We start from the raw sequence: 62,143 nt of genomic DNA, 5'->3' as shown, positions 1-62,143 counted from the left end.
TCTACAAGCTCAGTCACTGATAGCCCAGAGAGGGCGGGTGTGGAGGAGAAAAGCTGACTAAATGTTTCACCGGTGTTTTCAGTGATATACCGTTTTCTGATTATCTTTGTTTGGACACTTTTGGGTACAGAGATAGTGCCGTTAAAGAAAACACAGGAATGATCAGAGAGAGCAACGTCAGTCACCACAACCTTGGAAATGTTCAGACCCTTGGAGACAATCAAGTCCAGAATGTGCCCCTTATTGTGAGTGGGCTCTGTCACATGCTAAGTCAGTCCATAGTTCTCAAAAACACAACACAGTTCTTTGCTCCCCCTGTCCTGGGGGTTGTCAACATGAATGTTAAAATCACCCGCAATGATTACACAATCAAAGTTAATACAGATTCTAGCACTTCATTTGATATGATCCTGATGATTAATGGCATATCATCCTCAAAGGTTGCCCTTGTGATGTAAACATTGATATTTCAGATTCAGATTTCCTGGATGAACCTGGTATTTATGGATGTTATACCTTAACATAGATAAAACTTACTCAATGTGATATATACATAGTTCCGTTCACTCATTGGGTCCAATGATTTATGATACTTCTAATGTCCCAGTTGCTTAATTTCATGTAATATTAATTCCCTTTAAACTTACAAATTTTTCAATAAAGGACATTTTTCCATGCAGAGAAATGCCTACAACAGGCACACACACTTTCATTTCAATGAAAAAGAAGCTCCAGAGAGCATTATTTCCAATCTAACCATAGTACTTTAAGTGTAATAATAATTCTATTTTCTATTTTCTCCTTGGTGAATGAAAGTTGAACCTTTCACATCTTAAACAAATCACCGACAAAAGTAAAATCATACACATTGTAGCCTTGGGAATTAAGGTTCATTGATGTTTGAGATCCACTGTCTTAATACATTCCACTTGCAATCCCGATAAACAGCCTTATACCAGTAAACATGATAATGTTCTTAGTTTAGACTTCTTTTTCCAGAAGGTAACGTCAGAGGGGTCCAGAAGGTGAGGTCCAACACTGCCCCCACCAGGAGTTCCCAGCAGGTTTCTGGGATCACACTTCAAGGTCTGTCACTGGCCCTCGACCCCTGCTAAGGCCTCTGTGACGGGGCGGAGCCAAGATTGAGTGGGCCAGAGGAGACAACACACCATAGCTGTGTGCAACTGCACAGTGAGTCCTTTCGCCCGCTGCCATGCTGTAGCTGACCGCAGGATTGTTGTGTTTACTTAAGAGCCGGTGCATAAGAGAAAGGCGGACCACCGGCAGTCACCACCCGCTGGGCCCTGGGCAGGATCTGGGGCTCATCTTTGTTGAAAATGGCTCTGGAACCTGCCACCTCCCACCGGGCTGGCCTATATTTAGCAACAAACTGAAAAACCTCTTCATTCTTAAAAAGCTGTTTAGGTTTCCATTGACAAGGGAGTTCAGAGGAGGACGGGTGGTGATGCTGCACTCCTGTGATCTGTGAGGTGCTTCTCTTTTCCCTGGTCTCACCTGCACAAGATATTTGTGTTAACAGCTTACGAGGATGGAAGTAGTATATATCCAAAGGACAGTGTCCTTGGTAGAATCTGGCCAAACAAGAAGGCAGGTCCTGGGGAATCCAAGAAGAGACATTGTAGTCATTTCAGCTAACCAGCAGTGTAGAGCGGTGACAAAATCAACATACACTGCCAGTGTATCTCATTTCTTAGACTAGATATAAATTGTAATTGACACTTTCTTCTGATCTTTTGACTCTAATTAACAATAGACTATTTAGTCTGTAAGTTTGTAAAGCCTGATGTCTTGAATAAGACTTAAAGTGCAGATGTAGGCAGAAAATCGGGAAAGAAAAATTGTCCACACACTAAATTTGTGAGCTCCCTTTGATAGAACTACTGTAAATCTAGTTGTCTACTTTTTAGTCTAGATCTACATTTCTCATAACTATTATTTTAAGTGTCTGAATGTAAATGCATGACTATTTCTGTTTCATTATCTAAAGAAATCAGGTTGCCTGTTTCCATCCTAATGAAAGTAACTTTTTGACGATTTGCTGACTCTGTCTTTTTATGTTTGCGTGCTGTTCTTCTCTTCCCACTTCTCTATGTCTCATTGAACTCAGAAGGAGGGCAAATCCAAGGCAGGACATGCGTATTACATGTTTTCATTTGCCCTCATATACTGTATGCCTGAATAGTGAAACAATCCCTCTTTTCATGCCCATGGTTTCATTCAGTGGGTGGCGAGAGCACCACTATGATTGAGGATGAGGGAGCTGGGTGATTTTTTCCAAGGTGAGCACCTCATGGGAGATGACTGCTTGCTGCCATTAGTTTAAGTGCAAGAGTGTCAGTTAACCCGACACTGGCACCAGGAATACTTAATGCCAGATGGAGGGAGCTGTCCTTGAAGTCGTAACAAGCAGGCATAGAGAAACAAGCCTTTATTCAGTGTGAGAGAACATTGAAAAAAATTGATAACTTAGCAAGGTTACCACAAAGTGAATGTTAAATCCCACACGGGGAAGGCAGGGATAAAGGAGATTGGAGGGGGCATGGAGGGGCAAAAGCCCAAAGTGGATAAAAACACAGTTTAGATGTTGCTGACTGTAATTTTTGATTGCGTTCAAAATATGCAGAAATATAAAACAAAGCAGCGGTTGTCATGCTAAAGGGTCCAGCTGCTTAAGAGGTGTCAAATTATTGTACCTCAGCTGGATACATCGGTGTTGGAAGCCAGGGGGTGAGAAAAGAGCCAAACCCAGCAGACTTTGGCACATTTGTCCTTCACCGCTGGCACGGATTAACCACTCTGTGAGGCTTCAGAGCATCGATAGGCCCCCAGGCGTTTTACTGCCCAAAACTATGAGTTGCTACAAGAGCCGAACCATCCAGACCACCTCCTGGAAGGACAGTAAACAAGACGACAAGTGCTTTTCCACATAGTGCACCTACTCGTCCACTGACCAAATAGTTCTGATGTAGATCCAGCAAAGAAGCTGTCCATTCAGGCGGCATGGCACTTTGAGGCCTAAAAGTTTCAGTTTTCAAGATTAAATAAATAAGATCATATCAGCTTGAAGTACCAGGTTTTTGGGAATGTGTCCTGGCTGCAGTAGAAACAGAGCAGAGAGCTATTACTTAAAATAACTTGACACCAGAAGGACCTCAAATCCACCAGTAAGGAAATTATAAACAGTCATGTCAGTCCATGGAAGCACCTCACACAAAGGTCTCCAAAGAGCTCTTTTGTTGTCAGCTTTTATATAAGCCATTCCCTTTTCTTTTTTGGTACTTAATTGAAAATTGAGCTCGAGTCCTGCCAACGATTGCAATAAAATGCTGAATGCACTAAGCTGTTGGCATGTACCCTGATCTGGCACTTGCACCCAGGAGTGCCACTGAGTCTCTGTTGACTGTCTACTTCTCATTCATTAGGTATGGTTAATGATAACACTTCTGAATGGTGACTCCTTGCTTGAGTGAGGGCTGTGAGCTCAGAGCCCGGCCATCCAAGAAAGAGAGGAAACAGTTAAGGGGCAAGGTGGTGTCACAACCGACACATCACAGGAGAGAAGTCTTTGGCGCTTCCCATAGTGGTCTGGTACCAGCGTTCAGCCATGCGTACAGAAAAACTAAGCAGAGGCAGGTCTGTTGAAAACTTCAGCCAAGTTGAGCACGGAAATATTTCTTTCCTGTTAACTCAGGAGTCTGGCAGTCCCCTATATAAGGTGCCTTCTCTTTTAGTTGTGGGCCACCGGCCTTTTGGTTCAGCCATGTCAGGCTCGTTAAAAAAAAAGGCCAACCTGGTGATGAACCATGAGTAAAGTCAAATATGTGGTTTCTAGAATGTTTAAGTATCTTTACAGTGTGTTGACACTATGTTGCACTGTGCAACATTGTCACTTTGCTGGTCGGGTTGGCAGAAACAAATTCCCTTAACGGTTCAATGTTCCTGAATCCCTAGTCATGGGGCAACCAGGTCTGCACTCAGGAACAGTGGATACAGTTCTTTTGGGGCAAGCCTGGTGACTGTGTAGCTCACTAGCACATGCTCCCTTTAAACTGCGTTAACTGGTAATTTAGCCACTTGGGTGCAGCAGAAACAAGCTAAAAAACACAACTTTAACATCACCTTATAAAGTTTATTTGGGGAACTTGTCAGCAAACAGTTGCACATTACACATCCAGCAGATGTGGACATGGACAACATTAGCATTGATTTGGAGTTGTGTATCTGGCCACCAGATGAATCAAAGTCTAGTATTCATTCTCTTTTTTAATTTCTGAGGGAAATGTCTAGCTAAATGTTTCACTTTGCTCACCAAGTTGTTGCTACCTTTGTCTGTGTGCTGTTTGGTGCTGAAGAGATAGTTTACAGAGCTGTTTCACTGACAACAGCTGCCTATGGGGCTGAAAATGACCAGTGATACTTTTGTGTGGATTTGTCACTAGAACTGACCCATTTCACATAACACATAATCTTTTGGTGTATTGTTAATATTGAAATTGTTGATCATAGCAGCTTTAGCCATGCACACAGGATCCATGATCTTGGGAAGTGGATAAAAGTTCCACATCACAGTGAAGTTCTATTGCGTTGTTATGCATTTGCAGTAGCAGAAGAGGCACTTTCAATGATTCTAACAGATCAAATTTGTCTTGATCCTTGCATGTTAGTGCATTACGTTTTGAGGAGATGGATGACCTACATTAAGTTTTCTTCCAGATAATCCAACATTGCATCCCATGGCTGCCTCACTGTGGAGACTTAATGGAAATTCTTCATTCACTACATGAAGGTTTACACACAGTAATGTTTGCGCATTTAATAAGTTCAGTGAGGACATGAGGAAGTGTGCCTCTGTACTCAATGGCCAAATAAAACGGGAAATGCCCAAATCATAATAGTAATGCAAATATATGGAGTACTTGTGATACAAATAGGCAGGTGGCCAAATGGCCATCAACAAGGGCCAAAGAGTGAGTCTCATTTTTCCTTCTGACAGAAATGTCTACAACTAAGCATGTGTCCTTTAAGTAGAGTTTGGATTGTTGACAGATGAAAATATAATGTGTGATCACTTCTTGATGGCTGTTTCTAAGCCAGGACACACAAATCTCAGCTTCTGTGAAATGCACTGCTTCCGTTGCCTGCATCCTACCCTCCTTTTTGCACAGGATACTGCCCAGGACTTGTTTTTAATTAGTTTGGCACTGCATAATAACATCCTCTGAGGATTATAGATTGTTGTGATAGATTAGTGAAGGAAAACTCACCCTTTTTTCATGGTACAACGAAATGCTCCTGTAATGTAAAAAAACTTAAGTGTGAAAATACACCTTTGCAAAACACATTTTTTGTACAGCCGACTGTTTATTTTGTAAATATGGAGCAATCAACAGATGTGTGCACATGAGCTGATGAGGGCTGTGATCATACTGTACATTGTGCTAAGATTTCATAACTAGGTATGACTACGGTAAGTTTGTGTTTTGTTCTGTCAGTGGAATTGGATCAGACATCCTCTGGGTGGTAAAGGTTGACTTTTCCTAAGCTACTTCTGTGGTTGGCTCAATTGGGATTTAGAAAGGTTTAAAATCCAAGATAAACTCGACCAAGGAGTCTGTGTTTAACATTTTTCTAAGTGATCAGAAATCTACTTTTAGAACATGGATGTTTTAGTTTGACATGTGCAGTCTTTTCCAAACACTAAGTAATTCAACAGAACTTTCTTTAAGTAAAAGCAATTAGGCCTTAATTTTCGCATACAGTACATTACTTTTTGTTTTTGCCAGTTGTTTAATTTGTTCTCTAGATTTATTTCACAATAATCTGTCAAGAAATGTCGTCGATTAAACTGACTGTTCCACATCAAGTGGAACTGTTCCATTTTAAATGAATTCATTCTGAAAATATGAATGTTGACGATTAAAGGGTGAGCTTTGATCATTTTTCAGAGGCCATGACTGTTATGCTTAAAGAGGCACTCTCTATGATTCTTGGCCCATGCCTTATTTTCTGTATAAATTACATACATAGAAAGCTTAAGAGGTGTTTCTCAAGGGCTCGACATTTTTTATGCTTACACCTCATTGGCAAATGCACTATGGAAAAGCTGAACTATACTTGAAGTGCTGTCTTTTAGTGTGGTTCGGAGCCGAGTTGGAGATCAATTGCTTGGTTTTTACAGCAGCATCCCAAAAAGCCCCAGAGAGGCCGGTCTGAAGGACAGGTGGGGAGCCACGGTGCCACCTCAAACCACTGTCGCCACGACAGGAGGCCTCACCACAGGGTTAGAGACCAGCATGCCCAGAGACCCAAGAAAGGCAGGAGTTGGTCAAACACTGCCACATCTGTGTGCTAGTGTGTAGGAGTGCAACTTGTGATTTTTCCTTATTGATTCCTCTGTCAATTGTTTGCTTGGCTCCAGACATCTGAATTAGCCTAGTACCCACATTTCATATGTTCAGCAATTCAATAAGGTGAAAAAAAATTCAAATCATATTATCAGGCTACAACAAAATGCCCACGTTGACGTTTTCTTAAATGTCTTCTTATGTCCAAAAGTTTCTAAAATCCAAAGATATTACATTTTCAATAAAATAAAACTTCAGTTCAATTCAATTCAATTTTATTTACATAGTTAACAGAACAGTTATCTCATTGCGCCTTTCATAAAAGAGCAGGTCTAGACCGTACTCTGTAATGTTATTTACAGAAACCAAACAGTTCCCACACAGAGCAAGCACTAGGAAACAGAGGCAAGGAAAAACTTCCATTTGAGAGGCGGAAACCTCGAGCAGAACCATGGCTCAGGGTTATCTGCTTCGATCGGTTGAGGGTGAGATGAAGAGAAAGAGAGAGAGAGAGAGAGAAACAGACAGACAGACAGACAGACAGACACATGGAGAATTGCAGCAGAGGGTGCCCAGAAGGAACATGGAGGCAGCAGGTGACTCCAACCACAGATCCGGACTGCACAGCTCCAGAGCTAAAAACACCTGCAGGAAGCGATAGGAGAAGAGAGGAGAGGGCAGAGAGAGCACAAGCCTCCGGGAAAAGGAAAAAGAAGTTGAGTTAGTAGCATGCATTAATGGGATGTGGTTGCATAGACTCTAGGAACCACAACTAACCCTGCATTCTGGGAGTGTAGTGCTCTGGTGGGGTAGTAAGGTACTATGAGCTCTTTAAGATAAGATGGTGCCCGACCATGAAGAGCTTTGTAGGTGAGAAGAAAGATTTTCAATTCTATTCTGGATCAGCTGAAACGAAAACAGACAGAAGCAGCAAGTCCTCACATTGGAGAAGGTAAAGTTTGTATGTGTGTTGATGGAGACTGGAAGAAACCGACTATTGTGTCACCTCCTTGTGTCCTTGATTTTATCAATTCAATCTTGACAAGTAAGACTGTCTGACCACTTCTGTGCAGACACATCTACCTGCTACCAGGTCAAGATTTATTGAAAATAAATGGTTTTTGTGCTGAAGTTGTTGTTGCTTCTCAACTCTGAAACGGCCTCAGGAAAAGTTTTAGAGAAGCCAAGTCACTGCAATATTAAACAAAATGAAACATAAAATAAACCCATGTATTGTTTGTTTTTTTAATAATGTGGCTCCTGCTGCCCTCTTCTGTTACAGAGGCAGACTTCATCTAAATGGCTAAACATTCACATTCTGCCACATTTTGTATGCTAATATGAAAACCATTGGTGACACTATAGTTATTGCTATTAACTGCTAACCGTTATTAACCATTAATTTATGCTACAAACATGCTACACAGACTGAAACTGCAGCTGTGTGTATATACGTGAACAACAGCCATTGCTATTACATCGCCAATAACATTGTTCTCTTATCAATCAGTGCGACTTAACTTATTAATATAAACTGGCATTTGTCTACTTATTTGAAACAATAATGTCGAAAACAACAGTAATTTCAAATAATAGTAGAAATATCGTGTTCAGGGTTAATGCAATGCCGTACTCAGAAACACACGGCCTGCTGTTTCTTTGTGGCGGTGGCCTTCGAGCGTTCCATTCATAGCAAACCAATCAGAGCGGAGCTTACTGGGGTCTTCCATCCAATAGCGGGGCTGGTTGTTGTTTGGCACTGTTTCGAACGCGGACAGACAGAAGCAAGAGGACCGGTTTGAAGCTAAGCTAATTTAACCATATTACAGCTAGTAAATTCATATTGTTTGCATTGTTTCTGTTAAAAGCACGCGCCCGTATTTGTTTGCGAAAAATCAAATCTATCTGTCAATATTCTAGCCACCAGGCTAAAAAGTAAAACTGTGCATTTATTTGGTAAACCACTCCTGTGCTGCTAGCTGAATTGGCGGCGATTAGGCGCCAGTCGTGTTTGACAACAGCGCTATTCGGTCACGTTCCCGGTGTTGTTGTTTTTAGCTGCAGAGTGAACGATAGCTAAAAAAAAAAAAAAGTTAAGCATGGCAGAATTTCTCGAAGATCCGTCGGTTCTCACGAAAGATAAGCTGAAGAATGAGCTCACAGTCAACAATGTGCCACTTCCCAGCGGAGAGCATAAAAAGGAAGTGTATGTGCAGCTGTATCTGAAAAACTTAACCATTCTGAATAATAAGAAGAGTCCGCCTGCAGACACCTTCTCCAGCGACGAAGAGTTACCTGCTCCCGTGGTGTCCAACAAAAGTCGATCTGGAAGAGTAAGTTTTGGTTGTTCGTGGATAACTATGGTGTATGGCTGTGGTCGTCTGTATGTTGTATGATTTGTAACTTAATTTTTTTTGCAGAAAGCTACCAAAAAGACAGACAAGCCCCGCACAGAGGAAGTGGAGGTGACAGATCTCACTGATGAAGATCTTAAACAGCAGCTGGCCAAACATGGTGTGGACTCAGGACCCATTGTTGGTGAGTCCTTGGAGCCCTTTTTTCGGAATTCTGGCCAGCTTACGGACCAATAGATATTTGCAAATATTGGTCACTGAATCAGTGCTGTTTGTGTTCATGTAAACATGTTAAAATATAAAATGATGACTTAATTGAACTCAAATGTATTTATCCCTCATGAGGTAATTGCAATGTATTATGTAATTTTCCCCTTTTTGCCCCTTCTTCCCTCTATTCAGCCACTACCCGTAAATTGTATGAGAAGAAGCTGCAGAAGCTTTTGGATCAGCCTCCAGCTGAACCTGAAGCTCCTACAGACGTCACGGTTCTCCCCAAGGCAGACAGTAACCAGAATGGCAACACAAATTCTGACCAGTACAGTGACAAGGAAGATGGTGAGCTCTGACTACAAATCTCTTACCAAGACAAAATATGAATATGTCCGTTTTTTTCTAGTCAGTGCTTAAAACAGTTTTTTTTTTTTTTATTATTAAGAAAAGTTGCCCAGCAATTTCCCTGTTTAATGTTGGAAAAAGGCTCATTACTGTACTGATATTGCAGTGTTTGACAGTTTTTCTCATACTCCATGTGTTTTTCAGAGGAGATTGCTGCCCCTGAGCCAGTGCCTGTCGTGGAGAAGCCTGTGAGGAGCAGAGGGAAAACCCCAGTTACCGTCAGAACCAGCAGCAGACGGCAAACCAAGGTAAGATTGGAAATGGAAAAATGTCAATTTCCAATCTTGTTGATAGGAATATATTTTAAGTTTGCATTAACACTGTTTTTATTACTCTGGCAGGTGGTGGACGAAATTATTACTGGACAAACCCCTAAGAAGGCCAGCGATAGTGTTGTTGAAGATATTCTTGCCAATGAAATAAGCACACCAACAGGCATGAGGTAAGACAATCAAGTAGTTCAGAATGTTAACCAAAAGGTTTTTTGTGTGTCTAGCCTGAACGTTTGTTTTTGTTTTATCCCCAATCAGTGCGACTTGCAGGCGTCCGATCCGAGGGGCAGCTGGTCGACCTTTAAAACCAAGTGAATACTGGCTGGATGAGTCCCGTGTGCAGCACAGCACCCACACTGACACCCGCTCCTACTCTGAGTCTTTCTCCAGAGTGGGCAGCTCCGTCTCTTCAAGCAAAGCGCCAGCCCGACGAGGCTCCTTGTCTATGTTGCTCAAGCTCCTGCTCCTTGTCGTGGTGTGTGGTTCTCTCTTCTATGTCTACCAGAGCCTGGATGCCGATAAAATCAACACCCTCAAAGGCCTCCTCGACAACGCCATTGTCCCCCTTCAGGGCGCTGTGAACAACGCAGCCACCTACCTGGGCATCGGCAGCAGTGCCGGTGCTACAGAGGGCACCGACAAGTAAAGACCCCCCAGCCGTCTCTAGCAGTGCCCACACCACCTCCCTACCGCAGCACACCAACAACTCAAGCAGTAATCTTGGCTCACATCATCTTGCCCCACATGGTTGGACAGACGTTACAGATTTAATTGGAACGATAAACTTTCTTCCTCCCACCACAAGAGGAACCCGTAGCTTCTGGATAACACTGTTTTATGGCAGTCAGAAGAGACTCATTTTAATGTTGATTTTAATCTGTGAATTGTTTGTGTCTTTGTGTGTATTTAACGTGGTATGTAGAAACGAGTGCAGAATGGAGAGGCCAGTTTATCCATGCATGGTTGTAGTTTTTGAAAGTCATACTGTAGTTTATAACTCTCTGTGCCAGGTTTTTTTCTGATGGTGAAGTGCCTGGACACTCTTAGCACGTAGTGCCCTCCCATTTTCGAGCACAAAGCAGTGCTATTACCAATAGCAGAATGTTAAATGTGTTTCTGTCTGAATTTCCAAATTTGCTCTGTAGCTATAGAGTTAGGTAGAGTGATTCATTATTTCTATGGTGCTCAGGTCAATACAACTTTTTAATGTGGTCTGTGCTGGGAGGAGACACATGGTGTAATCACGTTGCATCACTGCATGAGGAAAATCCGCCCACGGTCAGGTTGAGATATAAAAATCGTTTTTCAGTGGCTTATCACTGCTCGAATCATTGTAAATGGGGCTCTATGATTATGACTAAAATTATAATTCTGGTTACTGTCTTGTTATCATGATTTCTACTGTTGGTGGATTGAAGAGGAACATTTAATAATCTTGAAACAACACCCTTATCAATTTACAAACGAAATTGTTAATGAAACAGTTTTTGTAGTATTAACTATCTACCACTTATTTGGCAGTTCCTCCTTAAGTAAACAAAAAATCTCAGTGTTGGATCATAGATTATTGGTTCTCCAGCCCTGCCAGTGTGCCCATTTGAGTTTACATGCTTTGGGTTGTAGTGCTCTGTTGTGCTTCTTTTGTTTTGTTTATTAGATTTCTAATCCTTCAGTCCTATGTGCAGGATTGGCTGTTGCAGTGCACCCACATAGCTCACCTCATTGACTGCAAAGAAGACATGAAGAAAGTTCGTCCTTTTGGGACAGTAAATCAATTTATTACCATAACAACTCTTGTCTTGACTACTTCTGCCTGAGAAAATACCACAATTAAGAGACTGCATGAAACTCTCAAAAGGGTTGTTAACCTGCTGGGAGGGAGGATGCATTCTCTGGAGGTGATGTTGGGGCTGGGAAGATTTCTGGGGCATCTTATTTTCTATTTTGATATTTTTCTAAAATGATGTGTTCCACTTTTTTATAGCACATTTAAGGTAACATTTGAAAGCAATATGTAATACGTGAAAGTGATACTGTACCTTAATTTGAACCTTGCTGACTTTACACAAGTGATTCATCATCAGGCAGCTCTAATGCACAGAAATGCCAGGGGTTATGTGGGTAAGGATTTTTAATCTGTTTATGATAATGTAGGCAGTGTATCATAAAATAAACGTGGCTCTTACCAGATATTTATCTTTGTCTTCTGTAGTGGTGGCTGGGCAATACCAGTATTTTTGCACGTTTTAACCAATTTATGTTGCCACCAACCATTTCCCCAAGTAATCATAATAGTCTTGCAATGTAGAGAGAGATTGAGTGCACACACGGAAAGCAAAGAAGAGCTGATTTGTGTGGATGTGCCAGATCCCCTACGTCTTTAAGTTAAATACTAACAGAACACACACAAATTGCTGTGGCCTTACCTGGTGTCCTACAGCATGAATGTTTTTAACACCGTGAAATTACAATGTTTCCTGTATTCTTTTGGATTCAGAACAGCCTCTGAAATCCTAATTCAGCTAAATTGAGACCCTAATCAAATATAGTCCTATTTAGAGATGTTCTGACACCATTTTTTACCTCCCGACACCAATTCCGTTGTATGTTGGCAGTTCCTGAGTGTAGCCTGTAAAGTAGACATACTACTTCAAAATAAGCATAACTGGCAGGAAAACTTTCTTAAAACTTTTAGTCAGCAGGTTAGTAAGGGACTTTTTAATATTCTGAGATGGACATGTCTGGCTGATCATCTAAAGAAATACTAGTAGCCAATGTGCATTCTTTCCAAGGCTAACCTATCTTAAGGGTTGCTTCCCTTCACCGCTTACCAGATGTCTGTCTTGTCTGTTTATCCTTTGTTTTTCCCTGAAGTGGTTGTCCTTTCAACAGTGATTCTCCTACTGGCTCAAAGGTGTGTGTGTGTGTGTGTGTGCTTTACTAGAAATGCATCTCAGCAGTCAGTGTGACTCAAGACTGAGCGTCTTGAGGACACCGTGAGTAAATGAGTGAAATCTGTTGTCTGTGGTAACACTGCCAAAAAGACACACCATCTTTTCTGAGGCCCCCAGCAGCTCCCTGGCTCTAACGTACTGGAGTCATTTTCATGTGAGCTCGGCCAAAGCGCTGCAGAGGCTTTCCATGTTGACCATAATCAGTGCAGAGAGGCTAGGAAGCAGGTGCTTAATTGCAACTCCGGATGAAGTGTAACATTGAGTATGAAAAGTAAAGTTCATTATAATGGCATTGTGGTATGTGCAACCATTTTAACTAGCTTTCTTTTTTTATCATTCAACAGGAAATGTGCATTGTTGTTGGTGAATAAGTACCAGTTAACTGAGGTGACCCTTAGAATGCCAAACTGAGACTTTGTTGGGGATGGAGAGGCTTAGTCTATTAAATCCAGTAGGCTGCAGCCCGGCGGCACAACAGGAAGGGGAGCAGGCACACAGAACAACAAACCAAGGGTAGCTCTTATTGAAGTGTTGGAGAAAGGACAAAGACCTGCACTCAGAGTACTTGGACCCTCCTGACAACAGGTGAACAGCCATGCTTTTTTTAAGTGGAAATTTAAAATATCTGCAGGAGGAACATACTGTAGATTGGATTTGGTTGGATTTGGTTTGTGGTGTCTTAACTGGAGAAAGTTATTTTGTCCAAGCGTTTATAAAGTGACAGTTACATTTTTTCAGTGTTTTCTTCCTGCTCTCTGTGCAGATTTTAGGTTTTTGTGCTTTTCAGCCTTTGTAGAATTGCAAATTATATCTATTTATCTACCATAGAGTAGATCTACATACATATTTTTCATCATTACATGTGACTGCTTCCAGGTTGACTGTTTATCACCAAGTACTCTCAGACAACCACCATCTGAACCATTAAAAGTCGCTTTCTAAAAGAAATTAAGAACACAAATGTACTAAAGATAAATAGATTTTAGTATAGTCATTTAAGAAAAGTATCTTTCATGTAGGTGGTTTCATTTAGGTGTAGTTTTTATCTGGGACCTTGTGGCTCAAATTACCCTAAAAAAGGGATGTTTTCTCATATTAAAACATAATCACACAACGTATTGTGCTTACAGTGGTCATACTGAAACTGCAGTTTTCAAGGGCTTTATTTGTTGTCTGTCATCTGTATAGAGCACTGTCTGTGTTTAAGTTCAAGGATGACTTAACTTTCTCCGTCACATACAAACATTCTACATGCTGCTACACAACAGCTGTCGTGTCCAAAATGAATGGACAGTGCACTTTCAATGAGACTTTTATCCTCCTTCAGAGATGGAGGATAAAAGTGAGATCGATGTCTTGGTTCACAATAACATGTTTTATTTAATTTAAATCAGTAATCTCTTGCAATACAACAGTTGTTTTACAACATCTATAGTATGCAGCATAAAGTAAAAATAATTCCCGCATGTGCACTGTACTAAAAATGCAGTGGCAACTAGATCATACATTATTCAGATGTATCCATGTTGTTATTTAACAGTGGCATTATTATCTCTGTAAAGCCATAGAATGTACTATACCACACTTATCCAAGAGAGGGAATTCAGGTAACATCATTTGTAAAATACTTCTTAAACTCTATTTGATAGAAGTCCTTTGGTGTTGTTCTTTAGAGGCATCCTATTAGTTGCGAGGTTCTATAGTTCAGGAGCAGCAGATGGAGGCAGTGTTAAAGGATTACAGTAACTCCTTTAACAGTCTGCAGGCAGTCAAGTTCGGCATCCGATTATAGTGCTCCGTCCTCCATTTGGAGAGGAGGGTGGAGGAAGAGGAGAGGAGCCGGCCCTGAGTCACATGGGATTTGTGCTACTGCTGCAGCTGACCGGATACCAGCCTCAGCTGTCTGGAATGCACAAATAGTGACTGTGAGAGGTGTTGTGGATGCAGGGGACACACAGCTCTATGGGAACACACCTTAGGTATCCGCTCCCTTTGCCATGCTGATTACATGTTGGTATTTATACCTCACAGCTCGGAGCATCGCCAAACAATGCAAGTATTGCTGCTGTTTTTTGTGTCTTTCTGCTTGTCACTTCAAGGTGAACTCTGCCAAAAGATAATGTGTGGGACCAGGTTCAGTCAGTGTGTTGTCTTTGGGTTAGGGTTTTTATTTTCTTTGTAGTGGATCTGGATAACATGCTTCCATTAGTGCTGCTGAGAAACATTCCAGGCTTCATTTGTAATCCCTCTCACAATATAAAATGTGCAATCCTAAATGCAGTATTTATTAAGTTTGAGCATGCAGCCTGCTTTCTGAATGCAGGGCTGTTTCCCCTCAGTTGTCTGTGTTCATCTGCAGTCAACATGTTTTCTGACCAGGAACACTCTTTTTCTCCTCCTCCTTTAAATGTTACGCTTTAGCACTGAACATGACCTCAATGCTGCATAAGCTGATCACCCCGCTGTTCAGTGGTCCTCCTGAGCCCCCCAGGAATAAAGTGACAGTGGTGGGCGTGGGCCAGGTTGGCATGGCCTGTGCTGTCAGCATCCTGCTCAGGGTAAGAGCCACACAGGTTTTCCTCTGCTCAGATTACACTTACGCCTGCTGGTGACACAGGACGAGGTAATACCCAGGATCCTCCCCCAGATTATTACTGATCGCTTGGTGTCCGATCTGACTGTTATCCCTTTACTGTCCTTGTTAAGGTGTGGGGACAGAAAAATGCATTTGTCACCAAAAGGTTGGACTTTCTACCTAAACGCATGAAATTGGGCAGCTGCTTTCTGTCCATACAGCACTAGTAATAGCAACAATTTCACCTTGTTGATTAACCCCACTGTGAGAAATGTTTTGTGATCAGGATTTGATTTGATTTGTTGCCAATGATATTTACATCTTGTTTTATCAGAATTTTCAATTGTAAGCCATCTAATTGAGGCAATCCTGCAATAAAAAGATATTATTTCAGTCATAATTTTTGGTCCCTAAAACAACCAGCTTGAACTTCTATATTGAGGTTGGGCACCCCAACTACAGAAACATGTTAATTAGTGAATGAGTGTACTTTGAGGGGAAGAAGTGTTCCTCTCAACTTCCCTAATATGTGCAGGAGCTGGCTGATGAACTGGCCCTGGTGGATGTGATGGAGGACAAGCTGAAAGGAGAGATGATGGACCTGCAGCATGGCAGCCTCTTCCTCAAAACCCCCAAAATAGTAGCAGACAAAGGCATGTTTATACCTCAGGCACTGCAGGGTGCGGCTAACTGGCAAACATTGTGACCAAGCCATTTTTTTCCTATTGGCATTAAAGATAGCCAAGATTCTTACTAGCTGTGTTGCAATCTCTGCTTATCTAAAGATAAGACGTGTTATAGAGGAACCTGAAAGTGAGGATACTTAACCTTAATGACAAATCTACTTCTGCTTCAGACTACTCTGTGACAGCAAAGTCCCGCATTGTAGTGGTGACAGCTGGAGTCCGTCAGCAGGAGGGAGAGAGCAGGCTGAACCTTGTCCAGAGAAACGTCAACATCTTCAAACACATCGTCCCTCAGATTGTCAAATACAGCCCAGACTGCACCATTATTGTGGTTTCCAACCCAGGTACTGTCCAACACACAATTCTTCATTATGTCTCTCACACAGACATACAGCAGGCCCCCTCTAATAATGCTTACAACACTTTTCATTCAACAGTTGATGTGCTGACTTATGTAACCTGGAAACTGAGCGGCCTTCCCCAGCACCGTGTCATTGGCAGCGGCACCAACTTGGACTCTGCACGCTTCCGCTTCCTGATGGCTGAAAAACTGGGAATCCACTCCAGCAGCTTCAATGGCTGGATCCTGGGAGAACATGGAGACACCAGTGGTGAGGATTTGTGGGGTTATGTTATTGACAACTGATTGTGCAGACTATAACTGATGTGTGAAGTGTGTAGAGGAAGGTTGAAAGTTTCCATGTGTGTTTTAGTGCCTGTGTGGAGTGGAACAAACGTGGCTGGAGTCAACCTGCAGACGTTAAACCCGGACATCGGCACTGACTGTGACGATGAGAATTGGATGGAAACACACAAGATGGTGGTGGACAGGTGGGCCAGAGGTCACTTGCTCACATTTCCTTAAGCCTTGTAGAGTAGGGTCATAACTCAATTTTGTTTTTTAACACTTCTCCAAGTAATATTTTTAGTTCACAGTTCTCGCATCTAAATGTATAATAATATTAGAATAAACTCAAATATTTATCAAAACCAGGTAACATTAGATTTTAAATAATCATAATTGTAAATATGTATAGTTTCATCATGTAACAATGGATGTAACGTTGGAAGCAGGAAAAAGTGTACTGGTTAAAACCCGGTATTCAGAGTGAGTACCGAGCAAGCATAGTATGCAAAACTTAGTACATTATTGTGACAATCTGCAGGATATTTCCCCCATTACTCAAAGACATTGAAGGCACCCTCACTAATTGCAATCGTCTGGGTGGTGCTAAGGGCCGGAAGGAGCCATTGCAAAATAGTTGTGCGAGAGACAACTGGGATTGGACTGGGATTGGACAGATAGTCTAGCTATGTGGAATGTGGAAAAGTGGAATTTTACCATGCAGAGAGCTAAGGAGCAGTTAACCTCATAAATCCACCAAAGTTTAAAATTCCAACAAAAAATAAAGCGGAAGGAAACGAAAATTGGCGAAAATACATTGGCGGAATTTCCTGCCGCACCAAAGCAATCCTGGAAGTGGAACATCAAGGATACAGACTACACCTTCTTTTTACAGTCACTGGGTTACACCAATACAAAACACTAAACCCAGGTAACATAAACCCATAAACATTAACAGATCATTGTTAAAACATCCGAAGACAGGAGCCGTTCAGAACACAGTCCCATGAACCTTTGCAGTGTTTCAGTGCAGAGCACAACGTTGTCCTGTTGGCCGTTACAGTATTGTGCACTGTAGCATACAAACCCCCATGTATTCCCCGTATTACCTTACTGCTTTTGTTGCTATGACCACCTTCTCCACCTTTAGCATTTATTTACGTCTTTTGAATGTGCCTCTGAAGCACTGTGACCACTCTCTGTGGTCTTTGGTTCTCTTGGTTGTTATATTAATCAAAGGCAGTTTTGGGAAAAGGCAAATGGATGCTTTGGGAGTGGAATAAAAAAATAATCAGGCTAAATAAAATGTATTGATGACAATGTCGTAAATTACATTTGTCACGACTGAGCCTGCTACCCATCAAGAGTGACCTCACAGAAAAAGTGAGCAGAGATAATTGATGCTTATGCCAAAAAGAAGTGGCACATTTTGCTACATTAAGGCGAGACTTTAAATGTATTTTATTGTGTAACCTCTCAGTGAAATATTCATAGGTCGTAGAGCTTTTATTGTGAAGGGTAACGCAGAAGTGTTGAATTCGGACATGTTTTGCCACTGACTGTGTAACATTATTCAATTATGCTATAAAAGAGAAGATGGGCAGTACCATCTCAGTTCGGAAGTTGAAATCTTTTTAAGGTGGCTATTAATCCAGCGATCTCTAAACAGCTGTCGGTTCAGTTTCTTTATTAATTTGTGAGACTCATAAGTTCTTCATCCCTATAACCAAATGCATGGTCTTATTTTTTATGTAGAGTTGAACAACAAGGAAGTTGATAAAGTGATAAAATTGTTGTGTCTTTGGGGCAAATACATTCACATAGCCAGATTTCTTAAGTCCTTCGGTTTAACACGTGCTGACGTTTTCAGAGGTGCTGACGGTGAAAGATGTGCTCAACAGGAAACAGGCTTCTAGCCACTAAAAAGGATTTGACTGGGAAATAACTACACTTATGTCCTGCAGCTTCGACAGCTTAAATGTGGTTGGATGGTAACATTACATGTTATTGTCTCAACTGTGAAAGTAGAGCATCGATAAAGCATGTGGTATAGTGCTGAAGTTGCGGCAGATGTGACAACGTGATTTGACATTACCACCACTTTTCTTCTAATAAGCCCTGGTATTTGGTTTCTGAATAGAGTGTAACTTTGTTTAATGTATTGTCTAGATATAGTTTGAGTCTAATATGGCAATATATGCATTTCTAGTAACAGCATAATTTAGGTTTATGGTTTCCTATTAGCGTCTAACTGTGCTTGTTTTCTATCTATCAAAGACCAAGTACTTTCTTGTTTTGGTCTAATTTGATAGAAGATAAGGCTTATTATAGCCTATTTATGTACTCATTACAGGATCATTTAGGTGTTTGGCCTTAAATTAGGGTATAACTGTTCATTTTTTGTCTAAGAAAAACAACATTGTTTCTACTTATGGTCTACTTTGATACCAAGTGAGGCTTATTACGTCTTTTAAATGTTCTGGAAAATAAAGTCGCCATTTAAATACACAGGCTGTAATAAATTCAAATAATAAGCTGTCAGAAAACTGGCCCTTAGGCTGTGTCCTGTGCCTCTCAGTGCCTACGAGGTGATCAAACTGAAGGGTTACACCAACTGGGCCATCGGTCTGAGTGTAGCTGACCTGACAGAAAGCCTCATCAGGAACATGAACAGGATTCATCCTGTTTCCACCATGGTGAAGGTAAGGGCTGCCCACACACACAGATTCCTTTTCACATAAGTTTAAGAAGAAAGCTGTGTCTTTAAGTTATGGATACAAACTGTACCTTTGCCTGCAAAACATTATGTTGCTATGTAGTACAGTCTAAATCTGTTGCACTAAAGTACACTTCACGTTACTTATTTTTGCATAAATATTTCTTTTTTGATTTATTGCAATTAGAACTTTAATTTATAAAGTTTCATTTTGTAAGGCAAAATCGGAAACAGATTATAATTGAGGTTGATTGAAATCCAATTTTGAAAGGGATTACTTTTCTTTAGTTACTTTTATGAAATCATATTGAGCTCTCAGTGTCAAACCAGTGGAATTTGGTTTTCAGTGCAACAAGGCTCAGTTTACAGACAGACATCAATATAATACATTATAGACAGTATATAAAGGATATTTGGTTCACTGGCTGCCACATTTGCAAGAAAAAAAACAACTGTTCAAGTAATATTAAATCCGTAAATTGATGTTTACAATTTAAAATGGTTGGTTCAGCCTTTTCAAATTTAGGCATAAGAGTTCACATTTTTGCATTTGATATTTTCTATGCTGACATTGTTTCTGTCTTTGAGATGTACCGTCTCATACATACAGTGAGGTTGTTGTTCTTGGTGTGCAGGGCATGTATGGGATCAGTGAGGAGGTGTATCTGAGTCTGCCCTGCGTGCTGAACAGCCAAGGTGTGGCCAGTGTGATCAACATGACCCTGACAGATGACGAGGTGGCCCAACTGCAAGCCAGTGCCAACACGCTGTGGGACATCCAGAAGGACCTGCAGGACATCTAACTGAACACATGGGGGTGATGTAGATTTACCCTCCTGACGTATTATCACTCTGCAGTCACTAAACCCCACAAAGCTCCACCTTCCACACCTTCAACACACCGCCCTCTGTAGATTCACAGCCGTATGGGAGGTTAATCCCGTCAAATTTAGCTGTAGGTGTACGTTTGTGACTTCAACTGAGGGAAATGCTGCTCTGACTCATTTGTTGATTCATGGGTCATTTGTGTTGCTGTATAATAAAGCTATTGTTGCTTGAACAGAAAGTGCCTGTGTTCAGTTATTCAAGGAAACATCTACAGGTAAAAAGAGACAGGTGCACTGAAAGTTTTATCTTAAAAGAATTAAATCGGAAATGAAACACTATGGAAGCTCCTGAGGGGATTTTACAGGGACAATGTTTTTTTGCATATATTATCACGGAATTCGAGTCATTAATTTGCGTCAGTGGATGAACACCTGATAAAAACTTTTGTTCAAGTATTTTTTTAATTAGATGAGAACTTTAATGAGTCTATTTTAAGAATGTGTATTCTCTAACAGGAAAGAGACAACATGTCATCCTGCTAACAAGGTAACAAAAGCTTTAATGTCCTTTTACAGAAAGACAGTGAAGGAGAGATGGAGAATAAAGCTGTGAGCAGGTACGGTACAAACATTTCTCCAGTAATATATCAAAAATCTCTTTCCCCTCCTTATCTTTGTATTTTAAGGATAGGCATAGCCAAAACATGCATACAGGGGAACGCTGACATCAATCAAGAGTAGGAGAAACATTGGTATACATTTTAGATATCCTGGGATTGGTTTAATAGGAATGGGGAACAATGGTTGTATGGTGTGAGGGCATTACAACAATTATTTGACATTTCAGACCACCCTCACACATTAAACGACCATATAGGTCTATTGTGCAAGCAGTTCATCATGACCCATATTTACGTTTGTTGTTAGGTGGTGACCTCTGTTGGCACCAATACCTGTTAAGGAGGCAGGATGAGGTCAAACAAACACAGGAATCTCACTCAGGAGACCAGGGTTTGTGTCCCGTGTGAGGCCAAAAGTCAACAGTCACTTTTTAAAATTAACCGACTTTTATGGCCCTTAGTCCATAATGCAGTTACCTCCTTATTTTAGTAGTTTACAAGTTTAAAACGGTGACCATTAAGTTAAGTGGAACGGTCATTTATGTTGTTTTGGGAGTCATTGAAAAACCTACCTATTCTGTTGTTTAGATATGAGGATGTGTTAAATATTTCTTTTCCTAAAGATCTCCCAAAAGGAAATTGTTGCTTTTACAGCAGACTTTTACAAATGAGTTTTAAATCTGATTCCTGTCAGGAGTAAAACTCAGCTGGTGACCTTTGTTTGACTGAGTCACGGCTGGTTCAGGCTGCCATTTCCAATAAAACTCATTGGGCCACCTCTCTGACAGTGTGATGATTAATGACAATAAATGAGATGTGTTTAGCATGGTGAGAATCACTATGTGGTGTGAACAATTTATTGGTAACCCAAGGTGACAGACTTTTTGTTGTTGTTGTTCTTAAGCGATAGCAAGTTATGCAGCTGAAAAAGGAAACCTGTCCATGTTGAACTCACAGCTCACCGACAAGGCAAGGGAAACTTATTTATTTAGCATGTTTGATTACAAGTTATCTCAACCAGCGATAAGTAACACGTATAAGAAAACATAATAAATCCAAGAATATGCGACAATAGGAACAAAAATTGTCTTCACAAATAGTTCCAATTCATCTCTTGGTTTTCTGCGTAATTATCTGGATTGCCTCCGCCTGAGGAAAAAAATTGATTTAAAAATATTTGGAAATGCTTCTTAAAATTTCTCAAATGATGGTGATTGGGGATAACTTTCAGAGGGTTTACCTTCTTTCACAGCTGTCTGTAGGAGCTCCAGAAGAATGGAAGACAAAGTCAGTCCAGGTCCATCATTGCTCTGGTTGGGAGTCACTGCAGAGACGCAGGGCAAAGACATTTAAATAGGATATAGGACATGACATTACATTGTGTGAGATAAAGTCCTAGAATCAAACTGATGTCATGCAAGAATTCAGTTCTTGCATGACATCTAACAAAGAATTCTTCATAAAGTGTTAATATGTTAGTGTAATTAATGATTAATGAACCATTTACTGATCATTGATAGATCAGTGACATTATAAAACATTGACAAGAAATAAATCAATCATATTTAAAGGGATTATGGTCCATATGGTCTGCAGATAAAACACTAGCCACAGAGCATTTACAAATCCTTAAAACCCAGACGTGCTCAACAATAGCTTGTATCTAATTAGTAATTTATTAACCATAAATAGTTGTCAGTTTTAACTTGGAAACCCTTTATTAAGAGTCACCTATTAGTTAGAGAACAAGCTTTTAATAGCCAAAAACATACTACTTCACCACTATATAACTATTTTTTTTATTTATACGCCGCAGGGCATCACATACTACACACCTATTTGTAAAGTGTCCACTTCCTCTCTGCCTGTGCGCTGCAACACTGCGCGCTGTCCTTCTGAAAAAAACATCAACATTCAACACTGTTTTCAGTGTTTTTGACATGACAGCTCAAAAGCATGGAATTCTTCAGTTTTAAATTTCTTCAGTAAATCCTTACGTGCTCCTTTTAGGTATAAGATGGCCTGAGGAGTCCAGTTCCGGCGCTGAAATGTTATGTAAAAGATGATATTTGATCTTCTAATTATGTGTCTTAATGTGTTTGTTTAAATTCAGCTTAAATGAAAGTAAGAGAAAAATCAACTTTCACTTACTTGTGGTGATGCACTCCAACACTGAGTAACTAATGTCACTACAAGCAACATGACCATTAGAGACATTGTTGAACTCTGTAATGACATTTAGTTTAATCAAGATCAACACTAATAGTACTACTAATAATTTTAGAATGTAAAAAGAGAAATATCTCTACGTCCCCACGACCACTGAATAAATGGTTTATGAGACAATATAATGCAGTTAAAGGCAGCTATAAAGACATTTGAAGTGATTATTAATGTACAGTATTTGTCAATAATCATAATTTCTCCTGTGAAGACATATTTTATGTTGTGTCTAAGTCTATTTTATTACTTTGTCTGTTTATACACAGGAGTTGTAATTGTTGATAAATACATTAATACACACTTTTCTGCTGATAACTACATTACAGTTTGTTAAATAAAAGAAATAAAGTTTTTTTAAATGCTTATACATGCTAAATACGGGCACTTAAAGTAACATGTTGCTTTTACAAATCTTAATTTCAAACCCATTTTTCATGTTTCCCTTCTAAGATTTAGTTCTTCTAAGATATTTTACAAAATACAACAACAACAACTAATAATAATAATATTACAAAATATATACCTTACCGTTAATTGTATGTTGTTAACTCTTGCAGGTTAAATGTGTGAGTTATGCTTCCTCTGTTGCTGCTGGTCCATTATAAAAACAACAAAGTAAATCGCCTCATTATACAGCATCACTGATGAGGGTAATTTGTACTTCAATTATGTCTCACGTAATATTTCTATTGATGAGTGACAGGTGTTGTTAAAACTGTCAATGCTCATTAATCACACACACTTGAGAGAATGATAAACTTTTAATCTGTTCACGGGGTCAGAGCGTAATGATGACACCGGTGAGATTTTATGAATGAGAGCTGATGTGATGACAGCGTGTGGGTAGAGTACATGGGAGTGTAGACACCTGAGGCTGCGAAGGAGTGTAAATGCAGTTCAAGTCGGTCAAAGTGTTGATGCTTTCCTAAAATAAAGCTGTGCGCAGTATTGCTTATCATACAATAAAACATGTCTTTTTACATCACTTTTGGTGCAAGTGGAGGAAGGTATTTGCTTTAAATAGCAAATGTGAATCTGATTTGTTTTGGGTTTTTTTCCTGTTGAACTTCATTCATGTATTAGAATATTTGCTTTCTTGCCGCAGTTAGAGGGTTAAAATTGATACCACTTTTATATTTCTACTGTAAACATGAAGGTAGTGCAGGTTTTTGCAGCTGGTTAGTTTATCACAAAGGTAAAACCGCTAGCGTGACGTGGTCCAGTGGCAACAAAACCTACCAGCATCCCTTAAAGGTCCCATACTGTAATAAGTGAGATTTCCATGCCTTTTTGTCCAGACTTCTGTGCGGTTGTTATGTAAAAAATAGGTAGAAAGTTCTGCTACAATCCTGTTACAGTCATTCCTCAGCTGCAATGAAGGTGCAGAGAGCACAGATACGGAAGCCCTGGAGCAGCTGACCAATCAGAGCAGACAGGTTTTTCAGAAAGGGCTTAAAAAGACACAAAACGGAGAATTTCAGTCAGAGGGCAAAAACAGGTACATTATATTCAGATAAACAGTATGACAAAAATAACATTTAAACATTAAAGCATTAAAACATGTTGTAGTAGAAACCCAAAACACAAGTATGAACCTGAAAATGAGCAGACTATGTAATACTCAGTAATTCACATGTCACATCTTGTATGTTCCTTGGGACAGTGAACGACACAGAGCCATCGTTAATGTTAATATTTACACGTGTTCAGTCCCTCCTCAAGTCAAGAATGAACCTTCCAGCTCAAAATGTCATCATTAGTTGGTATTTATAAACGGATTGAAGTTTTAAGCCCATCTGTGAGTGCTTTGTACAGCAGTTTGTAACTGTATTTGTACGTTTGTAATCATATATCATTATTATGACTATTAGTTATGCAGTTTAAAAAGTTACTTCATAGGTGATGTAGACAAATACATAAGCAAAAATAAATTTAAAAAAAATTATTCAATACTGCCATAGTATTTTTTAACAAGTGCTAAATGTTAAGTAAATAAGAGGAGGGATAAACCTACACTTAAATTATCAAAGAAATAATTGAATGTAAATCAAAGGATTAATGATCCTGTTTGGCTATATAAAACTGATCTCTGCTGGAAAAAGTAAATAACACACATTTATAAAATACACACTTTATTCTAAGTATGCACTTACAAAAGTTACAGTAAAACATATCCATGACAAGCATCTTGAACTTTTTCCACAAAAGTTGAGGTTTCTTTTCCCAAGTAACATTTAGCTCAACATAATTTATTTTGAATGTACAAAATTCCAGTAACACTTTATTCAGGGACTCAAAAAAAACAGCTCTCAGTGACTGTTCAGGCACACAATCTGGAAGAGAAGACGCTGCAAAGAGCTCCTGACTCTCCGCTGAGTTGATCCAGTGGTCCCAAGTTATCAGTCCATAAATATCAGACAGGAATGATACAAAATGGGAGACCTGCTTCCAGCTTTTAAAAAAAAAATCTCTTGGCAGTCAGATATAAAACATCAGTATGTCAGTCAAACGTCCACGGATACATGTTGTTTGGATTCCCAGTTCTGGAGTGGCCATGACCAAGATATACAGTCACTGTTGGAAACTATGATACATACTGAAGTTCTCCTCAGATACAAAAACAGTCCTCTGTTATACCATGTTGTTGCTTTCTCCAATTTTATCCACCAGCTGGAAGAGAAAAAGACAACAAGAGTTATTTAGAACCTGTTATACTGAATCAGACAAAAACATTCAATGCAAAGTTTAAAGCTCAGAAAACATCTGAGAGAAAGTTCATTTGACGCCACAAAAAGTGCAAACCACGTAAAATAGAGTTGTCCCTGTAGACACAATAAGGTTTCTAACAACACACACCAGCTACAGATGCAAGGTAACTTTTATTAACTTTAAAATTATATTTGCTCAAACTGTCAGTATATCCTGACAGTACTACAGTAAACAGATCATCTGTAAAAAAAAAACTTTTAAAATAATCATGTTCCTTCGCCTCCTCTTGGTGCTCCTAAAGGCATAAAGAAAACAACCAATGAGAGCCAAGGAGTCTCTTACGCACTGCAGTCAATCTGGGCACGATGATCAAATGGCATTCAAGATGCTTTTACTGCTGTTGCCTATTTCTTAAGTAACTAAAATAGGTTTCTGAAAACATTTGGAAGAAAAATAAGCAATAGCAGTATTAGGCAGCAACAAAATCTTGATTCATATCTGACGAGTGGTTCCCAGTTTGACCGTAGTTCACCAGCAGTCATTGACAATCCATTAGAGACTTCCTAGTTCCTGCCCGACAGTGGTTTTAGTTAATGTCAGTACATCATGGAAATCAACTTGCAGAGCCTTGAAACTCGCATTCTTTCCTGCTGCTCCTTGGTAACACTTGTACAGACCTAGCAACTAGTAATAATAAAAAATCTAAAATAAATAAAAATAAATTCATCTCACAGTTTTTCCGGCTCTGACTCTATATACTTTCTACACTTATAAGATGCTGTTGCAGCTTTTAATTAACACATAAAATAAAAAATAATAACAGTGACAACGTAACCAAATATTCTGTGTGATGAATTGGCCGTCTGATGCAAGTCTGCAATCATGTAAAGGGATTTAATTTGTAATTCAATGATCGTGATAATACTTACTGAACTGATCCCTGGTAAACTGAGCAAAGAGCCAATTACAGGTACTCGTCTGATGAAGCCCACCGCCACCGGGAAGAATCCTCTGTTAGAGAGAAAGAAAGAGAGAGAGAGAGGTTAGACCAAAAAAAGAATTCACATTAATTTAGCCAATGATGACACAGAGATTTGTTTTCTTTCTGATTGGGCTGACCTGAATAAGAGGAAGAAACCGTAGATCTCCAGAACGACTCCAATGATCGGCCAGCCAATCAGAACCACCAACACTCCTCCCAGGAAGAAGCTGGTGGCTTTTACTTTGTGTCTCTGGAAGAAGAATCTGAACGTTCGCTCCAGGCCGATGACGAAGGACAGGCCTGACACAAATAGGATCTGCACAACAAGCAAAGACACACAATACAATCAGAGGTGTGACACTGGTTAGGTCTTATGTTTGACTGTAATAGTATTATTGACCAACTCACATTTCCAATGGCGAGGAGAGCTTTATCAAAAAATAACATCATCCCAAAAAAGAGGAAAAACACACCGAACCCGGTCAACCCCATCCCAATTTCTGTAATAAACAAAAGAGTGTTTACACCAGATACATGTGGTGACATGACATGTCATAAACTTTCATTTCCAGGGAGAAACCTAGCAGCTGCAGACAATAACAGGGTGCAACATATTAGAAAGGAAGACGGGATAAAAATAAGCCGGTAAACTGTATTTACTTACACAACCAAATTAAACACAGTTAAATTAATTTAAAAAGCGTGCATGATAAATGTAGTAACAATGTGTATTAATGAGGAGTGTATGGTTCTCCATTCGACGTAATGAGGAAAACAAACCTATATGAAATAAGATCGGGGTCACACAATAACTTTAATATTCAGTATATGGGTGGGCTAGCCAGAGACTTTTCAATACTGTCGTATCAGGTCATCGCCGTCTGTGTTGCAAATCACTGAGTAGGACTGCTTAATGACAATTTTGAATTATTTACAATGATTTTTGCATCTTGAAAAAAAGAACATTAATCTGTAAGGTATTTAATTTGCTGGACTCCTGAAATGATTGATGATCTCATGGCGGATGGAAATATAAAATCACATCCATTGTGGTAGAGGACTTAATCCATTTTGCAAACTCCTAAATTCGGTGCAAACTAGTGCTGAAACAACACGATAATTATAACATGATCAATAAACAGTGGAATCAATTAATCATTGTCAATGAATGAAAAGACTTTAGGGAAGAAGAATCTAGACTTAATTGTTTTTCCATATGCCATTACTATTAAATGCCTTATATATATTGTACCTTGGTATATTTTATACAGAACTTGTGATTCAGGTAATTAAGATTCACCACTATGTTAATAGATCAAGTGTTGAAAGATCAAATAAAACGAACTAGTTGATACCATGAGTGAATTTTAAGAATGGAATATTTGAACAAAATACGAGTTTTTTCGTCATTTAGTAAAACGCTTCACAGTGACGTTTAGCTACGTGACGTCACGATGCTCTCAGCCAATTGTGTTTGAGCTACTAACCTCTATATTGAGCTAAAACGGAGTTTAACACAGAAACCATACAAAGAACAACGAGAAAACATTAACCGGTCTTACTTTGTGAATCCGTGAGTGAAATCATGTTGGCGGCAGCAAGAGAATCTATCAAACAATGCAAAGCTCGTACCGACTCAAACCTGCTGTTTTCTGGCTAACTGATACAACAGAAGCAGCGGTGAAAGCGAAGCTAGCGGTTCCTTACGCCACGTCGTCGGGAGTGACGCACGGACGCATTCCACCAAAGATCGTCTATGTTGAAGTTGGTGGTACAACAGCTCGTTCATTACAAAAACAAATCTATTCTAAATATTTGTAATATTTGTATTGTACATAGCTTGCATTTTCTATTAGTGTTTCTTGGCTGTTGCAGTACAGGCAATTATTGTTTATAATTTGTATTTTATTTGTCTTTTTTTACTATGTTTATGGCCATGCATGGTTTTCCCATCCTGTGTATATTCAAATATTTGTTCTTTTATTTTGTTCCTATTATTATTTATTTCATGTATGTTGTGTGTATGTATATTTTTCCTAGTATATCATTTATATTTACATTCTGTGCTGTGCGACTGATTTAACATGTGCTGCTGTAACACTGTAATTTCCCATTTTTCTTGGGATCAACAAATACCTATCTATCTATCTATCTATCTATCTATGCACCAGAACAACAGGCACATTCCTTTTGTGTGAAAACCATATATCTATGGTGAAAACCTACTTGGCAATAAACCTGATTCTGATTCTGCACTATTTTGATGTGAGATTTACAGTTTCTGTAAAACACATCAGCTTAAAATCCACTGCTATAGAATAAACAACCCAACAGTAGTTTAAATAGTATATAAAATAAATAGTATAATACGACAGATTAACAACAGATTATTTCCATTAAATTATAGGTTAAAACCAAGCCAATAGAAAACTGTTTAAAAAAATCTTGTCAGACCAGCATTTATTGCATAATCTCACTATCACTCCAACTTAATTGTTCTATTGCCAGCAGGACAACACCCGGGGAAGTTGCATGTGAAATTCTGAAATTCTCTAATAATAATAATATAACATCGTTATCCCAAATCATTCATCCATCCATCCATCTATTTGGGGGAGGTTTAAACACACACACACATATATACATATATATATATATATATATATATATATATATATATATATATATATATATATATATATATATATATATATATATATATATATATATATATATATATTATAATATGATCAAATTGCGTAGAGCTTTTCGTGGTGTGTTTGGTTTCTGGTACCAGATTTGAGCAGAGTGAAAGCTCTTCAATTTCTTTTTAAATATTCTACTTATCTGCGCATGCGCGTTCGAATGTCACTGTGGATGACGACTGCGCAGTCATTGCGCTGTCAACTCATTCATTTACGCTTTCTGTTCGTTATTTTTCACACATTTCACTAATATTTTGTCCCATTAATGTTACCGTGGCAACATATGTTTTTACTCGTAATTTCACAGAACATTTTAAGAACACTGCGTACCTTTTGTTCTGTAACGTCAGAAAGGAACTACAACTCCCATAAGCCAACGCGATACGGAAGTTTCTATTTCAGATTCAGACGTGTTCAACTTAAGCAGGATTTTGTGTTGAAGCAGAATATCTTCATTTAGATAACAGAAACGCTGCTTATTTGCAAAAATGCACCTATTAGACATCTGCTTTATTAAGTGACACATTTTTCCACCGAGGTTTTGTCACCAGTGAACCAACATGGGTACTGGTTTTGCAATTGTTCTGGTTTTTGTCGGATGCTGTAGCAATGTTGTGTCTCTGGAGCTGCTTGTGAGGTCAGTGACAAACTTAGACAGTTAGTGAACTTCTGTCAACTTTACTGCGTAAAAGTTTTCACAGCTGTTAGCTACTTATCCTCGACAGGTTGTGTAGCTGCCGTTAAGTAGCCTAGCTTTTTCATGTACTTGTGTAAAACTTGTGTTATTAATGAAGTGCAACTGCTTGCCATTGCTGCTGATCTAAACTGAGATCAGAGAGAACTTAATTTATCCCCAAGGTAGTTTCTGTGGCCAAGATGTTTATGTACATAGTATAAATATAGAATAGACTGCATGTGTATATAGTAATGTAAAATCCATACTTAAATAAAAGACGAAAGGGTAGGGGGGAAAGAAGGAAAAGGAAGTTCAAAGTGCAAATGAGGATACTGGTTATTTGTTTATTTGATTGAATCCTAACACCGATCTGCCATAGCAGTTGCTAATCTTTCTGGGGACCGATGAAAAGATATCCATATAAAACAATAATACAATCATGAAAGCAAAGGCCCAAAAGAAAAATGTAAAATAGAGAAAAGCAAAGACGCTTATCTTAAGAAAACACAACCAAATAACCAAATCAATATCAAGAATAACTACACAAAACTTTCAACATTTTTTACTGAATTGTTCAAATTATCCCATGTAATATTAAAAAGAAACATTGCTCAGCATGTTTCATAGTGGTCCGTGTTTTGCAACTTTATCATTCAGCTAAATATCATTCCATCTATAACGTTTTTAAAAATAGGAACCTAATCGACCACATGATGGCGCTGTAATTAAGGCTTCAAAATGTTAACTTTCAAAAGGCCATGTCCACCACACATTTTTGAGATCTCCTCCTACACCCTAGCTCTGATTTCCACCAAATTTGTAGTGAATCATCAATGGTTCAAGCCTATTACAATTTGTATAAATCATGTCCATATCACAATTACTTTTCAAGTTATTGACCAATGTGTGAAATTACTTTGATGTTGCTGTTGAGAAAAAAGTTTTTAACCCACAAATCGCCTCTTGCGGCTATATTTTTGTTGTTTTGTCGTTCAGACAGTTTCCAGGATGTGGCAACATAGTCACCTTTGCTCAGTTTGTCTTCATCTCATTAGAAGGTTTCATCTTTGAAACAAACTTTGGGAGGAAGAAACCAGCAATCCCTTTAAGGTAAAAAAACACATCAATGGGGTTTAGATTTCCTGCTGCAAGATGTAGAACAGATCCTAAAACAAACCTGTTCTGTCCCTTTTTCCCCAGAAACTATGTGATCATGGTGATCATGTTCTTCACAGTCAGCGTCATCAACAACTACGCTCTCAACTTCAACATCGCAATGCCGTTACACATGATCTTCAGATCAGTAAGAACTGCATGTCTGCTTTTCACCTATATTTTTTAAATTTCCCCTATCATCCCCTCACCTTCGTCCATTACCTCTACCTCAGTCTGATCTCTGTCTTGTTTCATTGCAGGGATCACTAATCGCTAACATGATCCTAGGAATAATCATCCTGAAGAAAAGGTACACCTGCTTTTTCTGACAACAACAATACTTTAAAGCTTTTATATATGTTGGCAAGTTTAAAAGCATCAATATGCGGTTTGATTGGGCCGGCTGTGGCTCAGTGGTAGAGCGGTTGCCTGCCAATCGGAAAGTTGGTTGTTCAATCCCTGGCCCTGCAGTCCCATGTTGAGGTGTCCTTGGGCAAGACACTGAACCCTGAGTTGCCCCCGATGCTGCGCAACGGAGTGTGAATGTGTGTGAGTGTTTAGGAGCAGGTGGCACCTTTAACGGCAGCCTCGGCCGCAGTGTAAATATAGCACATTTGTATTTACATTGTCGTTATTTGTCCCTCACTTTCTTCTCCCCCTGCAGGTATTCAGCGAGTAAATATCTATCTGTAGCTTTAATTTCAGCTGGCATCTTCATCTGTACCATCATGTCTGCGAGACAAATGGTGAGTCCTCTGAAAAACATGTTGCATTATGTTTTTATTTGCCTATTAAGTGTCTGTTTGTCTATACACCACCTTCTTCAATCTCTCAGAATGCGCAATCTTGACCTGTTATGTTTTATTTATGTATTTGTTTCTGCAGAATGTAGGCAATGAGGGATCAGAAGAGCAAGGCTTTTATGCCTTAATGCACTGGCTTATAGGTGAGTTTTGGGTGCTAAAGACTTTAAATTGACATTTTATTTGGAAAAGGGCTGCAACAAATGTGAATCGTTCTTTTTTTGATAAATCTGTGAAGTAGTTCATCTAAAATCGGGAAAACTTCCATCATAACTTTCCACAGTCCAAAGTGACGTGTTTGGTTGTTGAAGTTGATTTCGGTTCATTCAGGTATTGGCATGTTGACCTTCGCTCTTCTGATGTCTGCGAGGATGGGCATTTTCCAGGAGACACTGTACAAGCAGTATGGAAAACACTCCAAGGAAGCCCTCTTTTATAATGTGAGTTTTCTCCAACATGCCCTAAAATATTCAAAAGGCTGCCTGGGAAATTCAAGCTTCATTTGAGCATTAAGAAATAAACTATCTCTGTACCAGCTATTGATCTTTTTTGTGTCTTCGTAGCACTGCCTGCCTCTGCCAGGCTTCCTGCTTTTCTCCACAAACATCTACAACCACTGTGTCTACTTCAGTCACAGCAGTAAGTGCCGTCCATTCATTCAGGAAAGCATTTTTGCACATTTTGCATCTTTATTCCAAGATGTAAATAAACATCTTCTCTTTGTCTCAGCTCCTACAGTTGTTCCGGTGGTTGGACTGACAATGCCGATAATGTGGCTATACCTGGTGATCAACGTCATCACACAGTATCCAAAACATTTAGTTATCTTTTGCAATAGTTGTTACCTTTTTATATTGGTTACCTCAACATACACAAGAGGTCACAAGATGATAAAAAAAGACATGTTTATCTGTGTGTCTGAAGGCTCCAGCACCACAACGCCGGCCTACAAAGCACTGCATCAATACAATTCTCTGATCCGCTTTGCTAATTTTAAACTGTTATGTTTAATTAGTTAAAGTTCTCGCAATGCGTGTGTTAAGACCATAGATATAAAACGAGTCAGAATTACATGTCATATCTATTGTTTTACATCTATGGTTATTGCAACGTTAAACGCTAATACATTGAATAGTTATATAGAGCGAAGTCTAGAGTCAGTTTTGTCTTGGATCCATAATATTATCTAAAAATAAATGTATGTGAGGGTTTAACTAAACAATCCATCCCCCTGTCAAAAATCAACAAATTACCTACTGATAATAATAAGGTACTTAAAACTTGTTTTGATATTGCTACTAAAACTCTGGTAACATGTTCACATCGGTATTATAATATAACACAGAACAGTCACAGTCCTTGTCACAAGCCAAAACGTTTGAAAACCACTTTTTATTATATAGAAAATAACAAATTGTTTGTTTGTTTATCATGTGGGGTGTACAGCATTTCTGTTATTTATTGTCTTATGTGGAAAAATCCACATACCTGCACGCTTGTTACAGACTTTAACCAGTTGTTTTCAGATATGTGTGCATCCGTGGCGTTTTCATTCTGACCACAGAGTGCACGTCGCTGACCGTCACTCTGGTGGTGACTCTGAGGAAGTTCTTCAGCCTCATCTTCTCCATCATGTACTTCCAAAACCCCTTCACTACGTGGCACTGGGTGGGCACGGCCGTAGTCTTTCTGGGCACTCTGCTGTACACAGAGGTGTGGAGCAGCGTGCGGGCGGCTCTGCGTGGACCTGATGTCAAGGAGAAGAAGGTTGAGTGAGGAAGATGAAGAAGAAGAAGAAGAAGAAGGGTGGTCGATTTCAAAAACAGCCACTGTGTTGGACTTAGAAATTGTGGTTGACTATCCTGCAGTGATTTTTATACATTTGTCATTTAGTTTAAGCCACACTAGATTCATCACACAAACACACACACACATACACAACACAATAACGCTGGTGATATTCTATACTTGCATTAGTCTGTATCGAAAACAGCAGACAGACCCAGGTAGCGACCAACTTGTGAATTATGAGCAGCCAGAGCCTAAAAACCTGTTAAAAGAGAGTGAATAATGGACTTAATTTCAATATGTCCATAGGGTTAGGGTTAGTGAATTAAATGGAAATAATCTATAATTGAAGCCTTAATATAGATTTGGTAATGTTGTGTTTACAGCTTGCTTCTGCTGCCACCGGTAAATCAGTTATTGCAGCTTTAATAAACTGGTTAAAAAGGTCAAATCATATCTAGAAACAGCTGGAGTATATAGAGCATTTGTTGAGGACTATTTTCAGCTGCGGATTGATACACAAGGTGTATTGGTACACTAATGAGTTTCTACAGCAGCAGGATATATTTCGGATAGATTCATTAACAGACTTTAATGCAGTTCTACAGCTTTATGCTTTACCAGGCTTTAGCTACTTCTTAAAAGGATCAATTCTGTGTTGTTTTTGGTCTTTTAATGGGATTTGTGATAATAAAAATATAGAATATCACCTGCCGTGTTTTTAAACATTAAAACCTCAATAGCTTTCACAAATTCAAAATCAGGATGCAACTTTCTTATGTCTGTAATGTTAGTTGAACTTTTTTTTTTAACATGACACAGTAGGATTATAGTGAACACAATAATGTGATGCTGAATGACAAAAAAGTACTACACAAATGTTCAAGGGGCAGCTGAAATCAAACAGTTTGAATGTCAAAGGTATAATTTATGGAGATTGTTTAGTTGCTGTATTTTTTTCCTTGTGTCAATCTGTCTCAGGTGTACTGGACCAGTATTTGTTAGCAGGAAACCTCCTTGTTGTACAGTACAATCAATCTTTACACTCCCTGCACACAAATTAAAATGACAACATGGCTACAAATAGATTATAGAGTCTCTGTAGCTGTTAAATAATTTAGCATAAGAAGAAGTGCATGTTTTAAAGACAGCGGTGTAACGTACCAGTGTATTTACTTCACTACTGTAAGTACAAATATTGGATTGTTTCCTTCATTAAAAAATGTCTGACAACTGCAGTTACTTTGCAGATTATTAATACTAAATTAAATCAACAAATGATGTACGTTGTAAATTATGTATTACTAGATAAAACTAGCCAGCAGTAAATAAAGTAGTTGAAATTATCCCCACCCTTACCAGCTACAACATTAAGGTAATATTTACAAATCATCAATAGCATCAATAATTATGATACACTATGTTATTTTAAAATGAGCCATTCATATTGAGTACTCTTTGGACTTTTAACAGGTACATTTAGATTCTAATACTGTTGTACTTACAGTTATTTATACTTATAGTTATTATATATATTTCTTAAATATTGCCTCTTCCATCACTGGTAAAGAAGAATAAGATTGGATTATGTATTAGTTATTTTATAAATGCTATAGCTGGGACAAAATGTTCCTTTACAGTTCATTGGCTTTAAAGCGAGCCGACCAATCCAGAAAGGCGTTGTTCGGCTGCATCCAATAGCAGCAGTTGGTGTTCTCAGCAGTGGGAAGGGCAGATTGTTGCAGCTGAGTTGATTTCCCTGAGATCCACGTTGTGGATTCAATATCTTCAGTAAACACACAGTTCTGATAGTGTGTGTAGCTGCGGCTGCTGCAGGTGTGTGTGGATGGGGGGAAACAGCCCGAGTCACCTCTCTCATGAGGATGGGGCAGGCGGAGGAATTACTTTTGTGAAGGGCATTCGGGTGAGTTAGAGGAGAATAATGCATGCATTTGAAGTGGGAGAAAGTATTCAAACAAAACTAAATAAAGGTGCAGACCTTTTCAATAGAGAGACCGTCGCTGCAGAGTGCACGAGTGTTACTTTTTCATTTGCAATCCGGGATGATCTTTAGTTCTCTGATTCTGTGATGTAATCCGTAAATATATGATCTCTCCCCCACGTTAGTTTCTTTACAGACTGCTCCCCTGTTAGGGCTAAATATAGAAGGAAAGGTCGGTTTTCAGGGGGACTACACGAAAAAACAAACAGACGTTTGACATCTGCTTAAATAACACATAATTAGGCTATAGAGTCTAGTTATTCATATTATTATCATCATATGAACATAACTGCAATTAAGTTTCTAAATCCTTACCATTACAAAAACAGTATTATCATAGACCTAAAATTAAACAAGCTTTAAGTTTATGAATGAACTTTTTAAAACAATCATCCAGTTATTTTTAGGGAATTATTAATTGAAATTATGACAGTTTATTGGTATTTCCTAATCTTTAAATAATCCATTTATCTCATATCTGGCTGTCAGAACTGTTTTCATTACAATCTCCATTCACTAACCGTGATGCAGCTTTCGATCATAGAACATAATCTTCCTCAGCTGAGCTGTAGCTGTTGCAATCTCAGATTTTCTGAGCCCTTTTAAGGGCTTCTTATCCACGTTGGCTCAAAGGTTGAGGGAATGGCTGACACAATTAAGACTAGATCAGGGGGAAAGCTTGTCAGGTAGACATCTTGAAATAATTGAAGTGATGGTGAGAAAAGATTTTGATGTCAAATGTGCCATGTTACTACATTTAACCTTTCAACCCTTTCACTACATTTTTCCTATAGCTGTATTTTATAATATCTAATAAGAGAAGCCAGATCCACAAAACCGTACAAGTGAACTTAAAAAAGCATCAAGTACTGATTAATCCTCAATCCTGCTCTGACAGTAAAATCATACTAACTGCTCCATTTATTTATCTATCTATCTATTTATTTATTTATTTATTTATTTATTTATTTATACACATATGTATGTATGTATGTATGATATAATCAAAATTAATAATAATAAATAAACATAAAAAGAAAGGAAAGGAAGACACCATAACTGAAACTAAATCCTAACTTTTTTTTTAATTAGTGAAACTAAACTGGGCCAAAAAAGGCCGCAAAAGCAGGGCTTCAGGACCCATTACCGCCCCCCCCCCCAAAAAAAATAACCAAAAATAACAGCGACAGGATGCATTTTAAAGATAATTCGCTTGTTTCTCTTCAGCTGTCGGATAAAGTGATCCATCGGATGAAACAGTCTTCAAAGGCCCTCGTTCCTCAGCTCTCTCAGAATGGACGTTCCCCTCCACAAACATCTGAAACCCCAACAGCCACTCCAGTCCCCCCCCCGTCTGTCCCACACTTGATACCTCTTCTGGCACCCCCGCCATCTCCTCTGTTCATTCCACCTCCATTAGTGGAACCTGTTCCTCCTGTAAAACTCGTCCCTCCTCCTCCTGTAAAGTTTCACTCCCTACCTCCACCTGTAGAGGCCAGATCTCCACCTCTAACAACCCCTGTAGTCTCAGACCCCGCTCCACCACCTCCTCCTCTCCAAGAAGCCCCATCCACACCTCCGTCAGTGGAATCTCCTCCTGCTGCAAAGGTTCATTCCCTGCCTCCTACCTCTGTTGATCCTATGGCCCCGCCAAAAACTCCACTTCTAACCGACACGGTTGTCTCGGCCCCTACACCTCCTTCTCCACCTCCCCCACAAGTACCTGTGGAGCTTGAATCTCCTCCACCTCCTGCTGAATCCTTTATCCCACCTCATATAGAAACAGAAATCCTGTCAGAACACAGCTTCAAACCTGTGATCCGAGCTCCACCTGTAGAATCAGCTGTAGCTCCACCTGAACCTTTAGCTTCACCTCTGCCTTCTGAAACATCTCCAACAACTATTGAGCATGCTGCTGTAGCTCCCTCTGTTGAAGCTCTTGAAGTGGTCGTCTTGTCTGTGCCACCAGTGGAAACCGTTCAACCTCCGCCCGCTGTTGATTTTACACCAGTTGAACCAAAAACACAACCCTGTCCTGTTGACACAGTTCCAGTTGAAGCTGTAGTTTTACCTCCCCAAGTGGAGACGACTCTTGTTGAGCCTGCAGTCCCACCCACTGCAATTGAAAAGGAAGTGCTTCCAGTCGCGGCTTCAACTGTCGATCCACCACCTCCATGTGAACTGCTCCCACCTCCCCCTTCTCCAGAGCCGGTGGCGGCACCGTCTCACCCTCCAGAGCTCACTTGTAAAGAGCCCTCGCCACCCTCTCACTGTGTGAAGCTGGCCATCATGCCCACTGATGCACCTGTGTGTGAACCCTTCGTAGAGCCTCCCACACCACCTCTACCTGCTCCACCTCCCCCTGCTGAGGAGCCCCCCATAATCCTGTCTCTGTGCCCTGTTGTTGAGGAAGAAATGCCTGCTGTCGCTTCAGCACCACCACTTGCAGCAGGTGAGCTGATCACCATGATAAATCAACTTAAGTTCTCGTGCTTTTTTCCATCACAAATTAAATATGTTTACAGCCCCGCCTGTTCCTCCTGAAGTGATGGAGGAAGAGTTGAGGCAGAAGATCAAAGAAGAGATGCAGAGGAGTCTGGAAGAGGAGATCAACCAGAAAAGGCAGGCGCTGCAGCAACAGTAAGGACACGTTACTGTCAATGTTTTACTGAGTTTCTGTCACATATCTCATTATGTGTGTGAGAAGATGCTTGTGTCCTGTCTTTGTCTGATGAGATACAATAAATACAGGTGGACTATAGATAATTAAGGAAAATGCTTGATGGACGTAGTAACGCTGAGTGACTGATCAATTAAAAGTGTTAGAAAAAATGACTGGTATAGACTTCTCAAATGCGGATATTTTCTGATTTTGCATTTTATAGTATTTCATTATTAATTATTCAAAAGAATAATTATCAGCAGATTAATCATTAGGAGAGATTATCATTAGTTGCATCCCTAATACATAGTAAATACACACATGTGAATGTAGTACAATTGTGGGTGCAGGCATTAGATGCAATATTAAAATGACAAGCCATTGATTCATGTTACAAATTATAAATCTAGAATTATAAAGAATGAGAGGAAAATGATAAAACTGAATGAAGTGTAGGGCTGCAATTTATTTGCAGAATCAGTTAACCTGCCAAATACTTTTGTCAAATGATTAATCGTGTTATGTATTAAATGTCAGAAAATAGTGAAAATTTCTCATTTTAATTCCCAGATGATAAACTGTCCAAAACCCATTTAGTTTACAGTGATAAAGACAAATTACTAAAGCAGGAACTCTCTCCCAAAAAGTACTCAAAATTGCGATTGATTAAATGTCTGTCTATCAACTAATCGACTAGTAGTAAAACCAGTAGAACAAGTTAAAACATGTGATCTGTGTGAAGGCTGGAGGAGATGAGGGCTCAGGCTCAAGCAGAGGCCCAAGCAGCCGCTCAGGCTCAGGTGGAGGAGCAGGTGAAAAAGACGCTGGAGGGGGAGAAGGCGGCGTACGTGGACAACCTGACCGACTCCATCATGAAGGAGCGAATGAAGACTGGTGACGAAAGGCTCATGGTGCAGCTTTATGTAAGCACAAGAAAAGCCTGATCTGTACATGTGTAAGGATCTCTCTTGTAAATTGAAAAGCTTTCCTCTTATTGTGCCTCTTTGTCTTTCTTGCTTCCCTTGTGTTGTTTCAGCGGATGGAGCTGAAGGTAAGACGGGAGAGAATTTCTACGTGCATGACTCACTTTTTCACTTTCCTTCTGCTCTAATCGCACATAACAGCTGTGTTGCATTGCTCTTTATTTCGTCTGAGACAAAAAAAAGTTATCCACCGGTATAACGGTGGAAATTCTGGGTATTACGGTCCATAAAATATGAAACAAAGGTCGTAACAGAGGCATGATGACATTATAAACCTATTAAACTCACACAGGCCCATCAGCTGGAGGAGAGGGAGAAAGAGTTGATGAAACGAGACACTCTCTACAAGGAACATATCACAAAACTTGAAGCAAAGGTGAGCAACACTTATTGACTTGAGAATTCCTCATCTCCGCATCTCATTTAGGTTTAACTTACACAAAAGCCCCCCTTTCTTTTGATGATATTCAATATTTCTGACTTAAAAAATCAATATCCAAAGGGTCGCTCGTAGTGGTAAAGCCAAGGAGAACCATCAGCTGAATCTGCAACTCATAGTTTCAGTGAAAAATTTGTATTTAACATATTTTACCTTGATGGTAACTTGTGGTCATTTTACCTTTTCAACAGTGCACTGAGTTTTACAAAGTGACTGCTGAGAGCTTCCAGAAGGGCAAGGAAGAGACTCACAACCGCTTTGCGTAAGTTTGGATTCACTGCATTTGTTTACATGCAAAAATTAGACGCAAATGTGCCTTTCTTAAAAATCCAGTCTCAGTAATATATAACATTTTTATGGTTTATGAATATGGAGAAGACATACTTTTTTTTTTTTATGATTTCCAAGGGGAAATTACATTTTTACACTTTGTTGTTACATAACACATGGGCAAACATGCCAAAACAGGACCTTTTAAATTCACTACCAGACATTATGAGGTTAACTTAGTAAGGTTGCTCTAATGCATGGTACAAGGACAAATGACTTGACATTCATTATAGAGAGATGTTTATAAATAAGATAATAGGCTCATGTTTCACGAATATGGTATGAACTACCAAACTAACATGTTGGATGTTTGCATGTCTCTCACAGGCGTTTCCATATCCAGCCGGTGTGTGGTGACTTGCAGAGTCAGATTTTAAAATGCTACAAGGAGAACACAGGAAAGACTCTGTCCTGCTCGAATATCGCCTCGGCCTACATGCAGTGTGTGGACAATGCCAAGAAGGTATATGACTGTATTAGTTATCTCTCTAACTAATTGTGATTTATGTTGGTAACATTCTAAAATACTTCTCTTCTCCGTCTGCAGAATAAATTGAGCACGGGAGGTTAATATGGACCACTTGATGAGGATGACAACATCTTAAAGCTTTACTGCTGCAGGGAAGATAAGTTGATGGACAGAATTCAACAAAGAGACAAGTTACAGGAACCGGAGTCACATGAGAATCAACTCCAGCCTTTACATGTATCAGGAAGAAGTAGCATACACTGTACCCCGGCCAACAGTCTAGTCTCGTACTGTTGATGTCAAATTTGCAACTTCTCTGGTTCTTGAAATCATTTTGAAACCAAAGTGCCACAATAACTGATGGAAAAAAATCCTTTTTAGTTATTGTCTTTGTAAATGAAGTGAAATGAAACACAACAAAGGAGCAGAAAGGTTAAACTTCTGACACCAAGTAAGGTATTTGAATGAGATCTATATGGTGAAGGAGATCCTGGTAAATCATTATGTATGTGTGATTTGAAGTTATGAAAGTCAAATATAGGTTTGCTGATTCATGAAAGAACTGTTTAACACAGTGTGACGTAACAAAGATCTGTGCAAGGTTATTGTACTGTATATACATTATTTCAGGGGTTGTTTCTGGTGCATGCAAAAGCATTTAATTAAACCTCAATAAATTTGTTGTGAAATAACATGACTTTTATATTTTGCTGTTTTGAGAAAATATTGATAGGTTGTTGCTGCCCTCTGGTAGATGTAGATTAAGGCAAATTATTTAGTACGTTTTTTTATTAATTGGGGGTTAAAAATACAACTTTACATCTTGGAACACTGTCTGATTGGCTCTTACTGCACTGAACATTCACGTGATTAATCACTTGAGAGTTTATCTTAAATTTGCTCTGTTAAATAATTTCATCATCAAGAATAGACAGAGACCACTGAAGCTACATCAAAGTTCATTTTTACTTGTGAACACAAGGGAACAGTTTCCACACTACAGAATAGTACAGAAAAATGTCTAACGTAAGCCCTCTACAGCTCTACATTTATATAAAGTGGATGTTGATACAAAGTCATAACAAAGTCAATGTCAGTTTATCTCATTTGGTCCGGGAATCTCCTCTGCCTGCTCTGCCCCCAGAAACATCCTGTGCCTTTCACAAGGACAGACTATGGCTCCATGCTTAGCTTGTTTAGAGTTCTCAGTATAACATGGTATTCTTATGCAAACAGTTTTAATAATCATCAGAGGAAAAGTATGTATCATAATGCTCTTGCACTTTGCTGTAAGTAGGAGTAAATGTGTCTCATTCCTCAGTTTCAAATGCTGTAAGAGCCCAACATTAGACAGGACACACTGATATCAACAACGTCACCAGTAGAGGTCCCTCCACCTGCACCAACAGGCTGCTTCTCTTAACTTTGCCTTCCTCATCTGTCCATGATGAAAGGAAAGATGCCGTTCCCTGATGTAAGACTTTTTCACCATTCTTCAAAGAGATGGCTGAGTTCAATGGCTTCTATTTTGCCTGTAAATAAGAGTCTTGGCAGCAGCAGTTCAAAATGTTGTCTATATTCACATTATGTGGACACAGAATTTCCACACTACAAAATATTCCATTACAAAGGGATCATTGTGCAAAATGGCCCCTCGTGAGTGGATAATTCTTATTTATGCACAACACTTCTAAGTTTAATCTTTAAGTTATCTTAAGTGATCACATGTTATAAGTCACAATATTAGCCATGCAAAGATACATTAATATAAAATTAAATTAATAAAAACATAAAATAGCATAAAATGTAAATACAAAAAGTAAAGTACAAGTGCTTCAAAATGATACTTAAGTGAAGTACTTTTTAAAGTGTGGCTGTTACAGTGCAGCTAAATTGAGAAATGATGTGTCTGTAAACATGTGAGTGTTTGTCTCATCTAATTTTAGGAACACCATGTCCTGGTCGATATGAAGAGGAAGTGAGTGTTTGCATATGTGTGGCTTTGTGTGGGTGCAGACATCCAGAGAGACATGTTCGGTAAAAACTCAAATTTTGGCAATTTACATGCAAGTGATTACTGTATATCAAAGAATTACATGCTCTTTCTGTAGGTTGGGAAAGTTCCACAGCCATGTAAACGTCTTGAATAAACTGATTATTGAATGGTTGTTGAGCTAAAAACAAGGCTTGTTCCATTAGTTACTAAACTTTTGACATTTTGGAGGTAAAGTTGCATGTGTCTTTGTGTCAAAACTACAAGTTTCAACCTTATTTTCAGTCTTACCGCATTAAGTTGTCTCCTTCTGTTGCATTTACTAAATATGATTTGTCAAAGCTTACATTTTACAAATCAAATTAATTTAATCAGATGTCACAACTTTGTTTTATGTCAATGCTTTGGACTTGAAAATGGACTTGATTGAAGCAGATGCAAAGTGTTTGTTTTACCCTTGCAGCTCACATCCTCATCCACTCGCTGTGTAAGAAAGGCCAGGAAGGTAAAACATAGGTGAAGCTGAGGTCTGCAGACCTGGCATCAAGTTCTTTCATTGGCCACAGAGGAAGCAGCTGCCAAACTCACCAGTGTTCTTCCGTGGCTTTTTGTGTCTATGCAAGAGTGGTGAGTGTGTTAAACTTATAACTGCTCTGATAGTAATCAATATCAATAGCTTTAGCTACATTAGCGTCATGTCTTTTGTGATGGTAATGTTCGTCTGGATTGCCAGGACATTTTCTTCATACATTCATGTTCCTCGGAGGATGAAATGAAGCCTTTTACTTTGATGATCCCCTCTGCTGTGCTGTGGAGATAGATCTGGCAATGCAAGGCTAATGATCCCTTTACTTTTTGTTGTACCATTTGGTCCACATTTGGGCATGTGAGTGAAATGTCTCAAATAGCACCATCATCAGGTGAAACAATAATTACTTTATACTTGTTTTACTTGTACTTAATTCTCAATACTTTGGTTTATGATCAAATACCTGCAAAACTATTGGCATTCCCATCAGCCTCAACTGTAATGTTTTTAATGGTAATTAGCTAATGTTAGCATGCTCACATGTAAAAACTAAGATGGTAAACGGGCCTGCTAAACATAGAATTGTGGGCATGTTAGCATGGTGCCATTAGCATTTAGCTCAAGTGCAGTCTAGAGCTGCTAGCATGGCTATAGTCTCTTGGTCTCATTTCAATAATGGATGAACTGAGAATGTATATTGTGAAAGGTGTCTCTGGTGATAAAACTAAAGATCATTTTCACCTGCAGTGAAAAGTATCATTGTCTTAGTTTACACACTTAACTTTACTGTTGTAATTCACTCTTAATAGCTCTGATAATTATATATTTTCTCAAAGAGTTGATGAAGGCAACCACAAAACTACAAGGAGAGCGAATAATAAAATAACATTTATCAGATGGATGAAAACATGACTGAATGCTAACAATGGCTAGCCTAGAAATCTAGACGCACCCTAGCAGCAGCGAATGTAATTTGTAGCTAGGGTCAGTCTAGCAACTCTCCATTAGATTGTGAGTTGGAAAAACAAAATTCTGGTCTGGCCAATCACATCGTGCATAGAGTTGGTGGGCGGGCTTAACATAAGGCTTGAAATTACTGCTACTTGAAAACAAAGAAAGTTGTCTTTCAAATCAGCTTTGGCACAACTTTGGAAGACGGAGTAAAGCACTGAAGTCATTCTTAAAAAAGGAAGATGTGTTTGGAGTTTTGCCAACCGGATAAAGCAAAAGTTTAATCTATCAACCAGCATTGCTCTGGATGGTTGTAGCGCTATTCTTTTGTGTGCAAAGGGAATTTGAAAGACAACTGTTTCCAGCCCTCGGATTGAGCCCTGCCTATGGTGAGTTCCCAGACCCAACATCTTGATATGGGTCTGGCTTGTCAGGCTAAACATTTGCTCTATGTCTGCTGGATGTGTACATAAGTGACTGTTTGCTTAAATGTTTACCATTTCCTTTATTTATATGTCAATGTTGTGTTTCTGCTGCCCCCAGGTGGCCCAAAAAAGATCACTTGCATAAATGTAGGTTAAAAAATAACTAAAATACTAATTTTCTGTCTCCTCTGTTGCTCAGGTGGTCACCCTGCTCTCTTCCTGCTCTGAATGCCGTCTCTCTTTACTGCTGGATTTTTGGACATCTGTGTTGATGGTGCAGATCACAGACAGTATCATCTGACCCTTCAGGTTCTAGTCAGAAACTCGCCATTTCTCTGTGGTCCATCAGGTGAATGACCAGAGGAGGTGAATCTCACAAACTTCCTCCCCTCAAACTCCATGAAGTTGAAATGATTCTTGGTGTTGTCAATGTTGATCTGCTCTGGATGAACTGGGGTCACCAGCAGTGACTGGCTGCTGGCTGGCTGCTGAGGCCTCCCATTCCTTATCGTTGCTTCAGCTGTTAGTGCTGATGGTGGAATTATGGTTAGTTGGGAAGTTGAGCTGAATTGGCGCACATGTAACCTTTCCTTGCACCACTTTTGGTCAAAATGCTCATCATCTGTTCTGGGCCAACATTTAAGCGAAGCTAAGCCAAGGCTTTTATCTGATCACGAGTCAGATCAAATGATTTGAGGTGAGACACTTCCATCTTGATGATCCTTCGCTTTGGCCGTACATAGTAACCACCTTTGAGTTTACAAAAATGAACAAAGTCCTTTTGCTTAGTGTTGTTTTGTCTTAGTGTTAAAATGTAACACATTTTTATGACACAATATCACCCAAGGAGTTTGGATTGTCTGTAAAATGTGCAGAGGATAGTACACCTGCAGAAGAAAAGAAAAAAAAGACATCTTTCTTCTCTTTCAGCAAGAAATTGTTGAGAAGCTAAATCTGACATTTTTCTCAGCTTAAACAAATTCAGATTACTTTTTTTTTTACATCAGAGTTTTTTTTACAGTGTTTTAAATCAATACAACCTCAACATTCTGAGTTCACAGTGGGTAACTAAAATGAACTAAGCATGTTTTTTCTGCACTCAATGTGTCCTTGTAGCCTCACAGATATATATGCACCAAGCTTTCACTAGGAACAATTGTGAAACTGCCTCAGTATTAGATAAAAAAAACAAAAAATACATTGATAGTAATTGGGTTGGGGGTTGGGGGGTATTTTTGTCTTTGAGATGTTAGCAGTCTGATACACATTGATAGTCTATTGGTTGGGTAAAGGAAAGAAAGTGCAGCATTTCTCTGACGGACCAAGGACATCTTTGGAAATGGAAGATGAGTGAATGAATGCAAATTGATAAAATGCATTTAGAAGGACAACATAAAATAATACCAACCAGAAAATGAAGCGTGTGGGTGCCCTTACTCATTCCAAAGATAAAAAGCCCCTCACTGTAACGATATCACCCTCAACAGTGTTTTGAGAAATACCATAAAATAACTCACTCTTACTAAACATTACATTACTCTTAAATAAATAATACTGGCTGGCATTACATCAGAACTCATTAACACATACATGTTACAAAATAAAGTCACATCACTTCTTTGAAAGGACACTTTTCATCTCTTCTGCTGTTGGTGTGGGAGGTGTGCATTTGGCTTTGCTGAAACAACAAAACAATTCTATGAAGCTGCAGGGCTGTGCGTGCGTTATATTAATCATCACTTTGGGTACTGAATCATAAAGATCAAAACATCAGATTCTTTACATTATCACCTGTACTGAATGTACCGTATGCAGGTTTTATCTGCTGCATTTAGCTACTTTTCAAAGGCATTGAGTTTGTTGTTATGCAATCCTGTCCTTTCATTGGTGGTGCTATAGTGATTGTTACCTAGGAGGCATCTGAAGCCTGCAGACGACTTGAGTAGTGCTGTTTCATAACGCTGCTTGTTTTTAGTTTTTTTTCTCTAGTCGACTTGTTGCCTGCTGAACCCGAGGGAGAGTGAGACGTATCATTACCCCAACAATCCCCCAGGGCACAGGTCCTTTACACAGTAGGTGCAATAAAATGCATTTGTTATGCACGCGGACATACAGTAACCATTCTTTGGACAGAGCTGGTCCCTTTGTTGAACGTCTTTGTGCCAAGCTAAGCTAAGGTAACCAGCCGCTGGTTGTACATAAGTTAACTGACTGTGAAGTTAAACAAGTTTCTGACAGTTCAGCTAAGTTGATATAGATCATGTCTAGATGCTGTTTGTCAGTATTACACAAACAGAGAAGAAGAAGAAGGTGCATTAGAGTGAAGAAAGAATAGACATTTTCCGTCTCTTTGGGTTTTTATAGCAGGGCTGTCCTCTGGTGAAGGATTGGGCAAGGATGGTCAGGATGTTGGGTAGCGGGCGGAGGATGGCTGTGGGTCTGTGGACATGGAGAGAGACATTCCTTGCAATGCTGCGGCTGTGGATTCACACACAGCTGAAAGGATCCATTAAAGTGAAAGAGAGGGTGGGAGGTCAGAGGAGGAGAGGCAAGTAGCATGTATCCAGCGCTGTAGAATGAAGATGCTGGATAACTGACAGGATCATATTAGGATCAAAGAGGAGGAGGGTTTGGGGGTGTGACTCAGCCCTCATAGCCATTGCCTTTGGCATCTTTAGGATGGACAGATGAAAGGAGGAGAGGGAGTGACTCATTGTGTGGTTGGCTTGCTCACCATATAGGAACGGATACTGGGAAAGGAAGCACGTGCTTTTGCGTGATGGAATGGCTGGGCTAACATACATGTGTATGAGTGTTTGGTGTTTGACAGAGGCACAAATATTCCATTTCCCATAACACCAGAGGAATGCAGGGTGGGATTCCTGCTCTGTGAGTCGTGCCCTCTCACCTGCTATCACCATACAGATACTATTTCATCCTTCCCTTTCTCCCCTCAACCGGGGAATTACCCAGTGTGTTTGCTTTTACTCATGGAGGAAGTTAAAGGGATTTAATGTGTTGTGTTGGTCTGGTAATAATTGGATACAAGTTGCAGCTTAGTATAACAAAATATGTTCCTGTTTTCTTTCTACACAATTTATTGCGCTTGTTTGAGGCTAATCTGGTCATCAATAATGAGGGGAAACAAGGAAAAATACTACTAATTTTACAGCGTTTTAGAGCTGGTTACTTACAGTACAAGCATGGAGGAAATAAATCTGGAGCATTATGTGGATGCAGTGTGTCAATGGAGTAAATTGCTTGTTTGCGTTGGTGAGGGAGGATGCTTTGTCATGCTGGGTGTGTAATGGTTATGTGTGTCTTTGAGACAGTGAGCTTAAGAAGCTACGACACATTTTGTGTCCTGTATGGTTAATTATCTTATGATGTTTCTAAGGATTACAAAACAATACAATATTCACTGTTTACGTCATTGTACTTTACTGAAAATGTTAATACAGGAAAGTTTGTCTATGTGTGTGTGTGTGTGTGTTTGTGTGTGTGTGTGTGTGTGTGTGTGTGTGTGTGTGTGTGTGTGTGTGTGTGTGTGTGTGTGTGTGTGTGTGTGTGTGAGAGCCCATGGTGACTCACAGTTACAATAATGACTCTGGCAGAGCAGTTGGATGAACAGCTCACGCTGACTGTAAAAGAGAGAAAGAGAGAGGGGAGAGGGGGTTGTGCTCTCCCTGGCATCTCCATCTCATAACGCTTCTGCCACTCAGTGTGTTCATACACACACACATTGACACAGCCTGAAGACTACTCTGAGGACTATAAGTTAAGTATGATACACTTTAGACTGAACAGCGAGTATGAAAACGCCTCCAGGGAGGAAATAATTTGTTGTGTAGTAGGTGACGGATCATTTGCAACAGGTTAGTGGTTATGTTTCTCATTGTGCTTATGTACAGTATGTGCTCATTTATTTGGCTTATTCTGTGTTATAAAGACTAAGATGATTTTGTTACTTACACTCCTGCTGTTTTATAACTTGCATAATTTTATGGGGTTATACGGAAAATGATGAAGCAGTTTCACTTTCAGTCTATTTCAGTCTAAAGTCACCTGTGGCCATGTTGCTTGACTGATTTCTGTCATGTTTTGGTCTCTAAATGTATTTTTCTTGAGTAGCATTTACTCTGCCATGAACAAGATGAACATGTTTGTGTTGTTGGCGGGAGGAAAGTAATCAGTGATCTTCAAAGAAGAAGATCCAGCATTGAGGTTTGTTCTAGATTACTATTTAGTATTAGATGTAGCCCTGCTCTCACTTATCAGAGATACACTTTCTCTCTGTAATCTGCACTTAGAAAAATGTGATCCCACTCAGTAAATCTGTTAGATGCTTGACATCATTCCTTTATAACAAATTATCTTGGATAAATGTGTGTCCGTACAACACTTTCTATCTTTATTTTTGCTCTCTTGCTCTCACATCTTAATGTTGAATATGTGAATGCCAGGTGACCACACCTGGATCCTGTCCTACCGGTGCAAGTGTTTGTGTACATATATACAGAGTATTTATGGCTTCAGTACAGTCATTTGTATCCTGCGTTTTCCTTTGTCTGCACAGTCACTGAGTTCAGGTAAGACAATAAAGGCCCAAACTAATTAACTGCAGTCTGGCATGTCTCTAAACTCCCCTGATTGTTCCTCCGCCAACATCAAATATGTAAATAATTTATTACCATATCTTGACAAAAGTAGTTCAGTTTTTGCTTCTCTTACGTCTTCATACATAACCATCAACGTGCTGTTCATGATCAGGACACTAGTGCCGCTGCCTCTTCAAAAAGAAAAGCCCGGAAAATATTTCCTATGACTCATCAGTCACAAGGTTGATTGCTTTGCATAAAGGAAGCAAGTTGTTGTGTTGGCACATGACTCACATCTCAATTTAAGTGATGACATCGTGGACTGTACGTGGACAACAAGGTGGCTTGACTAATCTTCAGTTCAGTGTTGTACAGTTACTGACAGTTGAGGATGGGTTTCCTCCATGTGGCCAAATCCAGAGCCTAACAGCGTCCTGTAGATTCACACATCTCTTGAAACAATAGTTAGAGATTTTAAGAAAATTGCTTATTTGCGTTCCTATCAAGAGTTTGGTGAAAAGGTTTCTACCACTGTTCATTCAAGATGAAGCTGCAGCCAGCAGCCAGTTAGCTTAGCTTAGCATTGACAGAAAAGCACCTCTTGGGTTTCTTTAAAACCCCAACTTATCGTTTTTATACCTTACTACAACACTTTAAGCTATTCTGTTTCTATAGATTAAACAGACAAGATATAATGTGCTAATTTCAGACGGAGCCAGGCTACTTGTTTCCAGTTCTTATGCTAAGCTAAGATAAGCTAACCAGCTGCTGGCCATAGCTTCATATTTAATGGAGATGAGAGTGGTATCAAACCTCTTACGTAACTCTGGGCAAAAAAGTGAATAAGGGTTTTTCCCAAAATGTTAGCTAATGTGTGTCTGCACTTCACATACGTATTGGTTGTAGATGATCTCAGATGATGCACTAGAATTCCCTCACATGCTCAACTTTGAACTGTTCTAATGTATCAGGAACCTAAAGATCTTTGCTTAGGTCAACAAGCATCCATGTTCAAGTCATGATGAATAGGAATCATTTCTACTAGATTCACTCCTTCCTCATCTCGCTGCCTCACGAGCACATGATTGCACAGATTCATGGGGTTATACCTTCCGCCATGAAGGATAATTGCTCTGCTTGCCCTAGGCATGAACTCACTCAAGCATGCTGAGGAGCATTCAGTCCAATAAGAACATGAAGCTTCAACAGAAGACACACCACCTTCAGGAAGAGCTCAAGGAAATGATACATTAAAAACATCTTCCACCTCCAAAAGTCTCCACTGAAAACTGCTCCTCATATCTGATTGACTCACTCTGAATATTTGGACACCCTATCAATATATATTAAAGACACATGCAATGATGTCATACTACTGCTGAATCAGGATACTGGCACCTTTACTGGTCCAATTCAAGCACTGGAAAACATCCCCCCAGAAAACTACAATGTTGATTTTACACTTTGATGTTTTGTACGAAGTGAAGGTCTCATGGCATGAATATTTTACTTTGTGAGGTTTGTTAACATTAATATGTGTTCCCCCAGCCTGCCTATGGTCCCCCAGTGGCTAGAAATGGCGATAGGTGTAAACCGAGCCCTGGGTACCCTGCTCTGCCTTTGAGAAAATGAAAGCTCAGATTGGCCAATCTGGAATCTTGCTCCTTCTGAGGTTTATGCAGGCCTTTGGACCACTAAGGCCTATGTAAAAGCATCCCAAAAGAGCCTTTTAATGGGGTCTTTAAACTATATGTTCATCAGTGTGGTTTGGTGCAGTGGAGGTGCTACCTCAGACAGAGCCAGGCTAGCTGTTTCCAGTCTTGATGCTAAGCTAAGCTAACCAGCTCCTGGCTGGCTACGTCATATTTAACATACGGGGTATCCATATTCTCATATTTTTCAAAGCATGCTATTTTTCCAAAATGTCAAACTAATCCTTTTATAACACCTTTCTAAATGTTAAAATATCATCTCATCTCAAAAATGGTGTCAGTCTGAAACTTGTTATGGTGTTTCACTGTAATGTGTGTGTGTGTGTGTGTGTGTGTGTGTGTGTGTGTTTGCATGTGTCTGAGTTAACTTTAGTCGCTTTAGGTGGAGTAACAGGAGACAGGAGCTTGTCTCCAAACAAAAACATTCCTTTGAACTTCATGAGGTCCACTTGGTCACTGTTTTGGCTCTGTTTTTTGAAATTTGGCTCAGATTTTCAACGTAACCACAAACCCTCTGCTGTTCGTTTGTAGAATGAATGGGCCATTGTGCAGCAAGAGGCAGCCTCCCTGTACAAACAACAACAGCTACATTTGATCTACTTTGTATCCAACTAGCAGCATGAGTCTTACCAGTCCATACAATATATCACAATATCGAAGGATGTCTTTGTCTGTATCCAACATCTCTTGTATTGAATGTTTAAGCCCAACACTGTCAGAAATAAGGGTACAGTAGGGGTCCATTTCTGTCCCCCAAGGTACAATCTATACTAACGTACCCCATAGGGCTCATTGTTGGACCTCAAGGAACATATATGTACCTTTTTGAGGGTCAAAAGGTACATATATGTTCCCAAGCAACCCTCAAGGGTACAGTTTTTGTACCCTTGAGGGTACAGCCCCAGTGACAAGCCATTGAACCCATAAAGGTAAAATTATGTACTTCATTTTCTGAGAGTGAATCAAATGTCTATAAAATCAGAAGACTGCACTCAGAAACTGATTTCATTTGGTGACGTAGATGTTTGTACCCAGTCTCTAGCACCATATGAAATCAGTGTTCTGGGTGGTGGTACATCAGCATGTAAGCACAACTTCTCCCCACCCGTGTGTTTTATGGAACAGTCAACATGTGTACAGAAATAATACTTTATTTCTCAAGGACCAATATGACCAAGGCAATGTGTTTATTTGTGAACTTCTAAATGAGAGGGGGGACCGAGCTATGAGAGTTTATCCATCAGAGAAGATGGGACTTTTCTCGAACTCAACATTCCAGACTATTTAAAAGTATATCCACTAATTTGCTGACTCTCATTAAAGCGTCATTGTCATATGAAACTTTTGTTTGGATGATGAAATTGAGGCTGGGTGGAAAGGTTGTCAAGGAATCTTCTTGTAACAATGCTCATGTCAGAAGTGTTAATACTAATTCAGAGTCAGGGTCCAATTTCCTTTTATCATTGAAAAGTAATGTTTCCTGACAATAGCAGGAATTGAATTCAATAGATTGTTTGTCCCCAATAAGGTTAAAGAAACTCATTTTCAAATTGTAAGCAGATATTGTCCATACAATGAATGTATTCTTACATTTAGACCCAATGTTGCCCTATGTTACTTCTGCAAAAAGGAGATTGAGTCCTTTTCTCATGCTTGTAATTATTTATGTAACTTTCGTACTCAAATGTCTTTGTTAACTTGGAGACTCGTAATGTCTTAGTTCCTACAACAGAATGTATGGTCTCATTTTTGAATGTAGTGTGTACATTTTGTATAAGTGAAAAAACAGAGAAGTTAATAACGCAATAAAATTGCTGTTCCTTTTGTACCCCAGGAGATTTGATATGTTTAAGGTTATTGATGGGGTCAATAATCTCTTGTTAAGACAAGAGAGCATCAGAAGAGTCTTGGTCTAGAGTATTAATGGGATTAACCTTGATTGAGTTTAAGAAAGACGCTGCACTCTTTTTTCACTCATTGAAAGACTCTCAGGTGGCTTTTGGAAAAGAGGTTATGATAGATATTACACTCATTTCACCTCTCCACCTTGACTTGGTTAGATCCAAACTGAAATTTCAGATTTCATCGTTCCTATTTAACATAAAATTTGTTCTCAGTTTTAGCTTAAATTACAGTATTGCTGAATTAATTTCTTTAATGAAAAGCTGAATTAATTTCTTTAATTCAGCTTAGTATGGAATCAGCTGGCTACGTTGTCAAGAGTTGATTATTCTGTAGCAGATGAGCAAGTGAACTTCACTCGAGCTCAGAGTGCAGCAACTCAACAACAAAAGCCATTCTTTCACTTTTGAAATTATATATAACATTCTGCATGTAGCCTAGCTAGGCCTACTGTAGGTTTGGTGTATACATGTAGTGTGTTAAAATTCATTAAGGTCCAGCAGACAGTCCGAAACATTGCAAGCTTGCCTCGGCTCGCTTTGCAGACCATGGACTTGAGTTCTCGATGACTCGTGAGTCCTCGACAACCCGCAAGCTCCCACGCGAATCAGCCAGCTGCATTGTCATGAGTGGATCTGTAGCAGACGAGCAAGTGAACTTTGTTCGAGTCGGCTCAGCTCGCCTATAGATCAGTACTGATTCATCTGACTCACACAAACCGGACCAGTTTAGTGAGTGACTCAGAATAACCCGAATCCTTAAAAGGAATTAAGTTTGCCAGGCCTAGTCTTTACACATCAGCACGTCTTTACACGCCAGCACCTCTTTGGACGTCAGCACTTTATTTATTTATTTAATTTTCTGGGCTTTATTGCAAAATCACAACATGACAACAAGATCAGCACAAATACAACAAAAACACTTGTGCCATTGCCAGGGGGAAAATGCTAAGCTTAGCGATTAAGACATCAACATTTTACATTATAAATAGTACACATTTGCTATCAAACAACATTATGAAGAGTACAATGATCCAGTTTTGATGCTTTTAACAGTGGTGGAGTGTCTGACCTTACCTAAATAATCAAGCTCTTTTTTAAATGCAGCAAAGGAAGGATTAGAGGTTTTTAAACTGGTATTTATGAATATGGACTTTGGCAAGAAGAGCAGTTTCAGGCATGTTAGAGCAAAAGGAGCAATGTCAGTAACAATGCCATTTTTAAGGCTCTCAAACTATGCTTTAGCAGGGTGAAATCTATGAAAAAGTAAATAACAAATGTAATCATGTCTTTTTAACTTATGCTTTTTCTCTGTACCCTTTCTTTTTCTGATCCACCCACCTTTTCTGAAGTCTTAAACAGAAAATGATATTCAGCATTGAGAGCATTAGGGGCTGAATCTCATTTCTCTCTCTTACCCCTACCCCTTACCCCTACCCCTACGTCTTGCACGTTCACGTGAGACCTATTGCTGTCCCATTAATTTTTTGGTCGAGGGGTAAAGGGTGTATGGCCCTGATATCCATAGACAGTTAATGAAAAAATCAAGGGAGAACACGAGCTAACTTGAAACCGAGGGGTAGCAATATACATGTGCAAGAGTCAACAATGGCTGCCGCAACGACCAGTGAGACCCATTAATGTAAGTCTGAACTTGAAAACAAAAAGGCCTATAAAGCCCTCTATATGACTTATATTCATGTCAGTGGAGATTTGCTATGCAGTAATAAAGTGAGATATGAGATGCTTTTTTATAATGCCATAAAGTAACTCACATTTCTTTAAATTACTGTACTGTCGTGCTTCCTTCACTAACTGGTTACAGCTGCTGTCCTGCTTCTTGTCCACTTTCATTGATAAATTCTGTACACTTGTAACAACAATGTAACATTTCCTAAACATTAGCCAAATAACCGGCAATTGAGAGATAATGGTGAATGGAAAAATGTAGTGTAACAGCGGAACTATTACACAACATCTAGTCAGCTTACATACTGGTCATACCAGTCAAACTAGGCTAAGCTACAGTGCGTTGATTACCTTGAATTAAACTATTCATTATGAGCACTCAAAGTTTGCTAGCTTCAGTTAAATGGTCGGGTTTAATCCATCAACCTCATTTAACCAGTTGTTAAAAGTATATTACACAAGAAATGTTTAAAAGCTTCTTTAATGGATTTAATGGAGCAAATTAATTTCAATTCAATACAATTTTATTTATAGTACCAATTCATAACAAGAGTTATCTCGAGATACTTTGCAGACAGAGTAGGTCTAGACCCCACTCCATCATTTACAAGGACCCAACAGTTCTAGTAGTTTCCTCCAGAGCAAGCAACAGTGCGACAGTGGTGAGGAAATACTCCCTTTAAGGAATAAACCTCGGACAGACCCAGGCTCTTGGTGAGCGGTGTCTGACGACCGGTTGGGGTTAAAATGAAGAGTGGCAATAAAAGTCACAAAAATAGTTGTTTGTAGTAGTTCATGGCATAGCAGGGCATTGTGCAGCATTACAAGGCCCAACAGGACGTAGCAGGGCACCACAGAGCATAGCAGGGTTTAAACTTCTTCCTGCTGGCGAGAGCAGTCGTGTTTTTCCTCCTCTCCCCTCTTATCTTAGCTTGGCTCCGTTTCCAGTCTGTCTACCTTGTCGTGTGGAACCTTTTCCTCCCGAGTCACCACAAAAAATTCCTTCACGTATCCACATGTACCGTAGTCTTGTGCATTATGTTGTTCTGTCTTGTACTCTATCTTGCTATAATGCTGATTCTGATTCTGTTTCTGATGCATCTGAAGTGAAATGTGCGCATGCGCTAAGGTGCAAGGTGCCTGTTGCAGTGCTCCGTCTCTGTCTTCTTCCTACTGGTGCTACTGTGACACAGCGTTTCCCTTCGGGGATCAATAAAGTATTTCTGAATCTGAATCTGAATCTGAACATGGCATCGCAGAACGTGTGGCGGGACCAAGGCGACAGCTGCAAACATGATTTTGGAGCCTCCCTCATCCAAGGAAACATGCTTGGGGAAAAAGAACATAAGGACTCCGGGGAATGACTCCCCTGAGCTAGGTTAGTAACACGCATTTCTGGGACAAGGATGCACACAAAATGGAAAGATAGAGGAGAGAGGAGCTCAGTGTGTCAAAGGAAGTCCCCCAGCTGTCTAAAACTATTACAGCATAACTAAGAGAGTCGGGTAAAACGAGGAGGGAGGTTGGGCTGTACTGCCCTGCCTCTTTCTAGTTCGATTATATTATTGATTAAATGATAGATAAATCTGAGAGAGCAAGACTCTGGGGGCGAGAGAGCACAAGACTCCAGGAAAGGGAAGAAGTTGAGTTAGTAACAAGCATCCATGGAATGAGGTTGCATACAGATGAAGAGAAGGAGGAAGAGAGAGGTGCTCAGTGCACATCATGGGAAGTCTCCCCAGCAGTCTAGGCCTATAGCGACGTAACTAAGGGCTCAGGGTTCAGGACTTTCCTGAGCCAGCCCAAACTATAAGCTTTATCAAAGAGGAAAGTCTTAAGCCTACTCTTAAATTTGGAGACAGCGTCTGCCTTCTGAACCAAAACTGGAACCTGGTTCCACAGGAGAGGAGCCTGATGGCTGAAGGCTCTTGTTCCCATTCTACTTTTAGAGACTCTAGGAACAACAAGTAACCCTGCATTCTGGGAGTGTAGTGCTCTGGTGGGGTAGTAAGGTACTATGAGCTCTTTAAGATAAGATGGTGCCTGACCGTGAACAGCTTTGTAGGTGAGAAGAAGGATTTTAAATTCTATTCTGGATTTTACAGGAAGCCAATGCAGAGAAGATAAACCAGGAGAGATGCGATGTCTTTTTCTGGTTCCTGTCAGAACACCTGCTGCAGCATTCTGGATCAGCTGAAGAGCAGCCTGATAATAAAGAATTGCAGCAATCCAGCCTAGAAGTAACAAATGCATGGACTAATTTTTCTGCATCATTTTTAGACAGGATAATCCTGATTTTTGCAATATTACATAGGTGAAAAATGACTTGTTAAAAACGCATCCAAGTTGTGTTCCTTCTAAATCTTGGACTGTCCTGTTTTTGAGCTTTTGATCACACAATTGGAGTTTGTCCAGTTGTTGTTAAATTGTCCAAGTTTGCTGACAAGGTAAGATTATTGTATACAACTAAAATGTCCAGAACAGCTCCTGAATGTGTTGAGATTGTTTCATCAAATATTGCTTTCAAGTTCAAGGAGGAAGTTTCAGTCTCAGCTTCAACAGGAAGTGCTTAATAAAATAAAATGTACATGTCCAAGACACCTGGTCACCCGGCAAACATCTGTTGAGGATGATTGTCGGATAAAAATATATGCATTTTTATGGGATTGTTTTAACCTCACTATACATGCACGCACTGCCACAGACGATATAGGGTTTTTGTACAGTGTGTCTTTTCGTCCATAATAAATAATTTCAAAATGCCCTCTCCACAGTGGTGTGATGCAGAGATCTTCAACAGGGGTTCCTCAGAGTCAACGCACGGGGGTATTGCCTTCCTGTCAACCATGCACTTGTTCTCCGGTTTGGTTTGCCTGTTTATAAAGCATAAAGTAGCCTATAATTGATCACCCAATTCTGTGTTACATCTTTTTGACTAACTTCATTACTTATTACCACTAGTTTTACACTTTATGAAATTGATGTGAATAAATCTCATTACATGAAATTACGCCTAATTATTGAGTAAATTATGCAGAAATTAGGAATTATCTTGACTAAGATCAGAGAAACATATGTTTATGGATGATCATGTAATCTCCTGGGCAGACCATAAAGTAGTGATTGGTATTGATGGAAATTTGGTTGAATAGAAAGCCATGTTTCTGACATAGAAACTTAGAAAATGGATCAGATTTGATTTATTAAATTGGCATATCATAGTGTCCTCCCCCAGGAAAATGTGTAAAGTCAAAGACTTTATTTTCTGCATTCTGACACACTTTTATGCACTAATATAAGGTGGAAATATCTTTATTCAGCCTATGCAAAGACAAAAAACACAGATGACAATTCAAAATATATCAAAATATATTTATATATACAAATATAATGCAAAGTATGTTGTCTATCATTGTATTAAGCGGGTATGGGGAAATCCTGGAGCTTTCATAGTGGGTATACTGTAGGGGAGTGTGATTCAGAACATGTCACGATTCAATTCAATTCTGATTTTTAGGCTCAAAATTCAACAATTCACGGGGCAACCTCTAGCTCACCCAGGTTGAGCTGAGTCCATTGCAGCGGCCCAGGTTCGAGTCCGGCCTGCGACCCTTTGCTGCTTGTCATCCCCCATCTCTCTCCCACCTTTCCTGTCTATCTACTGTCACTATCTAATAAAGGGAAAAAACATGATGCAGAAAAAGATATACAGTGAAACAAAGACAGCAAAACTAAACAATGGTAAGCAACATAAAGCAGAGCAAGTTGCTCTTTAAAATGTCAGGAAAGAGTAAATAATGCCCATGATAAGTTCAGGGCGATGTCCGTCAAATTGCTTTTTCTCCATACCCCAATATACTTGATTTGCAATTATTTAAAAAACACAAACCAGAGGAAAGCTTGGGATTTTAATCAGTCAATGACATTATTGATTCATATTTTTCTGTGGATCAACAAATTAATTTATTACTTATATCAGCACTACTGCATACTCTCTGTCTTGAGAACATTTACACATCGTTTTGGAAGTTAATTTCACTTTTACATGGCCAATATCACTTCCATTTTTGTTTGTTTGCGAAATTATTTGTGGCAAATTAAATTGGCTTAATTAATATCCATCTGATGCAAAAATATTTATGTATGATAAAACCCCAAGTGTTTGTCAATTACAAGAGGGGAAAATGTATGTATTTCTCCCGAGTTGACAAACTGAATGGATAGTATATGTTTTATGCAATCCACTGTCGTTTATTATTACTAGTATTGGTATTATTGGGCTGTTATTATTAATAATTATACATTTATGGTTGGCTTGTTTTCCATTATCTCCCGCTGGTAAGAAACATAATTAATGCTACATTCAAGGTCCTTCTTCTCTTCTCTTCTCTAGCCCCTCCCACCTCATGGCTCTGAGCCCTCTTCTGATTGGTCCATTTCCAAAGATCCGCCATATTCAAACTTCCGCCGTGGTGTGTGTTCTGTTAGGGTCTGTTGTCATCGATCGTTCGCTTTCTTTGCAACTTCGGGACAGTTTTTATACGCTTGGAAATTGTCTTTCATTCGCTCAGGTATAACTACGCCCCGGTATAACTCAAAACGAAGCCTCCTGCAAAATGGAAGAAAACGAAGAAGTTGGTGGAAGGACGGTGGAAAAGAAAAAGCAGAAACTTCGCAGGATGTCATCGAGGACGTCCACCACCAGTGTCATCAGCGCGACAGAGCCTTCTCCACAAAAACTCCGGAGGAAAAACTCCAAGAAGTAAGTATATTACGTCAAATACATTTGATATCATAATATGTAATTGTTTATTTAGAAGCTCTGTTTGTAATGTTATACGACTTAAGCACGAGCTAACGTTATCGGAGTAGGCCGACTCTGACGGGCTGTTGTTGTAGCCTAACTGGCAAAGGATGCTTTCAAGTACACCTCGGAAGCCATATTTTCAAATGTCACCACGATTTGCCATGCTGGCTTTAAGCTGCGTGTGGTGTAACAAAAAATACAGAAACTAAATGAATGTTATTATAACATAATACGCGTCTGTCTTAGATTTCTGACTTTTTTTTTTAGAATCAAACAGAAAATCCATATCATAACCACCATAATCCACATAACCAGTGGCTCAATTTATTAATGAAAATATGTAATAACTAAGTTAACATTAACGTTACATGTATTTAAGAATGAAGACATAATCCATTGTAGCTGCAACAAATTATAATATATTAACCTCGATTATTGATTGATTGATCAACGAATTAATGAAGTCCTTTTACTAAAAATTAAAAAATACCCTAAACAACTTGTGAAAGCCAAAAAAGTCTTCATGTTTGACAAAACCTAAAGGTATTAAATTTTGCATGGATGTGAAAAAGAAACAAACTATCATCATTTAAAAGATAAAACCAGCAAATCTTGCATCGTAAATGTGGTACTATTGCATAATAAATTACTAATGGAGTAATTGACTAATCTCTAGAATCAGTGGTTGTTGTTGGATGCACAAACAGTTACATCAGCATACTAATAATATCGGCGGATTTCATTATCAGTTTGAGGCTGCTGGCCAATGCTGAAGTTGGTATTTTTTATGATTCTCTGCTTGTTTTGAATCCATGTTGGCACAGTGTGGTTAGAAAGGCATGTCCGCATAGTTAAACCTAGGCATGGGCTGGTATGAGATTCTGACGGTATGATAACCTTCAGCTAAAAATATCACGATGTCATGGTATTACAGTATTGCAATTACAGCTATAAATGTATTTTTTTCTGGGTATAAAAATAACAACTTTTTTTCATTGAACACAGTGTATCTTCTTTTTGAAACACACTGCACACTGGCAGAGAGAGGAATTTCTAAACTGCACTTTCTGCCCTTGTAGCTCATACCTTAGGAACAGTATGACAGAAAATGTTAGTGCTTTTGAAACCGTGACTTTTTCAAACTGCGGTATACCTTGAAACCAGTAACTGGCCCATGCATAGTTAAACCTGTTTATTGCATCTGTGTTTGTTCTTCCAGACTGCAGGTAGCATTGAGAAAATACTCAATATTTGTGTTGGCTTGAAGATAAATACAACTTTACCAGTTGATTTTTTTTTATTGCTTTCTTTGATCTTTCACTCCCCACTTTGTAATTCTGTTAGTTCCAAAATGTGTTTATTGAATGATTACAAGGAGTAGGTTGTGTAGCTGTTTGTTCAGCTGACATTGGCCTTGACAGCACCCTCAGGGTGCCATTCACTAAGAAGAAGACAATGTAAACAATAAGGCCATCCACAATGTTTGACATATTTGAAAACAGGGATTGGAGCAAAAATAGCATGTTATAAGCATCCATCAGACTAACAGAGATGAAATGCATCCCTATGAAAAGAATGTTTTTCTTCATTCATGTTTGTGTACCTCAACTTACTGTGTAGTGTGTTTTAGCCAACAACATCTGCACATGTGATCAGAGTCTGTACATCTTTATCAACAGTATACAAAGAAATGTCCTTAGCAGAGTAGTAGACAGTCACTCCGCAATAAAGTATATAAACATGTTGTCATTGTGCTTGACCGTTGCTTATTTGTCTAATTTTCTGTAGACCTCCACTGCAGAGAGGCAGCTCCTTCACTTTTCTCACTCCTGGGACTCCGTGGGACTTCAGTCTAGTGAGTTAATGTTGAAAACATAACACCATGATGTTAGATTGCAGTGTTAATGTCCTCGCACCTATGATCTGTTTATGCCATACATGACTGTTTATTCTTATCTTCCACATGTATCTGTAATACATGGCAGTATTTCGGGTGGCAATCCTTTACATGTAGTATCTTAGAGATTGCTGCAAATCTGTTGTTTGATTTTTTGTTAGCCTTGTTAAAGTAACAGGTTTGTATTCTTATGTTGCCACAGAAGAGAAAGCGCAAAGAGAAGGAGGATGACACAGTCAGTCTGTCCAGCTTCGATCTTAAGGTGAGAGTCGGGCAGTTTGCTGTCTGTTCGTTGGGTGCGAGTCTAGTCTAACACCCTTGAATGTGTCCTCATAACAAACTTTAATCCTTCTGCATGATACAGGTACTTGCCACAGACAGCTATGAGGGCTCTGTTGTGTGTTATGAGCTCAGGATAATCCCCCTATTAGACTAGCATAAGTGTCTGAGGAAATTATAATGCTGACAGAAAATCTGAACCACATTGTTCCTTAGCATAATCGCCAGTCTCTCGGCTCTGTGAAAGTGGTTTAAAGGTCCCATGACATGGTGCTTTTTGGATGCTTTTATACAGACCGTAGTGGTTCCCTAATATAATATCTGAAGTCTCTTTCCCTAAAGGCAGGCTGGGGCAAAGCATATTAATGTTTAAAAAACTCATAAAGTGAAATTTTCATGCCATGGGACATTTTAATACACTTCCTATACAGCCTTAACAACTTACATGTTATTACCATAACATTAAACTTTAATAAAAGTCAACTTTAATATTTGAGAGTGGAGTAAAACAAGTGAATTTATCTGGACACTTTTTGAGTGGTTTTGGTATAAATGGCACCAAACAAAAGCATTTCTTAATAATATATCAATTATTAGTATTTTAATTAATACAATACTCTATTAAGGTATTGTTATACCACTACAGTCTATACCTCAATTCAGTCAGGTTAAACTGAAGTTTATTTTCTGGATTCCCAGGAGCCCAGTAACAAGCGTGTCCGACCTCTGGCCAAAGTTTCATCTCTAGTCAACTTGATATCTCCTTCAAAGAACGGAGCGGTGCGGCGCTTTGGACAGACCATCCAGGTAAATGCCATCCTCTT

General features: G+C 39.3%; 7 protein-coding genes across 12 annotated transcripts in view; 5 read left to right on the top strand and 2 right to left on the bottom strand.

Annotated features, from left to right (window-relative positions):
• The first annotated feature begins 8,095 nt into the window (after window positions 1–8,095).
• Window positions 8,096–11,799, top strand: tmpob (thymopoietin b). The gene is made up of 6 exons (XM_034879743.1): window positions 8,096–8,698; window positions 8,786–8,903; window positions 9,122–9,277; window positions 9,482–9,585; window positions 9,679–9,779; window positions 9,868–11,799. Exons 1-6 carry the CDS (start codon window positions 8,465–8,467, stop codon window positions 10,253–10,255), a joined length of 1,101 nt encoding a protein of 366 aa, XP_034735634.1. The 5' UTR covers window positions 8,096–8,464; the 3' UTR covers window positions 10,256–11,799.
• A 1,089-nt stretch (window positions 11,800–12,888) lies between these two features.
• On the top strand, window positions 12,889–20,231 carry LOC117949443 (L-lactate dehydrogenase C chain). 3 transcript variants are annotated; one of them, XM_034879745.1, is made up of 8 exons: window positions 12,889–13,148; window positions 14,985–15,121; window positions 15,674–15,791; window positions 15,995–16,168; window positions 16,262–16,435; window positions 16,538–16,655; window positions 19,028–19,151; window positions 19,801–20,231. In XM_034879745.1, exons 2-8 carry the CDS (start codon window positions 14,993–14,995, stop codon window positions 19,966–19,968), a joined length of 1,005 nt encoding a protein of 334 aa, XP_034735636.1. In that variant the 5' UTR covers window positions 12,889–13,148; window positions 14,985–14,992; the 3' UTR covers window positions 19,969–20,231. The 3 variants fall into 3 exon arrangements, with proteins under 3 accessions (XP_034735636.1, XP_034735635.1, XP_034735637.1); XM_034879744.1 differs by lacking the exon at window positions 12,889–13,148 and adding an exon at window positions 14,355–14,615; XM_034879746.1 differs by lacking the exon at window positions 12,889–13,148 and adding an exon at window positions 14,371–14,542.
• A 1,350-nt stretch (window positions 20,232–21,581) lies between these two features.
• On the bottom strand, window positions 21,582–23,387 carry LOC117949468 (spexin-like). Its single transcript, XM_034879779.1, has 6 exons — window positions 23,364–23,387; window positions 22,770–22,838; window positions 22,610–22,658; window positions 22,448–22,507; window positions 21,853–21,936; window positions 21,582–21,761 (listed from the first exon to the last, which is right to left on the bottom strand). The coding sequence occupies exons 2-6, from the start codon at window positions 22,827–22,829 to the stop codon at window positions 21,703–21,705; spliced, it is 312 nt and encodes a 103-aa protein (XP_034735670.1). The 5' UTR covers window positions 22,830–22,838; window positions 23,364–23,387; the 3' UTR covers window positions 21,582–21,702.
• A 1,563-nt stretch (window positions 23,388–24,950) lies between these two features.
• On the bottom strand, window positions 24,951–28,281 carry golt1bb (golgi transport 1Bb). Its single transcript, XM_034879776.1, has 5 exons — window positions 28,089–28,281; window positions 26,935–27,026; window positions 26,664–26,842; window positions 26,474–26,555; window positions 24,951–25,505 (listed from the first exon to the last, which is right to left on the bottom strand). Exons 1-5 carry the CDS (start codon window positions 28,111–28,113, stop codon window positions 25,467–25,469), a joined length of 417 nt encoding a protein of 138 aa, XP_034735667.1. The 5' UTR covers window positions 28,114–28,281; the 3' UTR covers window positions 24,951–25,466.
• A 1,510-nt stretch (window positions 28,282–29,791) lies between these two features.
• slc35b4 (solute carrier family 35 member B4) lies at window positions 29,792–34,737 on the top strand. Its single transcript, XM_034879748.1, has 10 exons — window positions 29,792–29,868; window positions 30,904–31,017; window positions 31,108–31,210; window positions 31,323–31,372; window positions 31,727–31,808; window positions 31,948–32,008; window positions 32,196–32,305; window positions 32,429–32,504; window positions 32,595–32,670; window positions 33,392–34,737. The coding sequence occupies exons 1-10, from the start codon at window positions 29,792–29,794 to the stop codon at window positions 33,639–33,641; spliced, it is 999 nt and encodes a 332-aa protein (XP_034735639.1). The 3' UTR covers window positions 33,642–34,737.
• Window positions 34,738–35,343: 606 nt separating this feature from the next.
• Window positions 35,344–41,232, top strand: LOC117949426 (leucine-rich repeat extensin-like protein 3). Of its 3 annotated transcripts, none has more exons than XM_034879708.1 (10): window positions 35,344–35,577; window positions 36,883–37,666; window positions 37,709–38,107; window positions 38,202–38,295; window positions 39,060–39,240; window positions 39,354–39,368; window positions 39,593–39,676; window positions 39,931–40,001; window positions 40,397–40,532; window positions 40,617–41,232. In XM_034879708.1, the coding sequence occupies exons 1-10, from the start codon at window positions 35,500–35,502 to the stop codon at window positions 40,638–40,640; spliced, it is 1,866 nt and encodes a 621-aa protein (XP_034735599.1). In that variant the 5' UTR covers window positions 35,344–35,499; the 3' UTR covers window positions 40,641–41,232. The 3 variants fall into 3 exon arrangements, with proteins under 3 accessions (XP_034735599.1, XP_034735597.1, XP_034735598.1); XM_034879706.1 differs by having other exon boundaries at window positions 38,181–38,295; XM_034879707.1 differs by lacking the exon at window positions 39,354–39,368 and having other exon boundaries at window positions 38,181–38,295.
• A 17,543-nt stretch (window positions 41,233–58,775) lies between these two features.
• The window catches only part of LOC117949428 (neuroepithelial cell-transforming gene 1 protein-like), an 11,697-nt gene continuing 8,329 nt past the window's right edge, over window positions 58,776–62,143 (top strand). The window contains exons 1-4 of one of the 2 annotated variants that reach the window (XM_034879714.1): window positions 58,776–59,098; window positions 60,932–60,998; window positions 61,243–61,302; window positions 62,019–62,126. In XM_034879714.1, the coding sequence (XP_034735605.1) occupies window positions 58,953–59,098; window positions 60,932–60,998; window positions 61,243–61,302; window positions 62,019–62,126 (381 nt within the window). In that variant the 5' untranslated portion in view covers window positions 58,776–58,952. The remainder of the gene's footprint in view (window positions 59,099–60,931; window positions 60,999–61,242; window positions 61,303–62,018; window positions 62,127–62,143) is intronic. The other variant, XM_034879713.1, reaches the window with a different exon arrangement.

Source organism: Etheostoma cragini, chromosome 8, assembly GCF_013103735.1.
Source record: "Etheostoma cragini isolate CJK2018 chromosome 8, CSU_Ecrag_1.0, whole genome shotgun sequence".
NCBI classification, from domain to species: Eukaryota; Metazoa; Chordata; class Actinopteri; order Perciformes; family Percidae; genus Etheostoma; species Etheostoma cragini.
This window is presented reverse-complemented; position numbering and strand designations above follow the sequence as displayed.

What these genes read in the sequence shown, in the direction of transcription:
- tmpob (XM_034879743.1), top strand. Translation starts at nt 8,465, where the DNA reads ATGGCAGAATTTCTCGAAGATCCGTCGGTTCTCACGAAAGATAAGCTG. An exon ending in GGACTCAGGACCCATTGTTG is followed by an intron (nt 8,904 to 9,121) that starts GTGAGTCCTTGG and finishes CCCTCTATTCAG; the next exon opens with CCACTACCCGTAAATTGTAT. An exon ending in GTACAGTGACAAGGAAGATG is followed by an intron (nt 9,278 to 9,481) that starts GTGAGCTCTGAC and finishes TGTGTTTTTCAG; the next exon opens with AGGAGATTGCTGCCCCTGAG.
- LOC117949443 (XM_034879744.1), top strand. Translation starts at nt 14,561, where the DNA reads ATGCTGATTACATGTTGGTATTTATACCTCACAGCTCGGAGCATCGCC. An exon ending in CAAAATAGTAGCAGACAAAG is followed by an intron (nt 15,792 to 15,994) that starts GCATGTTTATAC and finishes CTTCTGCTTCAG; the next exon opens with ACTACTCTGTGACAGCAAAG. An exon ending in CTGTTTCCACCATGGTGAAG is followed by an intron (nt 19,152 to 19,800) that starts GTAAGGGCTGCC and finishes CTTGGTGTGCAG; the next exon opens with GGCATGTATGGGATCAGTGA.
- LOC117949468 (XM_034879779.1), bottom strand. Translation starts at nt 22,829, where the DNA reads ATGTCTCTAATGGTCATGTTGCTTGTAGTGACATTAGTTACTCAGTGT. An exon ending in AGTGGACACTTTACAAATAG is followed by an intron (nt 21,937 to 22,447) that starts GTGTGTAGTATG and finishes GCGTCTCTGCAG; the next exon opens with TGACTCCCAACCAGAGCAAT. An exon ending in ACAGACAGCTGTGAAAGAAG is followed by an intron (nt 21,762 to 21,852) that starts GTAAACCCTCTG and finishes TTTTTTCCTCAG; the next exon opens with GCGGAGGCAATCCAGATAAT.
- golt1bb (XM_034879776.1), bottom strand. Translation starts at nt 28,113, where the DNA reads ATGATTTCACTCACGGATTCACAAA. An exon ending in CTCTCCTCGCCATTGGAAAT is followed by an intron (nt 26,843 to 26,934) that starts GTGAGTTGGTCA and finishes CTTGTTGTGCAG; the next exon opens with ATCCTATTTGTGTCAGGCCT. An exon ending in GGTTTCTTCCTCTTATTCAG is followed by an intron (nt 26,556 to 26,663) that starts GTCAGCCCAATC and finishes TCTCTCTAACAG; the next exon opens with AGGATTCTTCCCGGTGGCGG.
- slc35b4 (XM_034879748.1), top strand. Translation starts at nt 29,792, where the DNA reads ATGGGTACTGGTTTTGCAATTGTTCTGGTTTTTGTCGGATGCTGTAGC. An exon ending in ATAATCATCCTGAAGAAAAG is followed by an intron (nt 31,373 to 31,726) that starts GTACACCTGCTT and finishes CTCCCCCTGCAG; the next exon opens with GTATTCAGCGAGTAAATATC. An exon ending in AGGAAGCCCTCTTTTATAAT is followed by an intron (nt 32,306 to 32,428) that starts GTGAGTTTTCTC and finishes GTGTCTTCGTAG; the next exon opens with CACTGCCTGCCTCTGCCAGG.
- LOC117949426 (XM_034879706.1), top strand. Translation starts at nt 35,500, where the DNA reads ATGGGGGGAAACAGCCCGAGTCACCTCTCTCATGAGGATGGGGCAGGC. An exon ending in AGCACCACCACTTGCAGCAG is followed by an intron (nt 38,108 to 38,180) that starts GTGAGCTGATCA and finishes ATATGTTTACAG; the next exon opens with CCCCGCCTGTTCCTCCTGAA. An exon ending in GAGACTCACAACCGCTTTGC is followed by an intron (nt 40,002 to 40,396) that starts GTAAGTTTGGAT and finishes TGTCTCTCACAG; the next exon opens with GCGTTTCCATATCCAGCCGG.